This window comes from Hemicordylus capensis, chromosome 4 (assembly GCF_027244095.1).
Source record: "Hemicordylus capensis ecotype Gifberg chromosome 4, rHemCap1.1.pri, whole genome shotgun sequence".
NCBI classification, from domain to species: Eukaryota; Metazoa; Chordata; class Lepidosauria; order Squamata; family Cordylidae; genus Hemicordylus; species Hemicordylus capensis.
In genome coordinates this window covers 198,519,978-198,592,066 of record NC_069660.1, presented here as the reverse complement: position 1 = coordinate 198,592,066, position 72,089 = coordinate 198,519,978, and the positions used below count along the sequence as shown (strand labels likewise).

At 43.5% G+C, this 72,089-nt stretch overlaps 1 long non-coding RNA gene across 1 annotated transcript; it reads left to right on the top strand.

The window, feature by feature from the left end:
* Positions 1 to 36,818: 36,818 nt before the first annotated feature.
* On the top strand, positions 36,819 to 60,116 carry LOC128325231 (uncharacterized). The gene is made up of 3 exons (XR_008307319.1): positions 36,819 to 36,903; positions 37,119 to 37,268; positions 59,839 to 60,116. It is a non-coding gene; the product is annotated as an uncharacterized LOC128325231 (long non-coding RNA).
* Positions 60,117 to 72,089: the final 11,973 nt, after the last annotated feature.

The window sequence follows — 72,089 nt, the reverse complement described above, 5'->3', positions numbered from 1 at the left end:
TTGTACCATAGATTCTCCCTGCCCTGTGTTTCTTTCCTCTTGAATACCAGTTTACTAGGGTATTCCCCCTTTCTACATTACTGATGCACATATCCATACAAACACCCCCTAAAAAAGCAATCTGATGTTTTTGTGTAGTGTGTTAGTGATGCACTCATGTGCTCTCTGCATGGTGAAACACCTCAAGAAAGAATCTTGATAGAAACACGCACACAGGTCCTCTTCAGGCAGTATGAGTGCTCCAGGCACTCATGCTTATGAGATCAAAAGTGGGGAGGAAGTCCTGCCACCACATTGTCAATCACCTGCTTGCACCCAACAAACACACTTATGACACTGTTTGAAGGGGGAAGCACAAGTGTGTTCAGTAGTGATTCCATGAGCTGCAACCTCAATCGGTAAAGGTTGCAGCTCATAGAATTGCTGCTGGACATGCTTATGTCACCTTCCCCTTCAGACAAACAGCACTATAGGCATTTATATGGGATATGAGGTGGTGATTGACAGTGGGGCAGCGGGACTTCTTCCCCACTTTTGCCCTCCTAAGCTTGAGTGCCCAAAGTGCTCATAATGTCTGAAGAGGGGTACAGTCACACCTTTTCTGCATGTTTTATCAATTGCACACACCACACTTCAGTCATACAGATGTGGGGAAACACAAATAAACTAAAGGAACTAAAAGCTGAAGCATGCTGTGCATGCACAGCACTCTGTTCACAATTCAGATTATTATTTTCAGTTACAGAGGAGGTGTCCTAATGCAACAGTTCGACTTAGGAAACAAGATAATTCAGAACTCCAAAATACAGGAAGAAATTCAGCTGAGGAGAATTTTGCATACATCCATCTTTCACTTTAGATAACACTTGGCCATTTTAGCCCTAGATGTTATCCGCTTTCTGCACTGAAGGGAGAGTTTATACATCAGCTCTGACTCCCAACTGTTAGTGGAAATTACTTATATAGCAGAGTATTTCAGGAGCTAACTCACTCCCATTACAGCAGAAGTTAACAGAGTCGCAGGGGCAACAGCTTCCAAATGATAAGTATGGAGATTCATGTAAGGTTAAACTAATCTACTTTATTCAGAAGTCCATGATGATAGAAAAGACCTATATATTACAGCTGGCTACATGTTGGTCAGAGCGAGACCTATAGAAGCATGGTGCTCAGAGAGAGAGCTAGAAGCACTGTGAAGAGGAGGAGGAAGTCACTCTCAGGAAGTTCCTGAGTACCTTCTATCCATAGAGGGGTCATAGAGGCAGGAAAAAGAAGGAAACAGAAAAGAGAAGGAGACCCTCACTCTCTATCTCTACTCCCAATGCCCCTAGTGGTCATTAGGGTTACTGGTGCAAAAGGCCGATGCCATCTGGAGCTGGATCCAGAACAATTGCCGGTGAGGAGTGACGAGTAATAACTCAGCCCTCAGTTCATTTCAGAATCAATCTGATATTCCCTACAAGCATTCAGGAAAAGTCCATCTGTTTTCTGAGAGTTCTCTCATGGCAATATGACTTTGAATATCAGTTGTTGGGAAAACAATAGTGGAGGAGGATATCGTCTTCAAGCTCTACTTCTGGGCTTCCTGGAAGTATTTCATTAGCTACAGTGTGAATCAGGTTGCTGCTAAACTTCTGGGTCTTTGGTCTGATCCAACAAGGCTGTTCTTATGTTCTTATCTTACATGGCTTATATGTGATTGCTCACTTGAGGATGGTATTGTGTGCATGCACATGAATATATTGCTCTCAGGAAACTGCAATTGGATTTCCACTGCTCTGCGGCCACCCATATCACCAGCTGTGATGGAAAGCTGCCTTGAATTTCAACCACCCCCTCAAACAAATACAACCAGGATCAACAGACGGTTTTAAATCTGGATGGAGGAAAACAATCACTTCACATGTTTACAAGAATGAGTCAAAGGAATTGACCCAAACAGAAAAGATACCCATCCAGCAAAAGGCTGATTGGTCAGTTGGTCTGGCCATGCAGGTCACAACAGTCAACGCCCCCACCCCCAACTGCAGTTTTTTGTTTTTTGTTTTTAACCCAGTGAGTTGTTTCAGATGATACATCTGCCAGTTCTCACAAATGCAAGGGGGAGGACCATGGGCATACATATCACTTCCCAGCTGGAGCGCCATCTCTTTACCACCCAGTTGCTTGTGTAGATTTATCTGAACTGCCCCTAATGTTATGGACACCACAACATATTAGACTCAGAGGTACCAACCCAGAAGTATGTGGAATATAGGCCTGTGTCTGATTTCATTTTATATTATATTAAGAAATGAATTAATGCCTGAACTTGAGGTGAACATGATGCCCAGATCTCATGACTGCCTGGTAAATGATTTGTAGAGGCAGGGGTAATCTAGCATTGTTTATCAGTGTTTGTGGAACTCACTGAGACACAATGGGTCAGGCTTAATTACCAGTCTCACACTGCTGAAATTAACCTGCTGTCCAGTAATCCCCTTACCTCACTGACAGGATGCTTCTGCCTTAGTCAAATGTATTGATTAACTTGTCTCACACAAGTACCCCTTTTTTATGTTACTTTAAATATTGTCTTGTTATAATTACACACTAGATAGAGGTACACAAGAAATAATGTAATTGCTGTCTCACACAAATAGAACTAATTCTCTCACTAACTCCTGACTTTTAACACCTTTTGGGAAGGAGCCCATTTGCAACTCAGAGATGCAGATTTGCTTTGGGCAATGTCCCCTCCTCAAGATAGCACCTAACAGAAGATGAGACTGAGATCTCTCTGGACTGACCAAATATCCTGAGCTAATTTTGGTAATTAAAAGACAACATTCAGAGGATAGTAGGAATAGACACCTTTTGTGATCCAGAAGACTCAAATGAACATCAAAGGATGGAACCACTATAAGAAGGAGTCTCTGGACATGGCAGACTAGCATCTTGTGCCTACAGCAAGATCTGCTCGCAAGCAATGCCAGAGTTTGCTGCTAAGCCATGGGGCTAGAAGCAGGAACTCTGTCCATGGACAGGAACTCTCTCCTACAAGCAATCTTGCGCCTAGAGCAAGATCTGCTCACGACCTATCCCAGAGTTTGCTGCTAAGCCGCGGGGCAACAAGCAGGAACTCTGTCCATGGACAGGAGCTGTCTGTGACTTCTACTGCGCAGTGAGAAGTCAAGACTTCCCCAGCCATGGTGCTCTTACTCTCAGCCGTGATCTGAGCAACTGCCAAAACTCCTGTCTCAGCCAAGAGCCTCGCTCTTTCAGCTGAAGAGATCCACCGCTCTCAATTCTCTCTGATCCTGGTAATATGCTGCTCCTACAAGAATGGGATCCCTCCATCTTTTCCCCTCCTTCTCCTCCCCCCCCCCTTTCCTCTACTAATTCCTGAACCATGCCAGCCCTCAGCCTTCCTTACCCCCCTACTTTTTCCGTGTGTATCTGAATTGTATTAGGCTCTAGGAAGATTTAATACACACACATATGGTAGTTAGGAACACTGGTTGAATATTGGTACTGGCTAGGATGTTCTGTTTAAATACTGTTGGTAATATTGATAGAATATTCTGCTTTCTGCTCAACTAGAATTGATGTTGCTATCCTTTTATACTCAATAAAGCCCATTGAATCTTTGAGGATTGGTTTGATCTCCTTTCTTCCTTGTGCCCAGATCCTACATGGTCACCATATAAAAGAATTTGGTCACTTGGTGACACTATGAGCCAGACCTAATTTTGTATGCTAGCTATGAGCATATTTTGTATATAAATCAGGCCTGGACCGTAACACTAAATGAACAGATGAAACAATATTGTATTCTCATGGATAGTATTAATGAAATACCTGTTCATCTGTGTTTGGAGGCAGCTCAGAAAACTGCACTCCTGCACACAATGAGATGGCAGCAAGACAGCCTTCTGAATGGGGTGAGATGTGTGCACCCACACTCCTCCCTCACACATTTGAGAAGGCTGGCAGATATGTCATCTGAACTAGCCTAATGATACTATGATATGATTCTCAGGGACTTATTTTTATGATGCATAGTGAGCTTCAGAAGGAAGGGGAAATGGCAAAGATTGCCCCTTTTCCTGCTTGCATGACAGTACCATGTGGTAGTCCAGAAATCAGCACTGCTGCCCCCTTATAGTTCTTCTGTGCTGAATATTTAAAATCGGTGTACTTGTCTTAAGCAATAACAGAAACCTTTTCTTATGTCATATGCGGCTAAAAACCTGTGTTGCTACCCAGCCAAAATGGAGCACTTTGAAGTCCCTTGAATTTCAATGGAGGAGACATAAGCAAAGATTAACCCTCCCATTGAAATCAATAGCACTTTATGGTACTTCACTTTGGCTGGATTGTGCCTAAATTCCATGCAATCGCTTCACATTCAGAGCTGTATCATTACGTAGTCAGTGGCACAACAAATAAAACTGATATTGTGCTTCAAAGTTGTTTGATTCCAGTCATTATCAGATCCATTACTGACATCTCATTTAATAAGATTCTACTCTCAACACAATTAATAGTCTTAAGGACAAAAGAGATGAACATCATTTTAATCAGTGGTTCAGAGGACCACTAGCTGGTCTGTAAGCTGGCAGCAAGCCAGAAAAATGTTGGGATATAGGAGCATGCACTTCCATTGGGCATGACATCTGAACCTGCCCAAGTCTCGTCCCTGCGCTGCATTACCAACATGCACCCAACATTATTCACCGAGCTTCAGACCAACATTTGATGCTGGGCAGATAATGCCAGACAAATGTTGGTAATGTGGCACAGAAACTGGACTGAGGTGGGGGGGTTCAGACGTCACCGCCGACAGGAGTGCTCATTTTATGTCCCTACATTTTCCCGACTTGTTACCACTTATGGATCAGCCAGAGGTCACCTGAATCCATACATTAAGTAATTATAAGATTTATACAGCTCTTCTCTGCCAACATTGTTTTCAGCAGTTTCTGTTTCTCGAGTAGGACATGACATTTTTCAAGTTCTGCCTTCCAAGACTGATCTCACAGATTTCTCTAGAAGATTCAAACTGAGGCTGGTCCTGAATGAGTTTTGCTTCAGGGTTTCCCAGCTACAGAAAGGAAGACAGAAGGTGGAATTTTTCAATCAACACTGAATATTTGGATTAAAACTGAGTAATTGGACTTTTAAAAAATGTATTTCCTTACTCACAATGTATGGCAGGCAATTACGAAATATCAATAGCCTGCTCTTATTGCAGTTTGGTAAATGACTAAAGGTCATCAGTTAGAATTTCCCCAGGTAAATAAATTGTAAATGTCACATTTACACTCAAATAACCATATGAGGAAAACAATGGCAACAAGCTAGTTCTCCTGCATTTTAGGTATGCTTGCAATCCCCCCCACCCACAAACATCTGGCAGAGTAGCTTGGGGTGCACATATATTTCTTTGATAAAGGAAAATGCCAGCAGAAACATAGTGACAATATCCCCCCACTATTAAAAAAGAACAACATTGAGTTGAACTTTGCATGACACAGAATAAATTATGAAAATATATAAAGTATCCAAATGAGTCTTTATTCAATGCATTGTGAAGGTATAAAAGTTACTGCAGAACTTTAAATTGCTTTCTCTCGTCATTCCTCTGCTACTGGCATGTGTTAGTATGCTGTGGGTTGGTAACTTAACATCACACAATACATCCAGCTAATGAGACTGCAGGAGCATTGTGCCTCTCCATCATTTTCTTATCAGTGACAGCCAGTCCATTAAAAGCTGTAACCCTGAGAAGTGAACTCCAGTCCTTAACTTTTGCATTCTGAAAATGGTCTTCCCTTGGCTGCTAACAGATAAGATGGATGCAGGATTCTGTGACAGTGCAAAACACTCGCCCTCCAAGAACTGTTCTCAAACCAACAACTGGCCCATTATCTCCTGTTAGAAAGGATCCCCCCTCCCCAAGCTATGAAATGCTTGGTGTGCTACTGCTGAAAACTCTGAGCTTATCTACCTTAGTTTTCATCTAATCTTATTAGGTTTTCATCTAACCTCATCTAACATCTTGCCCCCCCCCCAAACACACACTTTTAATGGCATCTTTCTAAGTAAATGTGGAACCAACAGAATATATTTCTCATCTCTGTACTAAGCTGTGTATAAACGAGGTGGGTCCTAGAACCACAGGCTAGGGACATGTGAGCCATCTCATATTGAGCTTTGCTTGACAGCAAGCCTACCCAGTTGTGGGGGTCTGGGTTCAAACCGGACTGCCCCCACCCCCTGTTCAAAGAACCAGCTCACAGGCTGGGTTGGGGGGTATACTTTTGAAGGGGAATCTGGCTAGGATTTCCCTTTACAAGTAAAGGGGATTCCCAAGACTAAGAAGTGGGGAGTGGCAAAAGGGAATATTTACCTTTAGTTTCCCGCCAGCAGGGACAGTGGCAGTGGCAACAATGGAGATTGTATAGTAGTGGCCCGGCCTCTCATTTGGGACGCTAGAGGGGGAGGGTTGGAGGAGTCCCCATCACCACCTCTGATGGCTGCCTCCACCACTCCCGTCATCCCTGCTGATAGGAAACTAAAGGTAACTATTCCCCTTTCACCACCGCCCCTTCTTACTCTAAGGAATCCCCCTTTACTTGTAAAGGGAAATCCTAGCTGGATTCCCCTTTATGAGTATATCCCCCAAGCTGGCTTGATGGCCAGACCAGACTGGACCCAGTTCAGCAAAGCCCGGGCTGGGTTGCTTCAAATCCGGTTCAGATTTGAACCGAGCTGGCCAAACGGCCGGCTTGCACACCCCTACCACAGGCATTCATGCTAATAGGAAAACCATGATAAATTTAGATTAGGCCTGCACAACTTAAGACCCACAAAGAAGAATGCAGGATTCCAGCTATCCATAGTGGCTTACCAAGAGCTTGGTATCTGTCTTGTTTTTGCAGCCACAAGCAAAATGAGAGGTTTACCAAGTGCCTGAAGGGCTTCATTCAACTTGGAGGCCAAAAGCTGAGCAAGCCTCATTTAACTCTTCAAGATTCTGTTTCAACTGTTCTTTCTAAACCTTTTATTCCTTTCTAAATTTTCTGTGTGTGTACAACATTAGTCATAAGACTGTTGAATTCCAAAGCGGATGAATTTTCTTACTATTTTGATTTTTCCTATCTTTGTCAAAGGCTCAGCTCAATTTACGACCTATTTCCACCACTATCACCCCACACACCGCAGTCTAGATTTGGATTAGGGGTTCCCATTGCTGCCCTTTATTGCTGAAAACACACATGCAAGCACCGATCCCCCCTCATCCTACTTCACACCCCAATATTTTAATGCTTCCCAAGTCATTACCTCCCCCAAAGGTCACACAGACCTCAGGACCCACTTCTGGGTCTATGAGATGCAGGCCAACTCCTCTGTTCTTTCAACCTCAGAAAGCATTAACATGATGTTTATCAGCCCATACATGCCTGGTGGCTGCATCCTGCCTGTGTGTTCACACGTTTTGCACACCTGGTCTAGAACATTCCAAGGCTATTCTCACAAGCAGCCTAGCCTGAGTTAGGCTGCTTGTGCAGAGCGCTGGGTTCTGCACAGATCCCAGTACTCCCACCCAGCCTAACCCTGCTCCCAAGCCCGATTCTTAGCCGAGTTTAAGAGAGCAAGTGCTCCCTTAACCCAGCTGACGGGATTGTGTGTCTCCTTGGGCTCCACACTTGTCACATGGTGCCTTGTAGGGGTGTGCACCGGACCGCAGACCTGCGGTTCGGCACTGGGGTGGGGGGTTCCATTAAGGGCGAGGGGGGCTTTACTCACCCCTCCCGCGCTTTGCTGCTTTGGCGCCATAATTCATTTAAAAAATGCACCGCAGAATCACTCTCTGCCGGCTCACTGCTCCGGGGCTCCTTCTTGTCTTCAAAATCGGGCGGCAGGATACTTCCCTGCCGCCCCCGAAGCCCCCTCAAGCCATTTTAGCTCTTTAAATCTCGCCCCAGACCGAGTCCTATAGCGCTCGGGCAGGCGGCGGGGAGATGTCCGTCCGTCCGTCCGTCCGCCCCCTTCCCTGCCTTCTGCGAAGTGCAGGGAGCCTTCCTGCGAAGTGCAAGGAGCATGCGCAGAAGGCTCTCTGCACTTCGCAGAAGGCAGGGAAGGGGGCGGGCAGACGGACGGACATCTCCCCGCCGCCCGCCCGAGCACTATAGGACTCGGTCCGGGGCGAGATGTAAAGAGCTAAAATGGCTTGAGGGGGCTTCGGGGGTGGCAGGGAAGTATCCTGCCGCCCGATTTTGAAGACAAGAAGGAGCCCGGGAGCGGGGAGCGGGCGGAGAGCGATTCTGCGGCGCATTTTTTAAATGAATTATGGCGCCAAAGCAGCAAAGCGCGGGAGGGGTGAGTAAAGCCCCCCCCGCCCTTAATGGAACCCCCCACCCTAACCCTCCCGAACCAAAACCACCCCTTGTCTGGACCGGTTCGGAGGCCAGTAGAATGGCCTCCGAACCAGTCCATGCACACTACTAGTGCCTTGTGGGATATCCGGAAACTGGGAAAACAGGTTCCAGCCTCTGTTGATCCGTGCTGATCCTAGCAGGGTGGGTTGTGTCGGTACATGGCTCACACACCAAAGAAGTGACCAGTGATCATCTGGGGGAAGGTAGGGTGAACCCTTCCTCCCACGCTGCCTGCCCAACATCCCACCTGTGTGGCTGTGTGAATAGACCCTCCATCTTTAACAGTTGTGTCAAGGTTGTTGCACCATTCTTCTACAGTATAGATGGAATCTTATATGTTCTAAATAATTATGATCTTCTGGATGCGGCATAGCATCAGATATAGTTGGGCTTTCTGAATTCCAGGGAGAAGGAATTTCCAATTCCCTCAGAAGATTTGTTCACCCCTGCTTTGTGGTTAGAGAAGGTCTCTGCCTCATTCGTATCAAACATATGCATTGCAACTGTAATCAGAAAAATGTTTTGCCGACAATAGTGGTTGCAGTATTGCTTTCACTTTATTACCACTGGCAACCTCAGGGTAATTAGTTAATTAATATGGTAATAATATTAGCAAAAAAAACCAAACCTCATCAGATGTGGTATTAATTAGTCATATTAAATCTCCCATGTTTAATGAGAAATTTTATGGCCCAAGAGAAAGGAAAATTAAATGAAGGCTTAAAAGGCTAGTTAGTAAATAGTTCTCTCCAAGCCTTTTAAAATTGCAGATGAAACAATATTCTTTGTTTATGAAAAGAGAAAAGCAACTCGCTAAATGATGCCAAGTTGATTTGTGCAATAGGTGTTAGAACAGTTATGAATTTATGAGAGTCTCTTGAAACAGGCTTTTGGCAATGCCTAAAACACAGCGATCTTCACACATACAAACAAAAAGGAGGCAACCTGGCATAGTTTACTTAACTGAAGTAAAGACAGATTGATTGTTTACTTCTCTCGTTAATGCATAAATTCCTTCTGATGTGAAAATTACCATATCATTGCCAATCTGTTGAAAAACAGATATTTAAAAGGGAGTCAGGCACACAGGTCTGGGCCATGCTGAGCAAAGTATTGTGCTATTTTAAAAAATGGAGTGTCAGGATTGCTTTTGATTCTGTTCACGTGTTTGTCAAGGGGGCAAAGAAGCAACACAATTTAAGTTTATTGCATTTCCCAGGCTTATTTGTGTTAATCTTCATTGGTCAGTTCTGCTCCTTCATAAACTGGTCACGAACCAATGAGCTGTGAAAAGCAAAAGGCGTTCTGTCATCATGCCCAATCTGGTTGCAATCCCTTGATATAATGAAGACTATAGCCCTGTTCCGAAGTTCTCCAACTGGGTACATTATAGCCATGCTTGGGGGGAATTGGAGCACTCCAGCTAGACACGCCCCCCAGCACTGATGTGTTCTGTAGCCACACTACCCTGGCTTCATTATTAGTCTGCAGAGGCAGGCACTTCACATGAGGTGGCCAGTGTTCCAAATCATGTGGAGAAATTCTCCCCAGCTTAAGTGCTTGCCTCTGTACACAAGGAAAGTATCCAAGGAAAGAAAGGGGCATAGCTATGGAGTACATTGGTACTGGGGGCATGGCTAGGCAGAACACTCCCATTTCCCTTGGGAAGAGAGCTGGTCTTGTGGTAGCAAGCATGACTTGTCCCCTTAGTTAATCAGGGTCTGCCCTGGTTGCATATGAAAGGGAGACTAGAAGTGTGAGCACTGTAAGACATTCCCCTTAGGGGATGGAGCTGCTCTGAGAAGAGCAGAAGGTTCTGAGTTTCTTCCCTGGCATCTCCAAGATAGGGCTGAGAGAGATTCCTGCCTGCAACCCTGGAGAAGCCACTGCCAGTCTGTGTAGACAACACTGAGCAAGATGGACCTATGGTCTGACTCAGTATATGGCAGCTTCCTATGTTCCTGTGTTCCCTTCAAACTGGGTACCATGTACCCATTTGCAGAACACCCCAGCAAGCCTTACATTGGCTGTACAATCCAGTCCAATCCAGCATGTTCAGAGCTCTTCGGCTTCTGTACATAGACAGTTTCTGTTTCCTGGCCAAACTATACAAAAAATAGTCCAAGGGAGGCTAATGTTGCTTATGGTCTCTTGTGTGAAAAGGCAAGTCTCTTGTGGCAATTCAAATCTCACATCTGCCACATTCTCACTAAGTGGCCTTAGGCAACATTCCTACTGCCAAAGTTGTAACCTGAGGCCAAATTTGTAACTTGAGGCCTAATTTACAAGGATTGCCAAGGTAACAGTTGCAAAGTGCATTGATTTCTCTAGAAAGTGTTAATGCTACAGAAGTGCTAAGTATTATTTATTAAACCATTGTTTTATGACCTGGCGGTGATGAATCAAATTCCATAATGAACAATTCTTCCCATCTAAATGAGTATAAAACCCCACAGCTTTGTTGACTGTAAGGTTACACTGTATGTATCTACAGTGTCTGTATATAAGGTTCATTTTAAAATTCAACATGAGGATGGAACCTTTCAAAAATGTAGAGCACAGAGCATTTGTACTGTTGTACACATGTTGAATGTAACAAGCAAATCCTTGCATATGCATCAGATAAACAATAATGTCTACATTGTGTGCTGTATGCAACATGTGAATAGGGCAACAATGGACAAACACTTGAGGACAATTCCAGTAAGATGCTGTATGCCTATCCATGCTGTGTATAATGTACATAGCAGATCAACTGTGTTGGTCTGTACACAATTAGTTATTCACACATTATGCTCAATGCTCTTATGACAGAACACACAATCTGCATCCTGTAGTTGAGTGGCACTTTTAAAATGAATATGTATCACACAGAACCTTACATACATGTAATGTAGTGAGTGACTTGTCCATTGTACTTTAGCTATTCTGTGCATTGAAACTCTGAAGCCATTGATTCATCAAAACATTAAAACAAATCATATGGACTTGGTATGCACTCACTTGTGTTGTCTTCCATAGATGTCTCAGGACATTGGCATAGAGGCTGCATTCAGACATATTGCCAAAGCAGAGATAAACGTGCCAGAGGTTTACGTTTGTGATCATCCAAATGCATGAAACCCCCGTTTTGTCACCCAACTGCGGCTCTGTTTTTGCTCCCAAACCTGAATTTGAACCTTTGGTTTGTAGTGAGTTTCGCTGCTGAAACCTGAGGATAGAAGGCTGCATTGTGTTGTCTGAATTCTGCCACTGCTGTAACATGGGTTTTGTGCACAAGCTCCTCCCACTACCATGGAGAGGTTGGCTCAGAGCAGTGCAGAAATGCATCAGTTCTAGAGCAGCCTTGTTTTTCACTGGACACCTCTTGGATCTGATGCCATGCCCTCTGCCATCTCCTTTCTCCTCTTGCCACAGCTTGGCAACAGGGATGCCACATCCCTACAGTTCCTGCATCTAAAGAGAAAGTAACACATTGGTGAATGCCCACTTTCCACAGTGTGTTTTGGGCCTCAGGTGTTCCTCAGCAAGAAAGAGGTGTTAGCAAAAGATGGAGACAGCAGGAGAGGTCCTCAAAAATTCATTACTGCGGGGCTTTGTGCAGAAATACATTGAGCCCTGGCATCACAAATCACGGAACACATTCCCCAGCACATTTGTTTCTATTGCCCTCCCCCTGCTTTCCATCATTAGAATGGAAATTAGTCTGTAGTATTTTGAATAAAGCCCCCCCTTTTTTTCTTTGAAAATCTTAACTAGCCTCTTTGAGTGGATTTTTAACTCAGGGAAAGAGGGCTGGGAGAAGGGTTTACTCTGGTGCAACACACGTCTCAAGTTTGCTTGCTCAGCAACTCTACCAAGTTTTCTCATCACGTGTAAGCTGCACATAGAAGGGTTCTTGTACTTTTCCAACAGTAAAGAGAAGGAAAGTCTCTGGACATTCACCCAAATGGGTGGGGGGAGGGACTCTGTAATACATTAGGGTGTGGCAGCAAGAAATCAGATACTGATGAAACTGGAAAGTTTAAGTTAAAGGAACAGCCTTTGTTGGTAAAGCATGGAGGGAAAAATTCTGCATTTCAGTTCCTCTCATGTGAGCTTGCTCTGAGGCAAAGGCTGGGTAAAATCTGCTACAACACCCCATCCCAGAGAAGCAGCCCAGGGCAAGTTAGATGACAAGCACCGACAAGCATACAGGAGAGCAGCAGCCCGCTTCTCCTGGGAGCTGGCCCAGCCACTGCTTTGGCAGCCACTGCCTCCTCTGCCCATCCAAGTGGTTCAAGGGAAGCCATGGCTATGGCACTGCATCCAGCCATGCCCATGTTCCTGGCTTGGGCCACAGAGGTTCCAAGTTGCTCTGGGGTGCCAGGCCAATTGAGGGAGTTAGGCCTCCCTCAACTGCAGAGCACACGGGTGGTGCTGCTGCTACTGAAGTTTCCCAGGAAGGCAGAGAGCACAGTGCACCTGTGCTCATGCAGTTTGCAGGGGACAGTCTGGGCTGTACTCCATAGACTGAGGAGGGAGACAATGAGGCTATTCTCATGGTCATGCAAAATCAGGTGAAGGGAACCAAGCCCGATTTTGCAGGACCGTGAGAACCACCAGGCTCGCAGTGGAGCCCGGTCTCACGAAAGCGGGTCACCCGCTTAAGCAACCCTCCCCTAAGCCCAGGTTAGCAGAGTGAGCGCTCTGCTCACCTGGGCTTTCTGATCATGAGTTGTCATGGCGCGGCTCCATGCCATGGCAACTCACGAGTAGACCCCCGACCGGGAGGCTTAAAAGCAGCCTCCCAGCTCCGGGGTCTCTCCAGCATGCCCTGCGCACTTGTGCAGGGAATGCTGGAGCTTCTGGGGACCGCATGGCCCCCAAGACCCTTCAGGCTCTGTAACGGAGCCGGCAGTCATGTGGGTGGCCGGTTCAGCCGCCTGGAGCAGACTGACTGTTTGTCTGCAGGGAGAGCAGACTTAGCCCGCTCTCCCCGCAAACCCCATCCTGGCTTTTCTCACTGATTGTGAGAAGAGCCTCGACGACACACAAATTGAGTCTCTACAGCACCTTATGCCCTCCCAGGACTTTGATGAAGAAAAGCAAGGTTCCCTGCCACAGCAGGAGCACGTGCAGAGTGCAACATTAAATGCAAGCAGTTCCCTGGATCAAACACAGGACACCCAGCAGTCGAAGGAACTGTTCACTCACAACTTTTCAGATGTGTTCTCCAAGACAGGCAGCAAAAGAACTTTTCTGGGCTTCCCAATGATACCTTTGCTGGAAGAAGGAACTGGTAGTTCAGACAACACATCTGAGGTCTGCCATCTCCCACAGGAGGACACATCTAGGCCGCATTCACAGGTAATGGGAAACCGGAGGTCCCTTCACCTCCAGTTCCCAAACCTGAACATCCCAGGAATTGGAATGGGGGGGGGATGCACGGCTTCCCTCCCAAACTGTGTCACCTTCAGTTAACTCTTGGTTTCCTCTGCTGGGCCTCCAGTTTGCCTGTGCCAGTGTTACATATGAACACTGGCATGCAGTTTCATTTATCTAAAACCAGAGTTAAGGGAGGAAGCTCCTCCCTCGCTGCAGTTCCTATTGGCTGTGTGGGCTGTCCTTCAGGAAAGAAGGTAGCCCGTATAGCCAGCTCCCTCACCTCTCTGTAGACTTTCTGACTGCAGAGAGGCCCCTCTCCTGAATGTACGAATGGGTACGGGGGAGTGGGGGGAGGGGGCACAGAACTGTGGTTCCACTGGACCTCCAGCTCCTCATTATGTGTGACTGTGGCCCTAGTGAGTGTGCATATCCTTCAAAGCTGCAAATATGGTGTAGGAGTATCTCCCAAGGACAGCTATGCCCAGGCTGTAATCCAAACTTAATGCAATGCAACATTTGCACACTTCCCATCTTGGCCACAAACTAGTCTTGCATTACTTCCCACTATAAAAGAAAGATGTGCAGATGTGCATATTATTGACCTTTTAAGAGAGTAAGGATGGGCCCTTGCACCCTTCTCTCAACACCCTTCCCTCGGCACTACCTGTTGAAATTCATACCCCATGATCCTTGACCACAGGTTTTTTTAAACCTGGGATGATGGGGGCTGTAGTCAGAGAAACCTTGTGGATCGTATCCCCTGCCCTTACTTCCCTTGCAATGGAGAGAACAGCTTTTACAGTGCGGGTATTGACTCTCCAGGGGATAATTTTGTTCAATAATAATAATAACAAACCCACCTGCCACTACAGCAAATGACAACCTTGGACCATTTGGGATTCACATAGGTTGGGTTAGGTGGACAGAGTGGGTCCCCCCTTGATATTCTCATCCTCCCCTTTTGAAGAACCATCCACTCAACAATGGGATCCCTCCATACACACCTGATGTGCTGCTCACAAACCATTTTCAAAACACTTATAGCAGTGCTAACAACAGTTTTCTACTCCTTTATCGCTATCCCCCCTGCAGGCTCCCCAGGTCCTGACTGCCCAGAGGAACCATTGGAGGATGTTGTCCAACAACCAACAACCAGTGTCGGATGCGCCCACTCATCCTGCAAAACCAGAAGAAGAGCCTGCATCCAGAAGGCCACTCACCAATGCAGAGCATGCAGCACAACTGAGAAACACGAGATGTGTGGATCACTTGCAAGCGACCTTGTGTCCCAGAATGTAGCGAGTTGAGAGACCACCTGCACCCTCCTCCAAGAATTAGACCACATTGAAGACCAGAGGTGGGCAGAAGACAGGAGGATCCTCCACGCAGTCTCTGAGTATGTAGTGCAGGAAGTGGTCAAGGCCTCTGAGCAGGTGCTGCAGGAAATAGTCAGGGCAATGGAGTGCTCAGATGCTGCAGCCAAGAAGAGATTTGAGCACTACACAGCCTATCTGGGGAAGATGCTTGAATCAATCTCAGCAATGGCCAATCATGCTCCAGCTTATTCTCTTCCCTTCTATGCCCACACACCAGCAGCCAGTACAACAGGCCCCACTAAAGCTTACAAGGATGTGATAGACACCCACCCAAACCCAGAGCACTGTGGAAAAGGGGGCACACGTGAGGCATGCAAAGCATGCGATAACCCCCTGCATATCCCAAAGGAAATAAGCCTACTGGAAAGTAGGCTAAAGAAAGGCGAGGATGCATACCCACACTCCTGCCTGGGTTGCGGGAAGGCAGAAGTGAAATGTTGGGTCGGTGGTGGCAGCGAGCAGAGGAGCAATGGTGATGGCGAGCATCCTCCTGTGTCTTTCTCCATCTTAGATGAGGACTGAGGTGAGTAGGTGGTGGAGCAGTTTCTGGAATGATGCCAATCCAAAATTCATCGCACCACTGGTCCAAACTTCATTTTTGGCCCACGAATCCAATTCTGTTCTCTGAGGCATTGCTTTCTGTTTCTGTTGCACCTCTGTGTTTGTCAGCTGTTGCCTTCACACATTTCAGCACCCAATGCACCTGTTGTTTTGTCAAGCATCTTTCTTGCTCTAAGTTCCAAAGAAGGGGCACAAAAGTTCTTCACGCACTTCTAACCTGTTAGTAAACAATTTTAAAATGTCAATCTGCCTGTGCTCTCCATTTCAGAATACAGGGGAGTGGGAGCTATCACACCTTATTTTTCAAAATGCAGGAACTGCACCTGCTGCACTATTGAGGGCAGGGGTACAGCAAGATTGTAGTGGGCCCAGAAACAAGATTTTAAAATGCGCCCCCCTCACTGAAGTAAAGGAATCCTAAATGAAGCTGAATAGTGGTAACAAAAAGCATAGTAAAATTTATATGTGTGTGTGTGTGTGTGTGTGTGTGTGTGTGTGTGTGTATATATATATATATATTTGCCACAATGGAACACCATCCTAAATTATTTTTTAAAAGGTTTTGTAAATTGTGGATGATGCAAGTCATTTAATGGTACTAGAGAAAGACATGCTGTTCTGGTAGCTCCAGTTCTTAACACGCACATCAATTTCGGAGGATGAATACAACTGAAGGAAGCCCGGACATGTGCGTGGCTGGGGGAGTCAGTCATGTGACTTGCCTCTGGGGAGCCCCCAAGGCATTGGGCCCCCAGACAACTGTCTCCTCTTGCCCTATTATAGTTATGCCCCTGATTGAGGGGGCTTAACTTGAATACCCATTTCCTGATGTTGTTCTCTTGGCATCCAGAGGATGGGTACTGATTCAGTGTTCGAGCAGTACTCTTCCCTATTCTGTGGGGGGGGGAGAAGGGGCCATGCAAAGGGGGTTCAGTGGCTGGGTGACTGCTTGCTCCCTTCCATGTAGGTGTTGCTTTCCTGCCCCATATTGATTGAGAATGTTTGCCCTGTGCTTGAAGAACCTGCTTCCTACTTCGGTTTGCAGGGGGGCAGGGGCTCCCACATGCAAACTCTAGGGAAGCTCGTTGGATGGTTCAACTGGTAGTGGGTTATGCAATATGCAAGTGGAATCACCATGAGCTTCCCCATTGGGATGCCTTCCCACATGCTATTCCCCATCTAAAAGCGAGCAGCCAGGCAAGAGGAGAGCCTGCTTCCCTGATGGGCAGTGGGGTGCCCTTTGGGGACACCTAAAGGGGACAGTGCGGTTCATAATGGTAATAGGAAGATGTTGTGGTCTCAGAAGTTGCTGCCTTGACATACATGTACACCATCTGCTCCTGACTAATGTGTGAGAGACTGCAAGGGGGAGATTCAGTGCAGAGCTATTTTTGGGTTGGTGGACAGAGCATCCCCCATAAAGGGCATACTGTGTACCCATAAGCCCAACAGGCCCCAGTCCCATTTCCCTGTGATTTCTATTCTGCAGAGAGAACAGGCAACACTTCCCCTTACACCCCTTCCCCATACACTCCAGACCTCAGCAAAGGCTTGTGTCCTCTGCAGGGACACCGGCTCTTCTGATCTGCTTTTCAATGAACTCGCAAAGGGCCACACATCTCCTCCTCAGCAGGGGATGTGCCTGGCAGGTGACCTGCACACTGTAAAGTCTCGGAACTGTTGATGGGCAAAACCCATTTCCTTTTCGCCCAGTGAGGAACATTTTAGCAATGGCGGCCAGAGCAGGCAAAGCACAACACCACAGAAATGATCCTGTAAGGCACAGAGGAAAAAGCCAGAATGAGATCCAAGCAGAGGAGGGTGATACTATGAATTTTTGGAAGCTTGGGGAGAACAGGGCCAGCTGCTGCCTGTGAGGAACTTGTGAGGTTTAGCACTGGAACAATGAGATGGGATGTGGTGATTGTGCACTCAAAAGTGTGTGTGTATAGATAGATATAGATATAGATACACACACACACACACACAACCTGTGAGGTTCAGCGCTGGAACAATGAGATGGTATGTGGTGCTTGTGCACTCAAACTCTCTCTCTCATACACACATATGCTAAGGACAATGTGCCATGTAAGTTGCATGATGTAAAGCTGCCCTGCTCCGTTGGAAGTGAAGGACTCTGCACTGTCTCATGTCTCAATGACAGAGGGGGAGAGAATAGTGAATCAGAGGGCTAGAGAGGTCAAGACATTGGTCATTCCTCCTCTCTACTGCTCTGACACTATCCCTTTGGTATGTAGATTGCTACTCTCAAGGACTTCCTTCCTTCCTTCCTTCTCCCTCACACACGCTTGCCTCTCTCTGCACCATGTGTGCACAGAGATGCAGACAGCATCTGTCTGCATCCAGCTAGCTAGCTAGATTAGAGATACTATCTATCCACTTTCTTATCTAGAATGGAGTTCACCAATAAAGACTCCTCATATTGATTTGAAACTATGAACTGGCTCCAAGTTTCTTTTGGCTCTTAGCATACACACCTGCCTGGTCAGACTCTGCTGTGTTTTGCCTCTGTGCACTCTGCTGTAATAGAAGGGTATCTCTTACCAGAGAGAATTCCCAGCATAAGTTACATGATGTCAAGCTGCCCTCTTCCAGAAACTATCCCTTATAGCACCAGCATCTTCCAAACTTACATGCCCAAAGCAGGGGTGGGCAGGACCCCTGTTGTTCCCTTCCTTTTGAGTATTTTATATCACATAGAATCAAGCTCTTGTATTCCAGAAGCCCTACCACAATGTTTGAAGGGGCTTCCTCTCAAATAAATCTGCCCCATTGCACTATGGGACTTGCTTCCGAGTAAACACATAGAGAAGATTGGGAGTTGCAGCAACATCCTAAGGCCTTTGCTTGGAATTAAGTCCCATTCTCTTCAATGGGGTTACTTCCCAGTAAGTGTGCACAGGATTGTAGCCTCAGTCTTTTAAATGTTTCCTCACCATTCTGATCAAGAGTATTTTGGAAAACAAAATTGCTCTTCTTTCCAGGAGTGTGTGTGTGTGTGTGTGTGTGTAAATTCTCTAAGGGATACCCATGGCTAATCCTGTGCATGGCAGATCTCATGAGAGTTCGCGAGCAGAAGCACTTGATTGGGCAGGGGTCTGTGAAGAGAGGGGTCGTGTGGGAGGAAAAAGCCCCTTCAGGAGAAGGAGGCTGCCATTGTGTGAATTAGATGAGGAAACAAGATGAACAAGATCTGTTAACTCAGGAAAGAGAGAGAGAGAGAGAAGAAAAGAAAGGAGGGGAAGAAAGATCGAAGGGAAGAGTGAGTGGAGGAGAGAGAAAGAGAGAAAAAGAAGGAAGGGCAAGGGATGGGCCCAAGCCTGTTAGCGGCCTCAGGGGAATGGACGGCTATGGTGGTGCCTATTGGCATCAAAGAAGGGCCCAGTCAACCACTGCTGCTGTTTGGGGCTACAGAGGCCGTTGGCAGAGGGAGGCAGGCAGCCAAGGAATGGGCTCTAGCCTGTCAGTGGCCTGAGGGGAACAAGCAGCCATGGCAGCAGCAGCAAGGAAGGGCCCGGTCAACCGCTGCTGCTCCTGTGGGGAGGAGCAGGAACAGGGCTCAGGTGAGGGTGGGGATGACTCTGGGGACAGGAGGCTGCAGCTTGGCCAATAGGAGCCATCAAAACTGCAGCCAGGACCAAGAGGGATGAGGGGGATGGAGTGACGTGATGGAGGAGTGACCAAGAGGGGTGAAGGAGATGGAAGAGATGCAACGGGATGGAGGAGGAGGAGGAGCAGGAGGAGGAGAGGAGCAGGAGGAGGAGCAGGAGTGTGGCTCAGGTGAGGATGGAGAGATCTCTAAGATGAGGGGGGCTGTGGCAGGGGGTGAGGGGAGCAATCAAGTACTAGCGTGCAGATGCTCTGCGTGGGTTAAGTTAGTTATTACGTAATGCTTGAGGACTGTCAACTTACTTACTTCATTATGTTCATTGCATACAGTGAAGTCTCCTTCTAATGCTGTCGGCCATGTGTAGCAACAGTGTCAGCTCCCAGCCCAGTCTCCGCCCCCTCAGTGCACTCCCTTCCCTCCAGCTAGCAGGAAGGATGAGGGTTAATGGTGCTGCTGGCAGAGAAATTTGAAGGTTTCTGCTTGCACGCTCCAGCAGCATCACAGCAGAGCAGAGCAACTCCTCTAGCAACCATGAAACTCACTGGGTGACTCTAGGCCAGTCATGTATCTCTCAGCCTAACCTACCTCACAGGGTTGTTGTTTGGATAAAAATAAGCATGTGCACTGCTCTGAGCTCCTCAGAGGAAGAGTGGGATATAAATGTAAAAGTAAATAAATAAATAATAAAATATAAAATATTCACGTTCAGCAGCAGACACCTGCTGCTGCATTGCCTCTGACTCCTGCTCCCACACCCCAAGCCATTACCTGGCCCATTCACCCAGGATGCCCCCACCACATTTTTTATTTTATTTTTTATTGTCAGATTTATATACTGCCTTTCATTAAAAATAACCCCAAGGTGCTTTACAAAAGTTAAAACACATATAATTAAAATGACAGTTAATAGTATTTAGCTAAAATATAAAAACAAAGCTGATTTAAAATATATAATATACAAACACAGAAAACGATACATGGATAAAAACACACAGAAGCAGCAAAAAAACAATCATGTAAAGGCCTGGATAAAAAGCCATGATTTAACAAGCTTTCTAAAAACTGTGACGGAGTCCGCAAATGGCCACTGGGAGAGCATTCCAAAGCCTGGGGGCAGCAACAGAGAAGGCCCTGTCCCGCGTGCACGACAACCAAATTTCCCTGAGTGTCTGCACCCGGAGCAGAGCCCTCTCAGATGATCTCTTCAAGTGGGCAGAAATCCTTGAGAGCAGGCAGTCCCTCAGGTATCCCAGGGCCAAACCGTTAAGGGCTTTAAAGGTCAAAACCAGCACCTTGAATCGGACCCGGAAACACACTGGTAACTAGTGCAGCTCTTTCAAAATAGGTGTGATATGATCACACTGGGCAGCTCTAGATAGAACCCTAGCTGCCACATTTTGTACAAGCTGCAGTTTCCGGATATTTTTCAAGGGCAGCCCTACATAGAGCGCATTGCAGTAGTCCAGCCGTGACGTGACTAAGGCATGGGTAACTGTGGCCAGATCTGCCTTCTCGAGAAAGGGACACAACTGGCGCAAGAGTCGAAGCCATGCAAAGTCACCCCTGGCCACTGCCCCCACCTAAGCTTCCAAAAGCAGAGCCAGATCCAGTAGTACCCCCAATTTGCGTACTTGCTCCTTCAAGGGGAGTGCAACCCCATCCAGAACTGGTAAAATCTCCTCATCCCGATTGGCTCTCCTACTGACCAACATTACCTCCATCTTGCCCGGATTCAGTTTCAGTTTATTAGCCCACATCCAGCCCATCATGGCCTCCAATCCCCGATTCAGGACATCCACCGCCTCCCTAGGATCAGATGACAAGGAGAGATAGAGCTGAGTGTCATCTGCATATTGCTGACAACTCAGTCCAAGTCTCCAAATGACCTCTCCCAGCGGCTTCATGTAGATGTTAAACAGCATGGGGGACAAAATCGAACCCTGCGGGACACCACAGGCCAATGGTCATGGGGCCAAGCAGCAGTCACCCAGCACCACCTTCTGGACCCTCCCCCCTAGAAAGGAACAGAGCCACTCCAACACAGTACCTCCAATTCCCATACCCAAGAGGCGGTCCAAAAGGATACCATGGTCGATGGTATCGAATGCCACTGAGAGGTCCAGCAGAACCAAGAGGGACTCACTACCGCTGTCTAGCTCCCGGCGAAGGTCATCCACTAAAGCAACCACGGCAGTTCCCAGAAGCACCAGCACCAACTAATTTGCACCAGATCTGCCCTAGATTCATGGAAAAGTTGTATGGGCACCACATGGCATCAGTTCACATGGAGCACAATTCCTTCTTGCACCCGCCAAGTCAACACACCATCTTCCCCTCACCTTCTCCTCAACTTCTTGGGTACTGTGGGGCATCCCTCCCCCAAGACCCCATAAGTACTTAAAGGTGCCCCTTTCCAAACCCTGAAGTTGTCAAGTATTGTGCTTGTATGTGACCATGTCGTCTGATAGTTTTCGCAAGGGCAGTGCTGAAAGTGTGTGAGGAAATGGCTAAAATGTCTTCACCAAGAGCAGAACTATGCCAAAGAGGCACAATCACATTGGGCACGCCCCTTCTAAAATCATAGCCAATGGTTGCAGCTTCAATAGCATGCTGAAACCTTGCCCACAGTCTGGTGATGTGAGTGGAATGGATCTTGCTGGGATGCAGCCAGCAGAGGCTAGGAAGAAGAAGGGATCCCTCTGTCCAGAGGTCAGAGTTTGCAAAACCATGGTTGAACTATTGCCTGCAGAATGATTCCTGGCTTTACAGATTAACCACAGGCTTATCTACCTTAGGCTTCATGCTATGTCCGAACGGGCCCGGAGAGCTGTAGTCATAACTTTAACACAAACATGAGCACAGCACCTTACAGTTCTTTGCAATGTTGCTTCTCTAAGCTGATTTTGGAGTTCTGAACTGTTAGCTTTGCACTCTTTGAGTCTGCTGTGTTCTCCCAACTCTAAAGATTGCATTATATTGACTTTTCAGCTATTAGGTCATACTAAAAATATGGTTTATTTTAGTCAGGAGAGAAAAGGACCAGAATGCCAAACAGCACAGTGTTAGATATAGCACCCTCAAAGTACTTTTTCAGCAAGTACAATAGAAACATAATATTTGGTGCTGCTACGATATTTTCACTGTGTGCTTCAAAGGGACAAAATGTAGTCCTTAGTTCTTTGCCTGCAGAATTTCAATCAAACCAAGGAGCTCAGCCAATCCATGACATACAAGGGGATTTTGTGATAGATGGGAAGTCTAACATCTCATAAAGCACTAAGTCCAGATATGAAATATTTCATTCAGCGGCCTAGGAAGGATCCTAGCATACTTGGGAAGAGAGAATAAAGTTCTAACTATGGTAAATCAAAAGATTTAGGACTCCTTTCAAGTGGCAGACAGGAGACAGAGAATAGCTAAGGCTGCCCAGCTGAGAATACAACTCTCAGCAATGCAAACAACAAAGATGCAGTGAATTCATGGAAAGGGGGATATTTGTTTTCTAATTCATTTGTTTAGAACTTTATCTTGCCTGATCAGCAAAGTGTCACAGCTGGTAACTATAGGGAATATATATATACATACACATACAGTGTGATAACTCCTAGTAACCACATGCATGCCATAGGTAGTTTCTTGGGCTTTGATTCCCCAGAACTAAAGAAAAGCAGGCAGTCCAGTGGCTCTTCCTTTTTCATTCATACTTGATGCATGCAGGATACCAATACCAAGCAGACATTTTAAACTGACTCTGAAAATCATCATGGGACGTAAGGATGAAACTATCTCTGGGGTATCCAGGCCCAAGATCTCAATGACTTCACAGATCAAGAGTGCAGGTAAAAAGAAATGATATAAAACAAAAATCAAAAAGCATTTCAGATTGTGCATGTGAAATTCAGCATTTGAATTCTGATTGTGAAAATTTGACATTTGATAGGTTCAGACTTGTTTTGCTCCGGTTTGTCTCTATTTTCACAATTGGAAATATCATAATCTATCACCTATCAACAGATGTCCTCTTTCCCCGAGAAAAATTCTGTACCAGACAGCAGAGGAGCTATCAGCCTGGGAGTGTAATGTCTCTACCACATCCCTGCAGGCCTCATCCATGAACCTCTCTGAGCTTCTCCAGATCCGCCACCTTGGTCTTGAGGAAAAAAATTGTTACCTGAGAGCCAGGACCTCTTTGCACCAGGCACACACACATTACTTCTGCCCATCAAGCAAATAGTCATATATGCAACACTGTGTGCAATACACTGGGAAGCACCCCCACCCTTGCTGGCTTTCTTCCTTCATAACCAGTTTTGTTGGCTGTTTAGAGTATTTGGAGATTGTTTATTTGAAACTTAGGTTTTAGCTGTAGTTGTCAGCTATTTAACAGTTTAAACTACTTTTCCTGAGTATATGAAAGAGGGAGTAGTACTTATCTTCTTTCCCCACTGGGCTCCTTGTGATCAAGGGGGCTCACTTCAGGCTCCCCAACACACTCCCCACTAAACTCCATGCCAAACTCCTAAGACCCTATTTGCGAATCCCTGTTCGCTATGTTCTGTTCGCTAAATTCCTTGGCTGTTGCCTCTTATATAGAGAGTAGGCTTCAAACTGAACAGGAATGTGGCTCAACAGGAATGTGGCCCCTCCTACCAGGTGTGACTCACTACAGTCCTAGCTGGTTTCTCCCAATGCCCCTATCCAGGCAAAAGAGGAACAAAAACTAACCAGCACAGAGCCCCCAAAGCAAGCCCTTGTAAAAGCAAGCCCTGGAGCGCGCACGCGCACACACGCACACACACACACACACCGGGTCTTCTCCCTTACAGATAAAACAGCTCCTGAAAATCTCCCCCTACTGCTGCTAGTTTGTTTGAAGTGTTTTGTTTTTGGTTTTTTGGTAGAAAAGCTTGTTTACCTTCTGAGGTCTGCTTCTGCTCTTCCCAGAGTAGGCTTCAAGGAAATGTGCTACTAGGGATGTGCTATCTCCCTCCTTTTCAAAACACTGACAATGACTGGGAATTGCAGAAGCAAATCAGGGCGGTGTCAAAGAGAAAAAGAGAGCTGTAATAATGGGTGACTTCAGTTACCTACACATAGACTGGGTAAATTCACATTCAGGTAATGACAAAGAGGCCAAATTTCTAGATATGCTGAATGACTGTGCTCTAGAACAGTTGATCATGGAACCAACCAGAGAGATAGTTACCTTGGACTTAATCCTGAGTACTGCCCAAGACCTGGTAGGAGATGTCATTGGAATATTTAGGGAACAGTGACCATAGTGTGATCAAATTCAGCATATATGTGAGGAGAGTATTGCCACAGACACTTTGAATTTCAGAAGAAGAAACTTCTCTAAAATGAGCAGTTTGGTGAAAAGAAAACTGAAAGGGAAAATCAGGAGAGTCACTTCGCTCCAGAATGCAAGGAGTCTATTCAAATCCATAATAATAGAAACCTAGTTAGAACATATACCAAAAAGGAAGAAAGGCAAATCCTCCAAATCCAGGAGGATGCCAGCATGGCCAACAAGTAAAGTCAAGGAAGTTATAAAGGGGAAGAAGATTTCCTTCAGAAATTGGAAGGCCTGCCCAAATGAAGAGAACAGAAAGGAACACAAACTCTGGCAGAAGAAATGCAAGGAGACAATAAGGGACGTGAAAAGAGAGTTTGAGGAACATTTAGTTAAAAGTATAGAGGGGAATAACAAAAACTTTTAAAATACATCAGAAGCAGGAAACCTGCCAGGGAGGAAGTTTGTCTGTTACATGACAATGGAGTGAAAGGGGTTATTAAGGAGGACAATGGAATGAAAGGGATTATTAAGGAGGATATGAAGATTGCAGAGAGTTCTTTGCAACTGTCTTCATGGCAGAGGATACTGAGCGAATACTTGAGTCTGAACCAAGCTTCTCAGGCGTATAGGCTGAAGAACGGGACCAATTTGAAGTGACAAGAGATGACATTCTAAACTGTCTGGGAAAATTAAAAATCATGAGGGCCAGTTGGTATCCACCTAAGATTCCTTAAAAAAACTCAAATGTGAAATTGCCCATCTCCTTGCAAAAATATACAACTTAGCCCTACAATCAGGCTCTGTACCGGAAAACTGGAAAGTAGCTGATGTAACACCAGTTTTCAAAAAGGGATCCAGGGGGATCTGGGAAATTACAGGCCAGTTAGATTAAAGTCCGTTACAGGAAAATTGATGGAAAGCATTCTCAATGATAAAATTGTTAGGTTCTGTCCTTCAGGTCCTGCTGAAAGAGAACCAGCATAGCTTCTGCAAAGGTAAATCTTGCCTCACTAACCTTTTGGAGTTCTTTGAGTGTCAGCAGGTGTGTGGACAAAGGTGATCCAGTTGACATAGTATACCTGGACTTTCAAAAAGCTTTTGACAAAGTTCCTCCCTGAAGACTAAGCAGTCATGGGATAAAGAGAGGTTCATGTGTGGATTGGTAACTGATTGAAGTACAGGAAACAGAGGGTGAGAATAAATGGGCAATTTTCACAATGGAGGGAAGTAAGATGTGGGGTCCCCCAGGGATCTGTACTGGGACCAGTGTTTTTCAATTCATTCATAAATGATCTAAAAGTTGGGATAATCAGTGAGAAATCCAAACTTGCAGATGACACTTAACTATTTACGGTAGTGAAATAAAAAAAAAGATTGCGAGGAGCTCCAAAAGGATCTCTCCAAATTGCAGGAGTGGGCAACAAAATTACAGATGCAGTTCAATGTGTAAAGTGATGCATACTGGGGCAAAAAAAAACCCCAACTAGTAATGCACAGGAATCAGAAATGTCCATATACAGAAGCAGAAAGTTCTCAATACAGGATTCTGGGGACAAACAACAAGGTGAGATCATCACCTTCATTCCCTCCTTTTGATTGAAAATATTATGTCATCCTGCACATTTTGTCTAATATCCAATCTTCCCAATGTTTAGGTTCTACTTCAGACATTTTACCATACGTTGGCAAAGTGATCAAAGTTTGATTGCAATTCCCTTGGATTCCTTTGGATCATTGTTTATATGAAGGTCACAAGGGCTTTTATGACCTACACAGTGAGGGAAGAAAACAGCTTCAGGTTGTAGCAGGTAAACAGAACTGATACAGCAATTCCTATGAAATATTTTAAGACTTAGCTACAATAGATAACTGTAAGATGAGGCCCTAACTTTCTCATACCCTACAGTAAACAGCCCAGTAAAATTAGAAATGTTCACATTCTTCAGTTCAGGGTGATTCATAAAATGTTTCACAGGTTGTGTTCACTGCATGTGCAATGTGTATACAGTGTTCACATTGAAACAGCTGTTTCAAGGGATTTGAACTCAAAATGAAGTGACCTTAAAACAAAGGGCCTGTTTTGAGTTTGAATCGTAATCACCCCAATTTGTATTTGAATCAATTCGCGTGTTTCAAGCACCATTTCCAGTCTTGTATTTTCCCCTTGCTGATTGGTTGTCTGGCACAGGCTTTTAATTGGCTTGAGATCTCCTTGCTTCTTGGTTGGTTTGTTATCATTCAAATCAAGTGCCGTCATGGGCAACTGGTCCCCCATTGGCTGGGTCATGGAAGGAGGAAGAGGGAGGCCAAAGGAGGGAGTTTCAAATGTATTTAAGATGACTCAGCCAGAGAGAGCTCTTATAGTGTCTGTCTCTTGAGGAGGATAGGGTCAGAGACTACAGCAGCAGAGCAGCAGAGTGGTAGTGATATCTGGTCTGGGCCTAGGTAGGGATGGCCTAGTGGAGGGAAGGAGTGGGGAGGGGGAGAGCGGCTGGGCTTATCTGTCTCTCTGTTTTTATTTCCAGTGCCAACAACTGCATTTCTTCCCACCCCACCCACCCCCATTTATTTTCAATTGTACCAGCAGCCCCCATGGCTTTAACCGGGTGCTGCTTTGAATTTTCTTCTTCTATGGATTCCTCCCCACTTGCTTGTAGCCATCCCCCAGTGGCTTTAATAACTGGGGCACTGTGCTGATTATTTATGTATTTTCTTTTGCACCCCTAAGTTGTACATTTGTTGCTGCTGTGTGCCTGGATTCATTTTTGTTTGTGTGGGCTGGTGTGTTCTCTCTGGTGCCCAATCTGCTAGGCTCTCTCTGTTTCCCCTTTTTCTGGTTTTTGTTTTTTAAATTGTTGTTTTGATTTGGGGGGGGGGTGCTTGAATGGTTCCTACCTGCCCTCCCCCCAGGATGTTGAATTCCAGTGTCTGCTCGGCCCAAATACCCCCCAAGAGCAACACCTGGCAGAAGCCCCCAGCTGAAGACTCCGGAAGGTGAGCCCTACCCCGCTACACACACATTGTCACCTTGGTCAGGCTATTAGACAACTTAGATTTCTTTAAATAGGGCCTAGTTTGGAGATGGGATTAGGTGGATAGTGGCAGGACCATGACAAGAGGGGTGGGCTTGGGTTAGAGAGGTCACAATAATCCCTTGCCCTTTGCCTTCCCTTCCCTTAGACTTATCCCATTGTCACTTGCTCCTGTCAAACCCTCCCCCACCATTAGAGCCTGCTTCGTTAATTGAGTGAGTGAGTGAGTGCCATCAAGTTGGTGTCGACTCTTAGTGACCACCTAGATAGATTCTCTCCAGGATGATATGTCTTCAACTTGGCCTTTAAGCTCTTTCAGTGGTGCATTCATTAATAGGGGGGATTTAATCTTTATCTTGTAAATCACCCAGATTTAATCTTTATCTTGTTGTAAACCGCCCAGAGACGTAGGTTTTGGGTGGTATAAACATATGTAAAATAAATAAAATAAATAATAAATAATGTTTCTAACTTCTGTGTATGCACTATTGTGCATACTACATACTACTGTGCATACTGCAGATAGATAGCACTGGGTGTGACACACACTGCATAATAAAGACCACCCCTACCCAGCACTCCTTTTTAAAATACCCACCTTAAAAGCTTCTCCCCCGCCCCCCACTTCAGAGTTAGGGCTTCAATTTAAAAACAAAACAACAAAAACAAAACAAGGAGGAGACTGGCAGGCAGAGGGAGGGATGATGCTAGTCATGTTGGGCAATGGTTAGAAGGGCTTACTCCTTGAGTCATTCCCACTGGTGTAATTGTGAGCAGGCTCTCCTATCTGGAGGAGCCTGGTCCCACAGCCCAGCCTCCTGTGGCAGCTAGGGTTGCCAACATTGCATTGCCAGAATGTGGGACAAAAGTTTGAGGCTGGTGCTGGTGCTGGGAGGTGTATGCAAGGGTAATCAAGAGCCCGAGTATCAGTGATGTACATGTTATTGAATTATATTAATAACAATGCTACTGAATTAATAATTAGGCTGCAGGCTGAAAATTAGATCCTTTATTTGCTCCAGTGGGAGAACATGTGGCTGGAAAAAAACACACTAACTCACCCCTGCTTGTGCAGTTGTTACAGTTATAAGATTTTTCCTTTTCCTTTCCCCACACGCCTCCCCTTTCCAATTCCTCCCAGCCCACTGACCAGCCCAGACAACCTCTGTACCTTAAATTTTGTCAGATTAGTGCTGCTGTGTGTGCACACAACTGAGGAGAGAGCAGGGGGAGAGAGAGGAAGAAAAGCTGCTAGCTGCTGTCTCGTAATCTGAAGAGGACTGAGCAGGCTCCGGTGCAAGTCCCACCCACCTGAACAGCTGATTGGACAGAGAAGCTCAGAAACAGAAGCCTGCAGGCTGCAAGCCAGCAAGGAAAGAGCTCTATGGAGCTCAGGCTGGCTGCCAGGCGCCTGCTGCCTGCCCCTTGCCACCAAAACATGGGAGAAATTGTGCCCTGAATGGGACAAACATTTCCTCCCTGAAATGAGGGATGTCCCTTGTAATTAGAGACAGTTGGGAACCCTAGTGGCAGCTGAGGTAGAATTAGAGGAGAACTCCTCCACTGTCAGGCCCTCCTCTTCCTGTGGTAGCAGAGGCTGCTAGCCCAGCCAGATCACTCTCTCCATCCTCCCCACTCCGCACTGGTAGTGCGACTCCCCCATCTGAGGAGGAATAGGGAGTATTTCTGCTTCTTGGACCTTCTCAGTCCCAGACCAAGGGTGGCGGTGTTGGTGGTCCTCCGAACATACCAGTAGCCCCAGTAATGCCACCACCAAAATAGCCCCAGACTGAGAGCAGCAGAACCTGCAATGGTTGACTGCATAGTGTGTGCAGTTGGTAGGCAAGTGGTCTGGTCACCCTGACTCCTCTCATCACCATGGCCATTGGGGAGTTGATCACTTTGGACGGCCAGCCATTCCAGGTAGTGGAGAATGCTGGCTTCCACTGGCTGCTCCTACTGCTTGCCCCCAACCACAAGATCCCCTTATGCACAATCTTCAATAGGCAGGTGATGCCCTCCCTGTACTGGGTGTGCAGGAGGCCATGTTGGGGCTGCTTTGCACAGCAGTGCCTAACACCAGCATGCACTTCACTGTGGATTTGTGGACAAGCCGCAATGAGAGGCATGCTGATTTCCTGTCCCTCACAGCACACTTGTGGGGGCAGGAGAGCGAGATGACATCTGCTGCTGGTGGCATGGCCAGCCCCTCCCATGCAGCAAAGGACAGGTTAGTTGTGCTGCATGTACAGGTGCTGGAAATATTTTCTTGGTGATTGCTGCGAGCTGAGCTCTATGTCTGGCCTTGAGACTAACTTGTGCTCCACTGCCTGCTCTGCAATCTGGATTATGTATGGCAAGGTGTATTCAATCAAAATGTGGCTGAAGAAATTGCTGTAGTTGAACTTATGGCTGTGCTTTCTGCTGCTAAGGGTGCTGCTGTGTTGTGGCCGCTGTTGCAATGCTGAAGTAAGGAGTCATAATATTGTGTCAGAGAGCAACTTGTATCAATTATGTTATTGCAGCGCAAGCACTGTGGCTGGCAGTGGATTCTGATTCAGTGATTATATTTTTGCCATTTTTGGACTGTCTTTGAAATGTGTGTTCTGAGTCGGAAGGGAAAGATTCCTTTTTTACTGTGTGCTTGCAGTATTTTTCAAGGCAGGGTTGCAAAATATGTACACAACCATAGGGAACAATGGGGAACTCAATACACCCCATTGTTCCCCATGGATAGCTAGGTCCTAAGGACATCAGAAGTAGGTTGGGTGGTAAGACATGATGCGTGCTACCTGTCACCCAACCCACAAAAATAGTGTGCAAGTGGGCAATTTTTTTTATTTTTAAAAATAACCTTTCTCCATAGGAGCCTATGGGGGGTTGGGGAAAAGGTTAAACATTTTTTAATTGCCTGCTTGCTTATTTCTTTTGTGGGTTGTGGGTTGTGGGTTGGATGGTAGGTAGCACCCATCACGCTGTACTACCAAACCCACTTTGGTGTCCTTAGGATGTGTTTCAAGTTCCCCATTATTCCCTATGTCTGAAACACTTGAAACCCATGATACAAACTCAAAACATTTCAAGTGTTTTGACGAAATGTTTCGAGAACTTTGTGTTTCGTTTCAAGCTCAAACCAAACAGAAAATTCATTTTGTGCACATCCCTAATATTTATGCGTATCCTTGCAGTGCTTTTATACAGTATAAACTTCTTTGCCAGGTTCACCTGTCGCTATAGAAATGCCAACAATAAACAGAAATAATGAATAAACATGTAAAGAATCACACGAAAGTATTTTTTTCCAGCTTTCATGGAGCTCATCATGAGGTTATACAATTTTAAAATTAATACATAAAGAGCCCTTTCTCACTATCTTCAGGGTGGACAGCAGGGAAGGCTAGTGCAGCTTACCTCCCTTGCAGCCAACAGCCAGGAGCCTGCTCCTGTGTCAGTGCTAAATGGGAGCAGCCGCGCCGACTCATGAGCAGTTAGCCCAAGTTAAGTGTGTGCTTGCTCCTTTAAACTCAGCTAACTGGCAGACTTTGTAGGAGTAATTCCCACCTAGGTGCCACTGGGAGCCCCGGGGCTCCTGACAGTTCTCACAGGCAGCCAAGCCAGGACTTGGCTGTCCTAGCCTGATCTTAGCTGCTCGTGAGAACAGCCTCAAAATATGGGTTGCACAGAGTAGGATTATTGACAGAAGGCACAGTTCAGGTGAAGTTAAACACTTTTAAGACCCATTGATTTTAGTTTGAGAGCTGAACATGTGCTAAGATATTTTCTGTTGCAATCAATTAGGAGGATAGTGGAGCTCCATTATTCACCTCATAAGACAGGCAGACCAATGTCCTTCTGATTTATTAATGAAATGCCTTGCTGCTTCAGACTCTGCGTAAAGCAAAATTCAAGGTGAGTCTGACGGAGGCTGCTTGGACTCTTGAGGAATTTCAGGAAAACCCAAACAGTTTAAATAATAGCAGTGAAATTTTCCAGGAATTCCCACATCCTAAAAGCCCAGTTTTCCAGTATTCTGTTTTCAATAGTAGCCAATGGATTCATCAGGGTGCCCACAAGCAAGACACAATTCTGAGGGCCTCCCTCTGATGGTTGTTCTCAGCACCTAGTGCTCCGAGTATACTATCCCTGAATATAATGGTTCTGCTCAGCTCTGAGGGCTAAATGACACTGATAGATTTCCCCTAACCCATTTTAAAGTCACCTAGAAGGACATAACTAGAGTCAGTCTAATCAGGTGGATACTTAGGCTATTCTCACGATGGGGAAAAACCGGGCTAAAGGAACCCAGCCTGGTTTCCCCACATTGTGAGAACCACTGAGCTTGCGGGTGAGCCCAGTATTTATCTGGTAGTTAGCTTGCCAAAGTAGCCCTGCCCTTAACCCAGGTTAGTGGAGTTAGAGCTCTGCTAACCGGGGTTTTCTGATTGTGTGCCAGCATCTTGTGGCTCCGCTCTGCGGCGGCCCATGAGAAAACCCTTGCCAGGAAGATCAAACAAGCCTCCTGGTCCTGGGGGTATCCCCAGGATGCCCCACACACATCCTGTGACTTCCAGGGGCCAGGCTGCCCCCAGTCCCCGCCACCCCAACCAACTCCGGACAGAGCCGGTAATTGTGTGGATGGTTGATCGGCCACCCAGGGACAGCTCAGCAATCATCTGCAGGGAGGGGTAAGTTAACCCGCTCTCCCCACAGACCTGCCGGAAGCTTGTGAGAAGAGTTTCACTGAGATGCTTATTGTTTGCAATGAGGTAGTTAGTTTAGGAATAACAAGACAAAGCTTAGTTTGGTTTTTTTTTACCAATAGAATGGTCGGCTCAGGCTGCCTGCTCAAAATTTGGCTGAGCCAGCAGTCAACCTGTGCTTTTTAGGGGTAATATTTGTCACCGACTCCCACTTCTGCCATGTGCTTCAATCTGTGCCCTTAGTCAGTATAATAAGGACTTTAAAGCTAAGAACGTGAGACATTTATGAGATTTTATTCAGAACTACCAAAGCACATCCTCCTCTTCTGACTTGAATTTTTGAATAAACTTAAGGAGCAATAAGAAAAAAATAAAGGCATGTTATCCTCCCCTGAAAATAGGTCATGCTCAAGAAAATTTGTTTCTTAAAGATTCTCATTTCAAATTGTAGTACTTTGTTCATTTCTTAACCAATCCATACCAAATTAAACCAGTTGGTGGCAATTATCAGTTATATACTCTGTGCCAAATTTCAGGTGAATTAAACAGGTGATTTTGGGTTTTAGGAGTGATAGAATATTTAAGGCTTATAACAGTAAAAAGCAGTGTTTACTTCTTACTTTTATTAATCACAGGCACTGCTGTAGCTGTTTAATAAAAGCCACATCTCCACATTTCAATCATATCAAAATCTGTGGTAACACTATGTGGTTCAGTGACTGTGCCTATTCAGATAGGAGAAAGCCTGATTTTCAGTAGTTGGGCACTCTCTGGCCCTTACATCATTGACTTGAGAGACTGAGGAAGCACACAGCTTCATGAGCTGGGTGTTATATCAGACTCTATGAGAAACCAGGAGCAAAGAGATATAGAGTGGGTGCAGCCCCATGTATATTATTAAGTCTATTTTTATCCTTATGATAAAAAGAATAGATCCCCTATCTCAGGAATATATCCAAGCCCCATTATGAGCACAATTTCCTTACTGGGCTAGTTTTAATCATACTTCCCATTCCATTGCAAGTTTTTAGTGGTAAGCTAAGCTACACACATGGACAAATGTGTTGGTACCCCTCCACGAAAAAAGAGAAACCCACAATTGTCTCTGAAATAACTTGAAACTGACAAACGTAATTGGCACCCATCATTGTTTATTCCTCATTGAACAAAAACCAGACTTTGCTTTAGAGTTTTGATGCAGCAGAATATTTCAAATAATAACACAAATGAAAATGGCATGGACAAAAATGATGGGACCCTTAACCTAATATTTTGTTGCACAACCTTTAGAGGCAATCACTGCAAACAAGCCATTCCTGTAGCTCTCAATGAGACTTCTGCACCTGTCAACAGGTAGTTTGGCCCACTCTTCCTGAGCAAACTGCTCCAGCTGTGTCAGGTTTGAAGGGTGCCTTCTCCAGACTGCATGTTTCAGTTCTTTCCATAGATGTTCAATAGGGTTCAAATCGGGGCTCATAGAAGGCCACTTCAGAATAGTCCAATGTTTTGTTCTCAGCCATTTTTGGTTGCTTTTAGCTGTGTGTTTTGGGTCATTATCCTGTTGGAGGATCCATGACCTGTGACCGAGAGAGAGCTTTCTGATACTGGGCAGTACATTTCACTCCGGAATGTCTTGATAGTCTTGAGATTTCATTGTTCCCTGCACAGACTCAAGGCACCCTGTGCCAGACGTAGCAAAGCAACCCCAAAAGATAAACAAGCCTCCTCCATGTTTCACAGTAGGTATGGTGTTCTTTTATTTGAAAGCTTCATTTTTTCATCTGCAGACATAGAGCTGATGTGACTTGCCAAAAAGCTCCAGTTTTGTCTCATCTGTCCAAAGGACATTCTCCCAGAAGCACTGTGCCTTGTCAATATGCATTTTAGCAAATTCCAGTCTGGCTTTTTAATTTTCTTTTTCTCAACAGTGGATTCCTCCTGGGTCTTCTTCCATTGAGCCCACTGTCACTCAAAAAGCGACGGATGGTGCGATCAGACACTGATGGACCTTGACCTTGGAGTTCAGCTTGCATCTCTTTGGAAGTTGTCCTTGGCTTTTTGTCTCCCTTTCTCACTATCCTTCTGCCCATTCTGGGGTCAGTTTTCCTCTTGTGACCGCATCCAGGGAGGTTGGCTACAGTCCCATGGACCTTGAACTTCTTAATAATATTTGAAACTGTTGTCACAGGAACATCAAATTGCTTGGAGATGGTCTTATGGCCTTTGCCTTTAACATGCTTGTCTATAATTTTCCTTCTGATCTCCTCAGACAACTCTCTCCTTTGCTTTATCTGGTCCATGTTCATTATGGGACACACAATGATACCAAACAGCAGAGTGACTACTTTTCACCATTTAAATAGGCTGAATGACTGATTGCACGATTGGAGACATGTGTGATACTAATTAAAGAAAACAGCTTATTTGAAAAATCACTCTAATCCAATTATCTTTTCTAGGGTTACCAGCAAATGTGTCTAGGTCACTATAGAATATATTTGTAGAATAAGCAATACTTTATAGGAGAGGAGAGCCGGTCTTGTGGTAGCAAGCCTGACTTGTCCCCTTAGCTAAGCAGGGTCTGCCCTGGTTGCATATGAATGGGAGACTTGATGTGTGAGCACTGTATGATATTCCCCTCAGGGGATGGGGCTGCTCTGGGAAGGGCAGAAGGTTCCAAGTTCCCTCTCAGGCATCTCCAAGATAAGGGCTGAGAGAGATTCCTCTCTGCAACCTTGGAGAAGCCGCTGCCAATCTGTGAAGACAATACTGAGCTAGATGGACCAATGGTCTGACTCAGTATATGACAGCTTCCTATATTTCTATGTTCCTATCTTTTTTCACACTTGCTTTGCTTTATTCGATGACATATCAAAGGCATGCAGGTATACATGGGACAATTGCTTTTCATTTAATCACTTTTCAGGAGGCACAAAACACCTTTTCAATGAGCTGTAAGTGTACCAACAAATTTGTCCACGTATGTACATGCTTATCATGCTGATACCTGTGCTAAACATGTCAAACTTCTCGTGAATTCAAGACCTTCAGATAATGCTTTAATCTGAATTCATAATGAAGGTGAAAAGGTGTAGTTTAGCCCATTACTTGCTTTCATTTGTTAGTATAATCAAAGCCTTTTGACAGCTTTTACAAAAAGTGTCTTTCAGAAAGTACTACATCTGTCTTCTTGTTACTTCTCTTCCTCCCTCCTTCTCTTGGAAAGCCCCCAATCCATATTCACTATTTTCCATGATGTGTATTCTCTACATTTTGCTTCTTTACAAAATATATGTCAATAATGAAGGCTACAACCAAATAAGACACATGTTCTAACAGCCCAACAGTGTTTTAATATGGTGACTCAAACTGTGTAGGACCAAACGTAGAATAGCCAAGTAGCAGCAAATATTTTCTGTTCAATATATTCATACTGTGTTCAAAATCCATGCATGATTCATAAAGAGAAAGTATACAGTATGTAAATTGTATGTAAATGTGTCTCCTGTTTGGAGACAGAATCACTGATGCTGAAGGATACTGTCTTCTCCAGGTGCATGAGAAATGTTCTAAGTTCAGCAAACTTCAGCAACCAAATATTATCCCTAATAATGCAATATATATCCCCCAAAGAGAAAGCTATGTGATATATATATATATAGAGAGAGAGAGAGAGAGAGAGTAAGTATATGCCCACTTCAATATAAAGTGGATAAATCAATAATAAATATTCATAAATATTCATATTTTATAATGCTAAATATACATAAATATTCTTTTTGCTACTCAGAATAAAAAGAAAAATGCAACCATATAACCATTGTTTTAATAATTAAAAGAATAAAACAATAAATATTAATGACAAAATTATATATTAATAGTGAAAAGCCTGGAAGAATAAAAAGGTGTTTGCTCATCATCAAATGTACAGCAAGCACCAGGCAAAGCTCCTGGGGGAAAGAACTTCATAAAGAGGTGCCACAGCAGAGAAGGCCCTCTCCCCAGTCACCACTCACCTCACATCCGATATCAGGCATGCCTGGTATGCCTATGGTGATTATCTCAGCACATAGATGAACTGATGAGCAGGTAGGCAATCTTTCAGATTATCTGGTGCTAAGTTCTGTAGAACTTTATAGGTGGCCATGAATAATTCTTTCTGCCATTTTATAATTGCTTTTTTAAGAGTCTGCATAAAAATTGATGTGAAATGGTTGCCTTTGGGGATAATGGAAAAGAAATTATTTTTCCCCCAGATATTGGATTTAAACAACTTTTAGTCTCTAAAAGGTCATCTGTAGTTCAGCATGAGGAAGAGTAAAATAAGGATTCCTATAGGAGCTTCAGTGGTTCTCATCCTCTCAAAAGGACCGCCCAGGAAACAGAGTGCTGAAGAAGCAGCTGGGGGAGGGGGCAGAGGCAAAGAGCCAGGGAAGAAAAAAAGAAGCTGGGAAAACCTGTTTGGTTTTAGGACCTGACTGAAGTAGGATGCCAGCGTATATAGGTTTAGTTGGGTGTGTTCTCCAATTTTATTTTTATTTCCCTATGACTTTTATGGTTTCCTGTAAAAGATGCTTTAGAGTAGACATTTTCCTTTTGTACAAACTTGTTGATTGATTGTTTTGCATAGTCTTTAATAACAGTTTAGCTTAGTTATTTATTGACCTTGGTCTCTGTAACTTTGCCACTCCACATTTAATTGTCATTCCACTCTGCTTGTGTATATTAGTAACAAGTAAATTGGCTGAGTCATAAAAGAATTATCAAAGGTTGGAGTGATAGAGTTTGGCTGGATGCAGCCAGAAAGAAAGAAAAAGAGAAGGAAAGAAAGAAAAAAGCAGTGAAGGCCATAATGAGGAAGGAGCAAGAAGGGAACCAAGTAAGTTGTTTGCTCAGCAATCCTCTGTTAAAGTCCTGTGAGTCGGGACAGATGAAAAAAGTTGGCAACTCTGGACCTTTGTGACAAGTACACAAGGATGTCTGTATTTTCATCTGTAAAATGTTGCAGGATATAAACACAGAAAGTGTGTCAGAATTCCAAGGGGCTCTGATATGCACTCAGTTTAAGTAAGGGCTGGCCCATTTCATTGCATGTTGAGCAATGTGCATCCTATTTCATGAATAAAACATCTGAAAAATCAGAATGACCATTTCCTCACAAAGAGTTCTGTGTGTGTACCCTGGAGACATTACACACACATCATGCCCCCAGACTGGGGCACTAGAAAGCAATTATTTAGTCTGGATTTTCCTCTCTCACTAGGTTCAGACATACTGGGGAACCAGAAGCAGAGCAGCCAGAGGTCTCCAAACCTGAACATTCGAATTCAGGAAACTAAAGTTCGGACCTTAAATCAACCCAAGGGTTCACTCACCAAACTCCAGTATGAACTCTCGGTTTGTAGTAAGGTTTGCTTCTCGGGCCTCCATTTTGCGGCTGCCTCTATTACATCCGAATTCAGTAATGGAGTCAGCCTTCAACAGGATTGGAGTTGAGGGAAGGAATCTGCTCCCTCTCTCCATCCCGATTGGCTGCCATGGCAGATTGCTGAGAGGAGGCCGGCACTTATGTCCAAATGTGGGCAAGTAAGCATGCGGTGACATGGAGTGGGGGTGGAAACTGGGGTCCAAAGGACCCTCGGTTCCATATTACATCTGAACCAGGCCACTGTATCTCATTTTCTCAAACTCTAAATGTCTGCCAGAGATTGAATATGGGATTTTCAGCCTGCAACATGTGTGTTTTATCATGGAGTGATGATTCCTCCCTTGAGCTGTGGCCCCTCCCTATTAGATAGAATCCTATTTATTTTCTGCATAGAGGAGGTGAGATTTGAGCCTGAGCCTCTAGGGACAGTGAATTAGGGCAGTTAGCACTACTAGACCATTGTGCCACAGCAGCTGTCTATGGGAAACTTTGCCTATACTCCCTTTTTGTTTGTTATGAAAGCACTCCTACCACTGGATTAGAAGGAGTGGGAGTAGGAATGGTGACCTTTCCAACTTTCATGCTCTGGCCATGTGAAAAAGATTACAGACCTACAAGTCCTCTTTGTCAAAATTCCCTTTCACATCTTCAGTAATTCAGCTCAAAGATAACTTGGTAATATACGACTCCTTGCAAAGGGCAGACCATTAGCAAAAGTTTACTTTGAGGCCTTTAACATTCTTCTCTCCTCCAGTCTCTCTTGCTCTGGAACCTCAGGGGATATAATCCCTTAAAATGTAGCTCATCCTCAATTAGCAGGAAGAACATATGTACATTCTTCATTAAAATCCCCAGGTAGCGTACGATGCAGTTCACTTCGGCTTTTACAGTTAATTAAAGCTTCGTACCCATTTTCTGATTCTCCAGCTGGCAGTGGAAAGTTTTAAAGCAGAAACCACTTTAGCTATTACACTGCTGAAAAGCTTGATAATAAACATTAATGGTCATACCACTTTATTCTTGCTCATCCGCAGTTACAAGAAGTGCTTTGCCATTAACTTAATTCTCGTCACAACAGGACAGGTTTGAATAGGAAACGAGGTGACAAAGGCAGTTGCCTGTGTTAGCCTCATTAAGCAACATGCATCCAGTCCAAAACACTGGAAATTTTGCTTGGTGCTCCAGTAGCAACTCCAACCAGGAATTCCTGAATTCCAGCCAGGAGTCCAGGAAATGCTATAGGGAAAGAAGACATCTTTTTCACTGGAACATCCTTGTGAGCACAGAGGGAAGACAGTCATGCACACTGCATTTAAAGGACAAAATGTAAAGTGGACGTGGCCCCAGTAACTTGAAGAGTTGTACAGAGGAGAGAATTCTGGGAGGACAATCTTTTCATGCAGAAAAAAACACCTTATTATGTAGAAAAAGCTGCACCTGTTGAAATACTACACCACTCTTTAATTTTTCTACATATTGGGGCTGCCCACATACTGACCACAAAAGGCTATACTGTATAATTACATTATATACAGCCTTCACCCCACCCCACCAACTTTTTCCATATTAATATTTTCTCCTATAGCAAGGATGAATTATTCACCCTGCTGGCACTGCCCCCTTCCCAACTGTAAGTGTGTTTAATTTGAGGGCATAATTTAATTTGAGGGCATAATGGATGTCCATAGGGCGGCCAAATGGGCAATTGCACCCTTGAATCCAGTCAGAGGTGCACCTAGGTAATTTTGGAGCCTGAACCTAAAGGCCCTCGAAGTCCCCCCACCCAATTAAGCATCATCATGCTCGGCTGGGCAACCCAGGACAGTCTAAAGAGGATTGGGAAGCCCCCAGGGGCTTTGAAGGCCCGGGATCCAGGGCCTCTGGAGTGCCTCTGGATCCAGTCAGTATCTGGAATACGGACACCTCCACCCCTCTCCCAGTCTTTGGTAGTCAGCACTAGGGTTGCGTGTTTTGTATTTTTCCTGTTTTGATTTGTACCAAATCTGAATCAACCCATTTTGTATTTTGTCTGAAATTAAGCCTTCCGAATCACCCATTTTGTTTTGTATTCAAATTAATCCGAATCTGAATCCGAATTAATTCAGATTTAAAAATGGGGCACATGGTCAAAAGAGTGGGTGGGGGTTATAGTGCCCAATGAGTGGAAGCTACCACAAAAATTTCAAAGGAATTGGGCAAACTGCTGATTTTTGGTGGATTTTTGAAGTTTGCACGTCTTTCAGATTTTCCCCACAGGGTATGATGGAGGTTTCAGGAAAAGTATAGATTCATGCGAGGGGGGAGGGGTGGCCCAGAGTGGAGTGTGGTTGGTGGTAGTGCCCAGTTGACACAAGGAAGCTACCACAATTTTTTCAGAGGAATTTGGCAAAGGGCTGATTTTTAAAGAATTAATGAAGTTACGCATCCTGCAGATTTTCTCTTAGGGTATAATGGAGGTTTCTGCAGTCCCATAACTCCACTTGAGGGGCACTGGGGCGGCCCAGAGCAAGTGGCGGTGTAGTGCACATAGGATGCCAACCACCCGCATGGGTTGCCAACCCATGAAGTACAGGGTTTTGTTGTTCTACAGGTGTTCTAAGAGTAGATTCTCTAGTAGCATATGAGAGTGGATTCATGGTTTTTCATTAAAAATCTCATTTGCTACCAGAGAATCTGAACTCAACACCTCAGAAACAACAAAGCCCAGTACCCGGTTAGCATTTGAGAATTTTGCAGCTGGTGGGAGCCTGTCCCTATGGCACTAGCACAGCAGCACAAGGAGAGGAGAGCTGGTCTTGTGGTAGCAAGCATGACTTGTCCCCATAGCTAAGCAGGGTCTGCCCTGGTTGCATCTGAATGGGAGACTTGATGTGTGAGCACTGCAAGATATTCACCTTAGGGGATGAAGCCACTCTGGGAAGAGCAGAAGGTTTCAAGTTCCCTCCCTGGCTTCTCCAAGATAGGGCTGAGAGAGATTCTTGCCTGCAACCTTGGAGAAGCCGCTGCCAGTCTGTGAAGACAATACTGAGCTAGATAGACCAATGGTCTGACTCAGTATATGGCAGTTTCCTATGTTCCTGTGTTCCAGTGTAACAACCCATTTGTGGATTCAAGCAGTCTTTCAAAAAAATACTCCTTCCCCATGGAACAGTGACCACAGGTCATTTGAGATAGCAAGACAGACCAATGAGCCAGGGTGGTGGTGTAGTGGTTAGAGTGCTGGACTAGGACCGGAGAGACCCAAGTTCATATCCCCATTCAGCCATGATACTAGCTGGGTGACTCTGGGCCAGTTACTTCTCTCAGCCTAACCTACTTCACAGGGTTGTTTTGAGGAGAAACCTAAGTATGTACTACACTGCTCTGGGCTCCTTGGAGCAAGAGCAGGATATAAAATGTAAAAAATAAAATAAAAATAAAATAAAACTGCCTTGGTACTACGGAACAGCTTCAAATGTTCATTTAATTGAAGTGGAGTGGGCCGTAGCCCAAACAAATCAGCCTACTGTTCAGAATTGTTGAGACTTATCATCACTGCATTTAAGAAAGTGCAAAACCATGGATCATGGTTACAAGAAAGAGAGAAGCAACTAAGATTCCTCGGGATGTCAATAAATTGGCAAGGATATTCCCCACCCCCCTCCTTTTGTCTCCTGTAGTCCCATGTGGATGACCTGTCCCTGCAATGGCAAAAGTTGTTAACCACTGGCTTAGACATCATGTCCCACCAAATTACATTGTGGCCTAAATTACATTAGACTGCTCAATTTGGGCAACAGAACTTAGACACCACTATAACTCATAAAAAACCACAAGAAAAACAAAATAGCTCTTCAAAAGACCCCTGAACAAGTCAAGAGATTCTTTCTAAACCTTTGGAAAGAAAAACCTGTGTAATTTCAGAACTTTCCTAACCAGCTTCTCAAGAAGCTTCTCCACACAATTTATACCACGGCTTTTAGCAAGAGCTTTGGAATTGCATTGAGCTCCAAAGATATTTGGGTATTTCTGTCTCAAAATGCTGTCTTCCAAATCCCTTTGCAAGGTCATTTTGCATTTCAATCACACTGAATACAACACATACTTAACTAAACCATTCAAGCTCAAAAGCATTTTGCATATCTTATGTTCTGCTAATGACTCAGTGCCTCAGCTGGAGTGGAGAGAGTCAGAGAAGTCAATTTGAATTGCAATGCTTTTCCGAAGAACAAAGCACTCTGTCCGAAACACAGTCATTTTGATTTGGAAACAAAAATTCTCTGTTTTTAAATTCTTGATTTTGTTTTGGTTACAAAACCTCCGAAATTGCCATTTTTGGGCACACAACGTTTTGTACCCGAATCAAAATGCACAAGTCTAGTCAGAACAGCTCCCAGAGGCAGAGAGAAAAAGTTCAGAATCAGCAATGACCAAGTTCGCTTTTATGTAAAGCTCGCTTTTATGTAAAGCTTTTGTACTTTGTGTTTTGCTGGTCGAAAAACTGTAACGACAAAGATTTGATTTTAATTTGATTTGACTTAGTTGCCTTAACATTCTACCTGGTATAAGGTTGTAGACAGAGTTCTGAAGGGTTGTTTGGTAGAGACAGCAAGTAGAATAAAGAAATGTACCTGGTGGCAGTGGAAAAGGTTGTCAGATCTCGGGGCTGGTTGAGACCAGACCATGTGCATGACAGTAAGTTATCAGGAGTTTCTGAGACCTCATAGGAATTAACACTGGGGTTGTTACATCACATATAATTTAGTAGTAATATCCCTGTATTACAAACAATAATCATTAATACAGTTTCATATCTTTACATTAAATCGGAAGCCATTGTCTAACATCTGTAGTTATTTTTAAACTGTGACATAAGTTGTGTCTATTTGATTACAACATCAAGTTAATGATGTGCTTTTTACAAAGTAGGTATTATGAACTACTGTCCTCCTTTGCCTCAGAACACTCTATACGTTATTGCAGCATAATACTAAATGCACTACATCCAAATCTGCTTCCCTAAATTCGGATATCCTGTAAGATCAATGACAAGTTTCTGGAAATACTTCCAGGTTTTATATATCTCTATCTGCTTTGCAGACTCCCTATACTCCTCCTCCTCCTCCTCCTCTTCATTTCCTTTCTCCTCTTGGGAGTTGACTTCAGTAGGATTTAAGCAGTCTAGTTGTGCATAGTATTGCAGCCAAAAAGAGTTGTAGTTCACAGAAACAGGTTTTTTGTGTGTGTGGGGGGGGGGTTTGGCGGGGATGAATACAATCTAAATACAATAATTAATTATACCAAGTAATCTACGTAGGGAAAGTTTACAAAAAAAATTGCCCTGGGTGTTATCTTTTATACATTTCCCCAGACATTGTGTCCTTTGTTTTTTGCTATTGTCTCTAGTCACACAATCATATGAACTCAGTGGAACCATAAAAAATATGTGTGATTTTGAGTCAACTGCAAGAATATTAAGGAATATTGTTTTGCTATTTTTAAGAATTTGCATGGCTTTCTACATTTACATAGCACAATCCCGCCAAAGCACTTTATAGGTCTGTTGATTTCAATAGGAGAGATGTGCAGTCTGAGCCTGTGCTTGTTTACTTGGAAGCATATTGTTGAAGTATTAAGAAACTGGATTCAGTTCAAGTTCATCAGTATTTCTAACCTTGCTGATTCTGTTATGATGGACTTTAAAAAATCGGCCACTACCAGTACATATACCAGAACCAATCTGAATTCAGCTACTGCACAATAATTATGAAATTATTTCCTTGTAACATATTTCAGTAAAATGAATATAATGATACTTATTTCACTTCAGAAATATATGTAAAATGTATGGTTTTTTAAAGGGTTTTATAAATTAAACATATATAACAAGATTTTTTTAAAAAACCCAAGACCAGAAAAGACTAATCATACAACTGAAAGCTGAATTCCTGGTTACTGAACCACTTATTCTGAACTGGATACAGCTTTGGGGGTTTTGGCATTGAGTTTCTATGTAAATTCAAAGCAAGCAGAAGATTTGACATTGGGGTCTGAAACTGGTGGTTGGAGTTGAGTTCAGTTTTGCGTTGATTCCCTGATTGAAAGTAGGTCCTACTGAGTTTATTGGGATGTACTCTGTAGTAAATGTACTTAGGATTGTAGCTTTAACTATGTACTAAACTGTTAGGGGTGTGCATAAATCAATTTTTTCATTTCAATTTGTACCTGAAACAAAACACCCCCAATTTGTTTGGGGTCTGAACCTGACCCCCTCCCTATCACCCCAGATTCAATTTCTACGCGGATTTTCTGAATCCGAATTGATTTGGAGTTTGTTTGTATTTTTAAGGGTTCCGGGGCTAAATGAGTGGGGTGGGTGGTAGTGCCCAAAGGGTGGAAGCTACCACCCAAATTACAAAGAAATTGGGGAAAGGGGTGACAAACATTGAATCCACTCTCATTTGCTACCAGAGAATCTACTCTCAGAACACCTCAGAAACAACAAAACCCAGTGCCCTAGGGGCTTGTAGGTTTAGGGATGGTTGGCACCCTATGTGCACTAAACCACCACTCAATCTGGGCCACCCTTGAGTTATGGGGTAGAGTTATGGGGCTGCTGAAATCCCCATTATTCCCTATGGGGGAAAAAGCTTAAAGATGCACAAACTTCAGAAATTCTTTAAAATTCACTCCTTTCACAAATTTATTTGAAATCTGGATGGTAGGAGGCACCCATTGGGGCACTACCACCTGACCCACTCTTCTGCCCCCCCCATCCCTTTCTTCCCCAAAGCTATGACAACTTCAAAAAATCTTTAAAAATAACCCCTTTGCCTAATTTATTTGAAATCTGGGTGGTAGCTTCCTTGCACCCATTGGACACTACCACCCACCACAACCCACTCTGGGCCATCCTCCCAGGGGAGTTATAACTAAGGCTGCTGAAATCCCCATTATTCCCTATGGAAAAAAGCTTAAAGACATATAAACTTCAAAAATCATTTAAAAATCACCCCTTTGCCCAATTTCTTTGAAATGTGGGTGGTAGCTTCCACCCATTGGGCACTACCACACAACCCACTTTGGCCACAAATGGAGGTCTAACTCTTTGAATTTTTTGGATCTGAATCGGGGCTGATTTGTTTTGTACCCAAATCTGAGCAGTTGAGGACAGGGGTGATTTATTTTGTCTACAAATCAGTCAAATCAGTCAGATTGGGGTACAAATAGTTCTGTACCCAAATAGTTTCACACATCCCTATTAACTGTCCCATCAGCTGTGGTGGCACAGCGGGGAAGCAGCTTGCCGAGGGAATCCCCATGGTGTTCCATTTCGAATCCCCATTGTGTGCTTCCCAGAGTGTGCCTTGTAAATATATATTTGTAGTCACCTATATTGGGAAGCAGCAATATAGGAAGGTGCTGGAGGTGGATGCTCACTTCAGTGACAATGGCAAAGGTATCATCTCATACTTCGTGGGATAAAGGAATCAAACTTCGTAGGGTGTTTTTTAAAGTATTTTAATTGGTTTTAAATGGTTTTCATTATTTTTGAATTCTTTTTTATATTTTTTAATGTCTTTTAAAAAGTTGTTGTACACCACCCAAAGCCTCTGGATGGGGCGGTTTATCAATGTTTATATATATATACACGCAGTGGTAAACCATTCCTATATTATATCAAAGAAACCACATGGCTCTGTGCTTGCCAGGAGTCGACACTGACTTGATGGCACAATCTTTCCTTTCCTTTAACTATCCCACTAAAATGAATGGAACAGGTTCTGGTTCTAATTCAGAAGTAACTGTTGATTTTCATGGGGCTGACTCCCAGTAAGCATGCGAAGGACTAGAGTGATAATTTCTAATGTGCTGCGTAAGTGCTTATCTTTGGCCAAGCGTTTGGCTTACCCCCTTAAAGTAAACCATGGGCTCAGTCCTGTGCATTTCTATTAAATTTGTCTTGTGCATTTCCATTAAATTTAACTTGGATTGGCAAAAGACGAACACATGACATTCATATATATTCCACTATTAAACACATCTTCAGCCCAATCCCATGCATGTTTATCCAGAAATAAGTGCTACTTATTTCATTTGGACTTACACCAAGTAAACATGCATAGAACCAAGATATCATTTGGTAATAAATTGCATTGTTTGCAATAGAACCTCCTGTAAAATACATTTGCTGAGAATTGCTGCTACTTTGACATATTCAAGATAGTTTGACATTACTACAAAAAATCCCATCCAACTTGCAAGTTCATCCATATGTGCATGAAAATCTTTTTGTTAGATCTGCAGATGCCAGAGTGATAGGCAAAATAAAATGCCAGAGTGTCTCTATACCAACAAGTGTTTTTAAGCAGAGCTGAGCCAAAACAGGGACATTTTTAATGAATATTTAAAATCCTGCAAAAAGCTTCCTCCCCCTTTTCACAAATTTGTCAGTTATCTTGCAAGACAAAAAAGTGTGCACAATGTGGCAGTATGGCCACACTAACCTTTAAGAATCTGAATTTGCAATTTTAGGAAGGCTGTCTCCCTGAGTACAAAATTTGCATCCTCAGACAAATCTTTTTGTATTCAGACATTTATAACATAAGAACATAACAGCCCTGCTGGATCAGGCCCAAGGCCCATCTAGTCCAGCATCCTCTTTCACACAGTGGCCCACCAGATGCCGCTGGAAGCCACAGGCATGAGTTGACGGCATGCCCTCTCTCCTGCTGTTTCTCCCCTGTAACTGGTACTCAGAGGCATCCTGCCTTTGAGGCTGGAGATGGCCTATAGCCCTCCGACTAGTTGCCGTTGATAGACCTCTCCTCCATGAAGTTATCTAAACCCCTCTTAATAACCCTATCTTGAATGGGTGGGACCAGAGCGCACGTTGGCATGAGGGCCGAGCGTGCCCACATGCTCTTGTGGATGCTGTATTTAGGTTCAGCATCCACACTTTGCCTAATGATTGACCCAGGCTAAATAAGCCTATTCAGACATAATGCTTGAACACTCTAATGATGAGGGTACAGTGTTCACAGGTGGAGTTATTCTGTGTAGATCTGTACACAGATATGTGTACAGATCTGATCTGTGTAGATCAGATTATTCTGTGTAGATCTGTACACAGGTACAGTTATTCACACATGTTGAACACAGGTGCAGCAGTACACTTCCTATCTGTACCATGCATTATGAGCCCCTGGTGGCGCAGTGGTAAAACTGCCGCCCTGTAACCAGAAGGTTACAAGTTCGATCCTGACCAGGGGCTCAAGGTTGACTCAGCCTTCCATCCTTCCGAGGTCGGTAAAATGAGTACCCAGAATGTTGGGAGCAATATGCTAAATCATTGTAAACCGCTTAGAGAGCTCTGGCTATAAAGTGGTATATAAATGTAAGTGCTATTGCTGCTATTGCTATGCATTTGAGGGGCCAACCCAGGTTCACTTTTAAAATGAACTTTTAAAATGAACACAGGTACAGATCCACACAAATACATGTTTGAGTATACAGACATCTGTACTCATAGCAATACATCTGTACTCATAGCAATAGCACTTACATTTATATACCGCTTTATAGCCGGAGCTCTCTAAGCGGTTTACAATGATTTTAGCATATTGCCCCCAACATTCTGGCTACTCATTTTACCGACCTCGGAAGGATAGAAGGCTGAGTCAAACTTGAGCCCCTGGTCAGGATCGAACTTGTAACCTTCTGGTTACAGGGTGACAGTTTTACCACTGCGCCACCAGGGGCTACATACAACATTATGTCTGAAAAGGGCTATAGGCTCTGTACAACCTGTATCTTAAAGTGTCATGTGGACAGAGCCTATGTGTATGCAGCTACGTATGCATAGGTGTGTATCCACATCGGTCAAGTGAATGTGTGGAGGTCAGGGTGGGGCAAGTGAGCATGATTCCAACCCCGCATCATGAGTTTGGTGACCACAGATATGTCATCTGCACAGAGTTGAAAGGCATACATTATACATTATAAGATGTCCATCCGAAGAACACACATTCTCTCCTTGAAAATAAATGTCATGGCATTCAGTAGATGTATGTTCGAATTAGGAATGATGCTGATTTTTTTTTTTTTAAAGATTGCATTGAATTTTGGAATTTCTTCCACAGTGAAACATCTGAGATTTTTCAAAGGAAGTTGGATTATTTATTTATAAAATAGGTGAAATTTCTCAGGGGGTTTCTGCACATTCCTAATCCAACCACTTTCACCACCATTTAGAATGTCACTTTAGACACAGTCCAGAGCTGACTTCAGGTCTGAGGGAACCCTGGCAATGTGCCCCCCAGTGGGCTCTCTCTAATATGGGTGTGTTCCCTGAAGTTTCATGGGGGACGGGTGGTATCATACTTCTTGGTGTCCACCATTTGACAGCACATTTTTCCTGCACAATGGCCTAACACTGCATCACTGTGCTTTGTGGGGGGAAATGGTAGCCATCTGTCAAATTCAAGCTAGGCCCAATCCTGCCAGGAGGCCCAAAGACAGGCATCAGTGATTAGTGATGTTCACAGCCAGCATATTTAGTACCCTTCTAGGGCACTAGTGCCCATGCAGAAACCCTGATAATATCAGGCCTGTATGAATCTATATACTAGACAGAATACACATGTCATGTAATCACAGAGTCTTCATGCCAGCTGGGTGTGTTATAGGGATGTGCAGAACGTTTTGAGCTTAAAATATTCCAACTCGAAATGGGACATTTTGAGTGTTTCAAGCTCGAAACAGAATGTCCTTCAAATGAAGGGACTGTTTGGAGATCGAAATGGAACGACCCCATTCTGAGTTGGAACATTCCAAATGTTCCAAATGCTCCGAGTGCTGTTTTGGAGGTATGTTTTCCCCTTGCTGACTGGTTTTGGCACTGCTTCAATTGGCTTGTGGTCTCCATGCTTCTTGGTTGGTTTGTTATCATACAAATCAAGTTGATTTGTATGACGCTAACACCAGTTTTTCTGACATAACGTTCTGGGCATTTGCATCTCATTCCAAGCTTGGAATGGAATGCAAATCCCATTCTGTGCACATCCCTAGTGTGTTATCCATCTGTTAGTAACATTATCATTTATTCCTAATCAATTAATATTAATTATCATGTCATAATTTGTAATGCTATATATTAACTCTGTTCCCACCATTGATACCCATAGAAAAGGCTCAATGATGAATAAACATAGCCAGCATATTTTGATGATAAACATTAGTTATAATGAATAGACTGAGACACAATTTTATAACAGTTATGTTTTTCCTTTGTAAATATGTCTGATGTTAAATATACAGCATGACAGCTCTATTGTTATTTAGTCAGATGACAAGGCTGCTAGTCATTATATTCTTTTATTCTTTTATTATGGAATCCTCACCAGATTCCCCTTTACAAGTATACCCCCGAACCAGCCTGTGAACAGCTTCTTAGAACTGGGGCAGTCTGGTTTGATTCAAACCATGGTTCGAATATAGCCAGCTCGCACATCCCTAGCTCACACAAGGTAGACACCAGCAACAGCCACTGGAAAGATGCTGTGCTGAGATTGTATAGGGACAATTGCTCTTCCCCCGCAATAAGAAAGTCACCGAGGTGATTCTCACGAGCAGCAGAATCTGGGCTAAGGGAGCCAAACCCAGTTTCTGCTGCTCATGTGCAGTAATGGGAACTGCACAGCTCCTGGTGGAGGCTCAGAGGCCAGCCTGCTTACAGAGCCCATCACTTAACCCAGGTTTCGGGTGTGAGCGTGTTAATGTGTAAGAAAATGTGAGCATAAGAAAATGTGTTAATGGATCGTGTGTCTGCCACGGCTGCTTGCAGCCACAGCAGACACACTTGGGGGGAGGGAGGCTCTCAGAAATGCACAATGCACTTGCGCAGTACATTACTGGGGGGAAGGGGGCAGGGCACCGCACAGCAGTGCTTCCCTTTGCCTGACTCTTGGAGCTGCCACCACTCATTTTTAGATTGTGAGCCCTTCGGGGACAGGATTCCATCTTATTTATTTGTTTTTTCTCTGTGTAAACTGCCCTGAACCATTTTGGAAGGGCGGTATAGAAAATGAATATAATAATAATAATAATAATAATAATAATAATAATAATAATAATAGTAGTAGTAGTAATAGTAGTAGTAGTAGTAGTAGTCGTCCCTGGACATCTGGTGGCAAGTTGGCAACAGGACTCAGGATATTCAGTTGAGCAACCAGGGCTGGAGACTGCAGGGTTACTGGAAGAAACGGCCGAAAAAAATATACGAAAAATGCCAACAAGGAAATAATGATCTGCTATTAAAAGTCTAGTCCAACTAGAAGACGTTATTTTAAAATAATGTACCAAATTTGGAAAGAGAAGCATCCAGATACAGAAATAACAGAACAAAGGCTAGTAGACCAGAGAAGATTCATAATAAGAAATAAAGTTTTCACAGGCGTTGAGCTAGAAGAACTGCAAAGAGCAACACAGGCTCAAGATATGGAAGAAGAATTACAACCAACTGAAGAAGTTGCTCAGGCACAGGTGGAGGAGCTGTTGGAAATCAAGGTTCCCACTGTTACTGAACTGTTTCAAAATCAAAACCAGGCAACCGCCTCCTTTGCCTTGACCTCAAAAACCCAAATGCTGTTTAACAGAAAAGCATCAAGAACTAAAGCAAAAAATAACTGAGCACATGAACCAAACAACCACCAGGGTTCGACTTCCAGCTCTAAAAACAGTTGCCAAAAAACAACTTGCTCAGGCATTAAAGGATGTCAATGCTGCACTTGCAGAAATAACAACCAATAATTTGCAAGAAACAAACCAACTAATGTACAGTGCAGCAACAATAACAATACGAGAGCTCAGATATAAGATCAGTGGACCTGAAAAAAAGAAAGCAGTACATCACCTAAATGGAAGATTAGAAAATAAAATCTCCAGGCTTAGATCAGATGCTAGTAAATTGAAAGATATGAAAGACAAGAAGCTGAAGAATGAAAACACCAAACAGTATCTGATCCAAAAATACCACCTAGATTAAAGGAGAATTAGAGAAGTCCTAGAAATAATAAAGCAGCAAATAACAGCAGTGTCAAAGAAGATTAGCAGGTATGAAGCCAGAATTACACAACACAGGCAGAATGTCCAATTCCAGTCGAATCAGAGACGTTTCTACCAAAGCATCGAAGGAGAAACTGCAAGAAACCTAGAAACACCAAATAAAGAAGAAACAGTGCAATTCTGGGGGAAATTATGGGACAATCCAATAGATTATAATAAAAAAAGCAGGCTGGATGAAAGAGGTCAAAAATGTAACCAACAAATGCAAGATCTAATAATAACACCAGAATTAATAAGTGAAAGAGCAAAGAAAGTTAAAAATTGGACTGTGCCAGGCGACGATGAACTGCATGGCTTTTGGCTTAAACACCTAACAAGCCTTCATAAACAACTATCAAAACAGTTCAATCACATTTTGCAAGGAGGTGATATTGAACAATGGCTAACAACTCGGAAAACTCATCTCATCATGAAAGACCCAGCAAAAGGTGCAGTTCCAAGTAATTATAGACCGATAACCTGCCTGCCAACCATGTTCAAATTATTAACTGGAATAATAGCAGATGAAGTGATGCAACACTTATTAACTAATAAGCTGCTTCCAGTTGAACAGAAAGGAAATTGCCCAAACATCAGAGGCTCAAAAGACCAGCTGCTGATTGACAAAATGATTTTAGAAAATTGCAAGAGAAGAAAAACCAATCTAAGTGTTGCATGGATTGACTACAAGAAAGCCTTACACATGGATACTAAAATGTTTAGAAACAACTGGTGTCAGCAAAAACATTCAGATATTTATTTTAAAAAGCAATGAGCATGTGGAGCACAGAGTTAACAATCAATGGCGAGACACTTGGACAGGTTAGCATTAGAAGAGGCATTTTCCAAGGGGACTCACTATCCCCTCTGTTGTTTGTAATCGCCATGACTCCACTTTCACAAATACTCAACAAAACAGGCCTCAGATACCAAACATCTAAAACATCCAGTAAAATCAACCATCTGCTGTACATGGACGATCTGAAGTTGTATGGAAAGTCCCAGTCAGAAATCGAATCACTGCTAAACACTGTCCGTATATTCAGTAGCGATATAGCAATGGAGTTTGGACTAGACAAGTGTGCTGCATTAATAATGAACAGAGGGGAAATAAGAAAAACAGAAGGAATAGAACTGCCCAATGGAAGCAAGATCAAGAACCTGGAAGAGAAAGAACATTACAAATACCTGGGCATTCTCCAGGCTGATAACATCGCACACACTGAAGTTAAAAGAAAAATTGGAAGTGAATAGATCAGGAGAGTTAGAAAAATCCTCAAGTCCAAACTCAATGGCGGGAACACCATACAAGCCATAAACACCTGGGCTATACCTGTTATCAGATACACTGCAGGAATAATAGACTGGACCCAGGCAGAGCTAGAGATGCTGGATCGTAAGACCAGGAAAATCATGACCATCAATCATGCTCTGCACCCCCGCAGTGATGTCGATAGGCTATACCTCCCTCGCAGCTCAGGTGGAAGAGGAATGCTGCAAGTCCATCAAACAGTAGAGGAGGAGAAAAGAGGCCTTGAAGAATATATCAAGGGCAGTGAAGAAGATGCACTTCAAATGGTAAATAACACGAAACTATTCAACACCAATGAAAGAAAGCAGGCCTACAAGAAAGAACAAGTCAAGAACCGAGCAGAAAAATGGAAAAATAAGCCCCTGCATGGTCAATATTTGCACAATATAAGTGGAAAAACAACATCACGAAGACCTGGCAATGGCTTAAGAATGGTTACTTGAAGAAAGAAACAGAGGGTTTAATACTGGCTGCGCAAGAACAGGCACTAAGAACAAATGCAATAAGAGCAAAAGTAGAAAAGTCAACAACAAACAGCAAGTGCCGCCTTTGTAAAGAAGCAGATGAAACAGTGGACCACCTAATCAGCTGTTGTAAAAAGATCACACAGACTGACTACAAACAAAGGCATGACAAAGTAGCAGGGATGATACACTGGAACATCTGCAAAAAATACAAGCTACCTGTAGCCAAGAATTGGTGGGGCCATAAAATTGAAAAAGTGGTAGAAAATGAAGATGTAAAAATATTATGGGACTTCCGACTACAAACAGACAAACATCTGCCACACAATACACCAGATATCACTGTAGTTGAGAAGAAAGAAAAACAAGTTAAAATAATCGACATAGCAATACCAGGGGATAGAAGAAAAAGAAATAGAAAAAATCACCAAATACAGAGATCTACAAATTGAAATTGAAAGGCTGTGGCAGAAAAAGACCCAAATAATCCCAGTGGTAACTGGCGCCCTGGGTGCAGTTCTAAAAGACCTTGAAGAGCACCTCAACACCATAGGGGCCACAGAAATCACCACCAGCCAATTACAAAAAGCAGCTTTACTGGGAACAGCCTATATTCTGCGTTGATTTCTATAACAATAAAATTCAGCCATCCCAGGTCCTTGGGAAGGACTCGATGTCTGGATAAAACAAACCAGTCAATGACACCTGTCTGACTGTGTAAACAAGATAATAATAATAATAATAATAATAATAATAATAATAATAATAATAAATCATCTGTGCCACCAATCCACCCGCACAGAGGCCTGACTTTGATCATCTACAGAGAGGTAAGTGCTTTTGGGTTTCCTCCCCACAGAAGGGGGTAGCCTCCTCATGCGATCATGAGGATCACTTCACCATTTTAAAGGGTGCCTCATTGCCAAACTTAGATCATTGGTTGAGGTGGCACTGTTTAAAAGGCCCTGTTTAGTTCAGGCCATCTGTCAGGGTTCCCACTTGCCACAATCTGACCAAGAGCTTGTCCACGTTCCTGTGAGCAAACTCTCTCCAGGACAAACTCTTTCTGCAGCCAATGTTCTCTCTTTCCCAAGAACAGCAGCAGCTAAGGCTGAGCAGGGGTACACTGGGAAATGTTGCCTTGAATAGAGGCCCACCTCTGGACAGAGACACAAATATGCCTGATTGTGTCAGACCACACAACTGGTGCTTTCTCAAAAGGCCAGGGTTCAGTCTTTTAGGGCTTCAAGACTCTGCTGAGATAATGAAGGCACTATAATGTTATTTAGGGCAGAGCAAGGAGGTGCCAAAGAGAAGAGAGATGTAGCCAAAGTGACAGCCCCTACTCCTGAGGAGTGAGGCTGAAGAACCAAAGTCAGGAAGGCTCAGAGTGACACTAAATGGCTTCCCTTCATTATGAGTCACTTGAGGGTAGAAGGAAACAGAGGACTAGTGACAGCCAGCCAACCACCAGACAGCTACGGCCTGCACACAATCCCAGAGAACCAGTGTAAAAATACAAGTAAGAGTCAGTGCAATCCCAGTGCATATAGGTTTGTGTTTTGTAAGTCATTTTGTAAGCCTGTGGGAGACCGGGGTGGGGGAAGTCCGGCAGGAGGAATATGAGATGCCAGAGACACCCCCTGCTGAGGCCACTGCCGGAAAACCTGTGAAGGCAGCCACTTCCCTCACTGGGTGTTAAGTAATTTTTTTAAAACTAAAAATTGAACACACCTCCGCCCTCAAACCAGATGGAGCTGCCAACGCTGATTAAAAATAGAAAAGATGTGTGCCACTGCAGGCAGTCCTATACTGCCACAGGAGTGAGGCTGTGAACTTCTAGGGGTAGGAGCAAACACAGCCCCCCATGCCCTAGTTATGCCACTACAGCTGAGGGTACCTATTGAAGACTCTGCCAAAGCCTCTACTACTGTTCACACTGGGGAGGAGAAGGATAAAAGAGCCCTCTGTCCATGTCTTGTCTTTAAGAGCAACAAATCCATGGGTATTCATTGAGAGCTGGTAGTGGAGACTTGTACCCTTAGCTAAGTAGGGTCTGCCCTAGTTGAATATGAAAGGGAGACTAGACGTGTGAGCACTGTAAGATATTCCCCTCAGAGGATGGAGCCACTCTGGGAAGAGCAGAAAGTTCCAAGTTCCCTCCTTGGTTTCTCCATGATAGGGCTGAGAGAGATTCTTGCCTGCAACCTTGGAGAAGCCTCTGCCAGTCTGTGAAGACAATATTGAGCTAGATAGACCAATGTTCTGACTCAGTATATGGCAGCTTCCTATGTTCCTACAACTAGTGTTGCTGGCTCTTCAGTCCTTGTTCTGTTAGATATGACCTATATTGAAAAAATGTTGCTATCCAAAGTCAGTGAGAGAGTCTTGGAGAAAAGCTCTCCAAGAGTTTCTGAAAGAGTTGGTTCAGTTTTTGCCCTTCATTTTACCATTTCATGTGTCATAGGATCTTGAGGGAATATTAAAATATATGCCAATCTTCCATCATGGAACCATTATCTGTACTGTATTGACACAGGATTTTATTCTTGTAATTAAATTTCTTACAGGCTGCAATCTCCATTGCATTATAACAGGCTGGTTTAACATGTTTTAATGTAGGTCAAAATCCTTTTGATATTTAATTTTTCTTTTCCCAGTTTTGTTCTAAGCATCACATTGCCATTCTGGGCATTTCAAAGGGACTTCCTCCCACTTCAAAGACTGCCTTTAGGAAATTGCCTGAAGAATTTGATTTCTGAAAAACTTTCTCAAGTCCCCTGTCTGTGTGTGAGTAAACACATTTTCAGAGCTTGGTTCAGTGGTATTATTTTAATCAACTTTCTTCAACTAAGGCCAAGTCAAAAAGGTCAGTGTCTCCATGTGAGGGATGAGGGTTTACAGACACCAATTATTTTTCTTACCTCAGGTAACTTCTGTTTCCCCAGCATTTTAGGTTGGACAGAGATTGTATATAGATGCATAGGATACATTCTTGCATATAATCAGTAATCCAAATTCAAGTGATATCTGGTAACAATCTAAGGATGGAGCAGGGGGAACACCCTAGAAATTCCATTTGTAATCCTTGAATTGTTTTAGCTTCTCTCAGATTATTCAGATGTTTCAGAAAATAATTACTTGGAAACCCAGAAGTATGGGAACCCCCTCTACCCTACCCCACCCCCAGAACAATATTTCAATATTTCCAAAACCTTGTTGTTGTTTTCCATTATCATTCCTCAAAACATTGGCCCACATGGGAACTTCTAAATTTATCTTAGATTTTTTCTGGACAAAATGCAGTGGCACTTTTTTGAAGTGATTAATTAATTCATACCTCCACTGAAATAGTTGGCAAATGGAAAAAGTTAAAGCAACCACAACTTTTAATTAATGTGCCACATTACTATTATGTTAACTGATGGGATCAAAAAGCAGGAATAAAATTTCCATGGCTGACATCCTGACTAAAGTGGTAGTGTTCCAGCGTCTGAAGCATGGGTACTTGCAGACAGGAAGAGGTGATTTGTGCTTATCTCCCATTTCCCCCAGAAACACTCTGAACAATGTACAATTGTGTCCATGAGAGTCATGAAGCCAGACCTGGCCCTTAAGGTTTTTTGGATGATTTTGAAAATTTTTTTTAAAATGCCCTATTATATCCTATGGTGGCATAATAATGCCATCACACATGCTCAGCAGTGTTTCTTATTTTTTTCCACCCTTCAAGAGGAAAATAACCTTCAAGATCTCTTCCAATCTTTCATTGTATGGGTATGGTATGGCTGCCAGTTGTGTACTTTGTAACATGTAATGGAGTCTTCGGTTGTATAGACTCCATATGCCTATTCCACTGAAGAGTTAAATCTAGGATTTAGGTCCAACAATTAGTCACCATCAGCCATCTATCTCCAAAGAAGTGGTGAAACTAGAACTACAGTATAGGATAACATATGTCTATAGTGCCTAAATCATTCATCTGTTAAAGCCATAGCCTTACCATATATAATTTTCTGGCATTTTGGTGTATGAGTGAATGTAGTATGAATACAAATATGATGAATATGATCAATGGCAAACATAGAATCCACTCTCATTTGCTACCAGAGAATCTACTCTCAGAACACCTCAGAAACAACAAAACCCAGTACCCCCATAGCCTTGTGGGTTTGGGTGTGGTTGGCACCCTATGTGCACTACACCACGACTTGCCCTGGCCACCCTGGTGCCCCCCAAGTGGAGTTATGGGGCTGCTGAAATCCCCATTATTCCCTATGGGGAAAAAAGCTTAAAGATGCACAAACTTCAGAAATTCTTTAAAAGTCACTCCTTTCACCAATTTATTTGAAATCTGGATGGTAGGAAGCACCCATTGGGGCACTACCACCTGGCCCACTCTTCTGCCGCCCCCGCCAAACTCCTTTCTTCCCCAAAGCCATGACAACTTCAAAAAATCTTTAAAAATCACCCCTTTGCCTTATTTATTTAAAATCTGGGTGGTAGCTTCCTTGCATCCATTGGGCACTACCACCCACCACAGCCCACTCTGGGCCACCCTGGTGCCACCCTCCCAGGGGAGTTATAACTAAGGCTGCTGAAATCCCCATTATTCCCTATGGAAAAAAGCTTAAAGACACATAAACTTCAAAAATCATTTAAAAATCACCCCTTTGCCCAATTTCTTTGAAATGTGGGTGGTAGCTTCCACCCATTGGGCACTACCACACATTAGTTATTTGAAATCTGGGTGGTAGCAGGCACCCATTGGGGCACTACCACCTGACACATTCTTCTGCCCCTGAAACCTCCTTTCTGCCCTGAATCTTCCCCAAAGACATGCCAACTTCAAAAATAATTTAGAAATCACCCCTTTGCCTAATTTATTTGAAATCTGGGTGGTAGCTTCCTTGCACCCATTACTACCGAGTACTACCACCCACCACAACTCGCTCTGGGCCACCTTGGTGCCATCTCTCCCTCAGGGAGTTATAACTAAGGCTGCTGAAATCCCCATTATTCCCTATGGGAAAAAGCTTAAAGACACACCAACTTCAAAAATCCTTTAAAAATCACCCCTTTGCCCAATTTCTTTAAAATGTGGGTGGTAGCTTCCACCCATTGGGAACTTCTACCCACCCCACTCTTTTGGACCCAGGACACTTTTTTAAAATCCAAATTGATTCAGATTTGGAAAATTTGGGTACAAATCAAAACTGGGGGGATTTGGGGGGGTCAAACTGGGAGTTTTTCAATTTGGGTACAAATCAAAACAAAAAAATCAGTTCATTCACAGCCCTAATAATTACTGTCACAAGTTAGCCCACTTCAGCCTTAAATATACACATGTCCACCATCTTGAATCAGGGTGGATGACATCATCACAAACTATGCCTATGTGTCACTCACTACAACTGTACCAAATTTGGTTCAAAACTGTTAGGAAGTCCAAATGATGATATCATCCACCCCAGTTCATGATGACAGATGTGTGAAAATCTGAAGAACAAGTGGGCTAACCTGTGGATCATCTAATCAATTTGGATGAAATTTTGGTCCAAATCTTGGACACAAAGGACACCTCAATGTCATAGTTTGTGATGATGACATCTACCCCATTTCAAGATAGCAGTCATGTGAATGTTTGAGGCACAAGAGGGCTAACTTGTAAACCGCCTAACCGATCTGAACTAAATTTGCTAAAGTTATAGGGACACCTCAATGGTATAGTTTGTAATGATGTCATCCACCCTGATTCAATATAGCAGACATGTAAATGTTTGAGGAAAAAGTGGGCTAACTTGTGAACTGCCTAACTGATTTGAATCAAATTTAGTCCAGTGGTAGGGATAGTGAAAGTATAGTAGGCAGATTAGTTCTTACTAGAACTACTTGTTGAGAAATGATTGAGAGGCAAGTGAATATTTAGTTTGGGAAACATCCATAATTTTTTTTTGGGGGGGGGTCATATGTTTCTCACAATATCAACTAAGATGTTGATCAGTCTTTAATTTCATAATAAAGAAAGAAAAACATATTCTCAAAGAAATCTATAATTTGGAAACGAGTAAGCACACAGAATGCTGTAGAGAAGACACAGTTCAGTAAAAAGTAACTGAAATTAAAGGAGCTAATAAAATTGAAAAAGCACCACTATTCCTCAAGCAAAACCTTTTTGAATAGAATTAACTGAAGAACTTGCTGTCAGCTTATGGTACCTAAGAAGATAATTATATCCCACATTATAAAAAATGGATAACACTTATGTCAAAACACATAAATAATTTTAATATGAACTTGTCTCATTTTATATTTTATAAAGAATTATATATCAGAGATCCCACAATAAGAAAAAAACCCTTGGATTTTGTGGGCAAGTTAGAGGTTACTAAAGTACTCTGCCCGTAAGGCTGCTGCCACCTGAAATTTTTTTGTTAGTAATTAAATAATGAAGAAGCTTTTGATCTGATCTGAAGCACAGAAAAGGTGGAGCTCATAGGGAACTATGCAGTTCTTCCTTCCAAATACACTGTGGGCATAGTTGGAAGCCATAAAACTGCAAGAGTTCATTACTTAACAATAGCTAAGATCGGAGCAAAGTTTTTAAAATATGGGGAGGAATTTTTTTTAATTCATAGCCACTATTAAAATGTAGTGATGTCAATCAGTGTTAAGTCAACTGTGTGCCTATATCTATAAACCCATTAAAAACCTTATAAATAAGGAAGATGACTCCCGGTCTTAAGTTAAGAAAACACAGACAATATAAATTTACTTGAGTTTAAGCTGATTTCATTCCACAAAGTCAATTAAATGCTGGATCAAAGAGCAGAGTTGGTTGTATTCATTTTCCATTTTATAAACATCTCATGCTTTTTTTAAAAAAAGCTTTGTAAATAATACCCTTGTTTTGCTTCAGATCTGGAAGGGATGGGCCTGCATAGGAGCACCTCAGCAAGATTGGTTGGAATTCCTAGTTTAAATCCTGCATAGTTTAAAAACTTGGTAAATATTGTTGTATACCAAATGCATTGTTTTATCCTGTAGGTCGTTTCTTAATCCGCACATGCTCATTTAAATCCAACATACAAACAAGAATTAAAAGCACCTTGTGAAAAAAGCGAGCAAGATATCTGACTGAATTCTTATTTTTCCATTTTAGCATGGCAAATCCCTTCAGTTTCCCTGCAGTACAGTAGCTGGAAATAGTGAGGTGGGGAGCACTCAAGTAAAGGTCAGTCCTGCTAAGCCAAGCAAAAGGCCTCTGGTACCCTATCACCATGCTAATAAAGGAGCAGCATGTCTTAGTCAGTTGAAGGTTAAATGGGACCGGGCAGAGATATAAATAAAATGAAAAACAAGAATACAGAAAGGAGATCGCTTCTGAAAATCAGCTTGTGGCAAGTAAATAAAGAATGGCCTCCAGTGAAGACTGTAAGAGTAAGGCCAGAAGGTGAGAGATTATGTCAGAATATTATTCTACTATGAGCAAGGCCACCAAATAATGAGAATATGCATCAAATGTTGGCCCTAAAAATGCACCATATCTGACTCAGTGGGCATGTGTAAGACTCAGCTTTCCTTCCAAGTTGGCTTTGCCATTCCCTTGGTTCCTCCTTTCCCCTATTTTCCCCTGTCTCTTAAGATCCTTGCCTCTTATTCCAGGCCCTTGCTATCTATTCCTCCTTTCTTCAGTCCATTCAGTTCTAGCTCGAACTTGTTGACATGTTAGCATGAACAGAGTATTTTCCTCTTATCACTGAATCACTACAGTGTTTTAAACGAGCAGGCATGACTTGTACACATAAATGAAGCACTGCAACAAATTTGGAGGAAAACCTCCTCTTGCATTCAGATCAAGTCTTTGAGGCGATTCTCACAATCACCTGAAAACAGGCTAAGGGAGTCTAGCTCGCTTTGGGGTGATCGTATGCTGCAATGGGAGCTGTGCTGCTTCCAGAAGATAGACCTCTTGGTACCCCTCCCCTTAGCCCAGGTTAGCAGAGCAAGTGCTCCGCTAACCCAGGCTTCTGGATTGTGTGCTGCCATGGTGAGGCACCGTGCCGCAGCAACACATGAGTAGACCCCTCATTTGGGCAGCCAATCCGGCCGCCCAGGGCTCTGTGGGTGATCATCTGAGGGGGAGAGCGGGCTAAGCCTGCTCTCCTCGCAGACCTCATTTCGGCAGGTCTCACTAATCATGAGACTCACCTCTTTGATTTAGGTACTATTCAAATGAAATGCTATTTTCTGTAAACAATGGCTGGCAAATGGTTCAGTGGCACGTGTTATGTACCCCTTTAACAATAAGAAAATAAATAAAGAGGTCATTCACACAATCAAAAAATGTGTTCCACCCAGGTTTGGGAACTGTGTATGCTCCCAATTTTCAGTTAAGAGGAAAACCTGGGATTGTGTGGAAGCAAGGTAGGAAGAAGGGCAACCCAGGTTTCCCTCCTACCTTTTTTCCACACAATAGGAAACTGGGAGTACACACAGCTCCCAAAACTGGGTAGAACACAGTGAGGCTCTCCATACCACAAGGGAAGAGCTGTAAGGGGTTTGGTGGGGAAAGTGGGTCAAGACCGCTAGCCCACCCTGGGTGGCTGGATCAGCTGCCCACACTATTACTGGCTCCATAACAGAGCCGGTAGCGGCAGTGGGGATTGGGAGAATTCTGGGGAGACTCCCATGCTGGGAGGCTTGTTGTAGCCTCCTGGTTGGGGGTCTCCTTGTGAGTCGCTGTGGCATGGAGTCGCACCATGGCAACTCACAATCAGGTAAACGGGGTTAGTGGAGTGCCACCTCATTTAAGGGTGGCAGCATTTACAGAGGTTTGCTGCCGGGAGCTGCGCAGTTCCCGTTGCAGCATACAAGCAGCAGGAACTGGGCTGGGTTCCCTTAGCCCAGTTCCTGCTGCTTGTGAGAATAGCCTCAGTTTTTGATTGTGTAAATGGCCTCACTGTGTACTGGGATCTGTGAGATCAAGCCAACAAGAAACAATTATCCCCCACCAAACTATACACTAAGCATGTGATGAAAAGCAAGCAACAACTTAATCCAGTGTAGATCTATAATTGAAAATATTTGCAATCTATGACAAGACAAAACAAACAATTGGAATTGATATCATATATATATATATATATATATATATATATATATATATATATATATATGAACGATAGGAATGATGAATGATGGAAATGATATCATTCATATATATATATATATATGAATATGAATGATAGGAATGATGGACTTCAAACTCTCAGTTGCTTTGTACCTGACAAGAACTTGGTTCTTTAAGTGAATATTCCAGAACTAGTAGAAGTGGCTGTAAAGAAAAAGATTGGACTTTGCAGCATGTGGATTAGTGTTACTTTCTGAAGACTGTGTTTTTCACTTAACAGAGCTCTACATTGAAATGGAGTTCACTGTAGTGGATGTGTGACTCATTTGTTTCATATTACACCACTCTCCACACTATGGACTTCATCATTCATCTCATGCTCTATATCTGTTTCATTGATATCATTTCCAATTGTTTGTGTTGTCTTGATATAGACTGCAAATATTTTCAATTATAGATCTACACTGGATTAAGTTGTTTCTTGCTTTTCATCGCATTCTTAATATATAGTTTGTTGGGGTATCTTGTTTTTCTTGTTCTTTTGACCCTTTTAACACTAACCATGGTTCCCCCATAAGCTCTGGTTTGACATGGACTTTCAAACCACGGGTGTGAGGGAAGGATGCTTAGCATTAACCATGGTAAACATCACTGCAATGGAACCATGGTTTACTTTAGCAAGGGAAGGAAGGTGGCCATCCTGATGTCTTTTGTCATCATGGTCAGGCATCTGCTGGACCATGCTATTCATTACCTACCCTACTCTTCTTCTAGGCCCACATGGCAACAGTGAGGAACATCATAGGCTAACCAAACATCAGTGAGAAGGACTAACCACCACCACCACCAACACTACTGCCAGAGTAATCAGAGCTCTCTTGTGCATGCTGAAGACACTGGGCTGCTGTGGGCTCAACAAAGCTGGATCAGGGTCCTACTGATTTGCAACCCATGGATATTGTATAGCCAAAGAACCTCAAACAACTGGTCCTATATTGACTCCGGAGAGTGGATGAGGGAATGCACATCAGGCTAACTCCTGATTTGTCAAACATGATTTGCAGAAAGCCCACACAACATCCCTCGTGGCACTTACACTTCCTTTTTCTAGTCGTCTCTTTTATTGCTCAATTCAGTTTGTGATGAATTAGTAGTTTTGCTCTGACTGGTCAGGTAATAAAGTGTTTTGCAGACCCTAAAGTGCCTTTTCACATTTCATTTTCAGACATACGATGCAGACAGAAAGCTTGAAAAGGCAAATTAACCACAGCATAAAGGTGAACAGAGAGAGGGTCACTTTAACATGACAGTTTAAAATGTTGCACTGCTATCTCCAGCCTGCCTCGTTATTTACTGCATGCTCATAGCTATGTGTAGACTGTTGTTGGGAGAGAATAAATTTCAGAAGCTCAGAAACATCAGAAGTGTAACATTAAACTGTACTTACCTTTGGCCATTAAGATTTATATAGAGTAATAGCAGTGCTAGAAATATTTGTCTTTTGTCTTAAAACAGGAATCTGTAGGCAATGTTCGGTCAGCATTTATTGCTCGCTTTTATAAATGTTTGCTTTATGGCCCATTTTGAAAGACATGTGTTCAAAGGGCAACACAGATGTCATGGATTCTTGTGAATATTACTGAATGTAATGCCTGCAAAAAAAGTTTTTTTAAAGTGTTGGTGAATGTTCTCATGCAGACTGACCAAGTGTAGTAGGTGTTTAGTTAATCTGGGAAAATCCTGGTGAAGAAAATGCAATTGTTCCTTCTAACCACCCCCAGCACAACCCTTGATAGACCACTGTCTGGGGCATGGGGGAGAAGATGTATCCCACCATTTCATGATTTCCTCTCACTCCATTCATTCTGGAAGCAGTGGAAAACTGTCCCCTGAGAGGAAACGGAGAAAACTGCCCAGAAAGCAATGCAATTACTGCCCCCTCATTCCTTCCACACCCCACACAGAACAGAATACCCTGGCAGGGGCACAAAATTAATGTTTGCTTTGGGAAACAAAAGAACTGGATTCAGCCTTATACTTGCGTAATAAGTACCACACAGCAACCTGAATCTAATTTACCAATAAACCCCAAAGTGCTTTGGGGCTAGACAGTTGCTTGTTCTTGTTTTATTTTGTATAGAAACAGAATAACATGATGAAGAACAGGTAGATGCTGGCAAATGTGAAATATTATCTGCTGTTATTAAAAATGGGATCAGACAATAAGGAATCTCCCAAAGCAAGTACATGACAAGAATGGTCTGAAAAGGGATGTAGAGTAAATTAATCTTGAAACAAATTTCAGTGGGCACAATTCAGCAAAACTGAGCTGTGAATACAATGTTCATTGGAAGCTAAGGAATGGAGCTTAGGCTGGAACTTGGTATTATAAAACACATGTGGCTATCACTGAAAACTACAGTTATGTGTCCAGGGAGGCTCTCCATAATGTCAGGTAAAGAAATGTCAAACTCATAATTGTTCACATACAAATATTAATTCCACCTGAATGCAGTATGAGTTCTACTTCAGGTGAACACTATAGTTTTAGAAACAGAAACAGAAATTGTTACTGCAGCTCTGGCAAGTTACGTTATTATTATTATTTTTTTAAATGTATAGCATGACTATGAGAACTAAAAGATAAGATGGCATACACACAGCTTAGGTCACAGGTAGAACCGTTCTTACCCTCCACTTCTTACCCTCCACTTCTTACCCTCCACTTCTTACCCTCACCTGAGAGCCCACACCTATTAGAAGGTTCAACCCTTGAAACTCCAGTACTGGTGGCACAAGTCAGCTGAGAGCCTTGTGCTGCCCTTGCACATGAAACCCTTATCTATAAATAAAAGTATCTCACAAGACCTCTGCATCATTGTTACACCTTTGAGGGATGCTCCTATTTGTTGGTAAGCAGGGTGGGTTAAATAGAAGAGTTAAATAGAAAGCAACACAAAGAGAAAGAGGCTTTTCTCATGTCTGGCCAAAATCGGGCTAAGGGAGCCTAGCCCGGTTTTGGCCAATCGTGTGCTGCAATGGGAGCTGCACAGCTCCCGGCAGCAAACCTCCCAAAGTACCCCTCCCCTTAGCTGAGGTTAACAGAGTGAGCACTCCGTTAACCTCATCTTTTTGATTGTATATTGACATGGAAAAACATGAGGCGACCCCCGGCTGGGAGGCTGAAAGCAGCCTCCTGGGATTGGGGGTCTCTCCAGCATGCCCCACATGGGGCATCCTGGAACTTATGCGGGCCACATGGCCCCTGATCTCTGCAGACCCTGCCGGCTCCTTTACAGAGCTGGCAGTCATGTGGGTGGCCGATCTAAACCCCTTTAAGGTGGGTCTCACTGATCGTGAGACTCACCTCTATACTTTGAAAATGGAGACAGCACAAGGATTCCAGATTATTCAAAGGATTCAAATGATCCTAAGCATTGCAGAAGCAAAGAAAATGCAAGTGGATCACATAGACATGAAACCTGCATTTCTCATGGAGACATCAAATAAGACATTTATATGGAGCAGCCTCCAGGATTTGTAGAACCTGGTAAAGAAAAACTTGTATGTAAGCAGCAGAAAACTATCTGTGGTCTAAAGCAGGCTTAAAGAGCCTGGAATGTCAAATTAAACCAGTTGCTAGTCAATGAGGGATTTATCCAAGGAAAGTCTGACTCTTGCCTGTACCCGAGGTTCAAAGACAACAGATGGACCTATATACTTCTTTCATTGATTATCTGATAATTTGTTATGAGGATAGAGAGGACAGCCTTGAAATAATAAAGCACCTGAATAGTGAGATAGAAGTAAGTGAACTTGGGCCTGTTTCACACTATCTTGGGATACACATAGAAAGACAGGAGGATGGAAGCTATTTGCATAACCAAAACCAGAAAATAAATTATTTTACTGGAGTTTTGGGACTTGCAGAGGTCAAAGAAACAAGTACACCTATGGAAACAGGTTACCTAAAACAGAAGGATGAAAATGAACTGTATATGTAGCTATGATAACAAGACCAGATATAGCTGCATCTGTGGGAATCTTGGTTAGGAAAGTAAGCACACCCAGCAAAGATTACTGGATTGCAGTAAAGAGACTAGGCAGGTACCTAAAAGGGAAAATCCATCTAAAATTAAAGTTCCCTGCTAGTAGTGGATCCAAATTAGTAGGTTATATGGATGCAGACTGGGCAGAGGATCAAACAGACCAGAAGTCAATCAATGGTTATGTATTCTTCTATGGTGGTGGAGCAGTCAGTTGGCGTAGCTGCAAGCAATCAATGGTTGCCCTCTCATCTACTGAGGCAGAATATGTATCTGCCACTCAAGCATGTCAAGTTATGGCATGGCTGCACAAGCTAATGTTGGATTTCAACATAGATGAACCAAATCCCACTGAGATGTTCAAGGATAATCAAAGCTGCATCCATATCTTACCAATGGAGAAAATTAAATTTAGAACAAAACGCATTGAAACAAAATATCATTATTTGTGGGATGCACAAGAAAAAGGACTTGTAAAATTGATGTATTGTCCAAGTGAACAAATGGTGGCAAATGTGCTAAACTAAGCCATTGCCCAGGGATTGTTTCAAAACCTTGAGAGAGACAGCAGCACGAGTCGTTGAAAAGGAGTGTTGGAGCTAGGACCCTGTCAGCATCAGCTCCCAGCTGCAATGTCTCATATTGACCACTGGAGGGGGGGGGAGTTAGTGTCATGGATAAAAGTGCTGGACTCCTCCCCTCTTTGTTCTTAGAGCATTAGTCTCCATTTTGTCTCTCCAGAGATGGCTGTTTGTTTGGGTCTCTCTCTTCAGCCAAAATTAATCTGCAGGCTGAAATTAAGCTGCAGGTCTTTTCACATTTATTTGTAATATATTCCAAACCCTTTCCTTTAAATAGATCCTTGTAGTTCTTCAGTACTAAAGCACTGTCTCAAGACCTCTTTCTTTGCTGCTTTCTCACCAAACTGGTTTGATCTGCTGTTTGGGGACTGAACTGCCATTCTTCCCCTACAGCTGCACCCCTGGATTTGTACCTGTATGTGAAGGTTATCCCAGAGCAGGACTCATAGTGGGTTCAGTAGTTAATTGGCTCCACTGTCTGAACCACCAGTTTGCATCTAACTCTGCCCCCACAGGCCACACCTGGCTCCAGCTGATGGACCTTGATGTGCTATTAAAAAAGAATAATAAAGTTGATCCCTTGAGACTGAAACCTGCCTACCCTTGTGTTAGCAAGGAGCATAAGCAAAAAGTATAGATCCTTGCCTCAAGCAGCTGTTTACAGTGTAAGAGCCAACAAGAAGAGGGCAGCAAAAGAAGAGGCGATCTTTTTGTGATCTCTACAGAGACGCATAGGGAGCCTCATTTTTTTTTCTTAGAATGGTGAAATGTTGAGGTCTGTAATAGTATGCAAATGGTATAGAATTAAAGGAAAAAGAAAAGGTTGTGCCGTCAAGTCGGTGTCAACTCCTGGCAACCACAGAGCCATGTGGTTTTCTTGGTAGAATTATACTATATTTATTTTGGTAAAATAAACACTTGATTTATTCAAGAATTGTGGGTCTTTTTTATTTTACAGATAGCTAACAGAATAACATTGTTGCAAGCATGTCCTTTGGATGCACAAAATGTCCTCTACTGGTCTCTTGAAGAGGCTTGTTTAATGCCTTTCAATGACTGATATGCATCACATCACATCTGCAGGCCATCTGCCAAAGTGGTGGCCTGCATTTTACCTGCATGTCTGTGCGATGGGAGAGGAATAAGAAAGAAGCATAATATGTCCAGCAAAAAACAAACAAAATATCTTGAGGTCTTCTGTTTGTCAAGAACTTGTCTTGGGACTGGTGTTACTTAGGGAGATGTTGGCTGAATGTAGCTTTACCTTCTCTTCCCTGCACAACTTATATATTTCTAAACAGACAGACATTTTAATAATTGTGTCACTCATATTCTCTCCTCATGAGGAAAATGATCCCCTCATGGCTGCCTCTAAGAATCATGCTTCCCTATTTGTACTTGTGGGAATGCCTAGCCATGCTAATAGGTTACTGTCTTAGGCTGGTGAAATATGATTATGAGAGATAATCTACAGATTACTTAGAATGGAATTGTAGGCCAAGGTCTGTAAAATTCTGGCCTGCCTGATAGAATGTGGTGTGGGTGTGTAAAATTGTGAGTTGGGTGGGTTAATTTTTTTAATGCTCCCCTACTTAACCTTCCTGCAAATACTAAATTAGTACATCAGGGAGAAAGGTTTAATGTAGTCCTTTCCCTGATGTATTGCTGTCCTAGATGAAGGAAGTGTTTATGGAGGAGAACATGAAAAAAATGGCATTTCCCCTGATTTCTGCATGTTGAAGGCCAGATGATGCATTGTATTGCATATGTGACTGAAACTCCTGATATAATTTTCTTCTCATAAAAGCAACTGTGGGGTCCCCTTATTTGGATCAGGGGTATGATGCACCCAGCACCAATACTAATTGCTCTGTTGCTATCTTTACAAAAAGCAAATGGCACTGAGAGTTCTAACTACAGTGCTCCAATGGGATGTATCCTTTTTCCCTGAGGTGGTACAGTTCAGAATTCTGTCAGTTCAATTTACTCTGCCTCACTTCACAAAATGTGTATAGATCACTCTCAGGGTCTGTTTTTGCATTACATTTGCAACTACAGATCTTCCTGAATGACTCAGGGCTTATGTAGATACTAGCTTTCACAATGTGGGAAAGAGCTGCGTTTTAGGCTTCCATACAATGAAATGGAAGATATGCAATTAATTAATTAATGCAGATAATGCAATTCAGCACAGATCCCAAGATGTTTCACAAGGTTTATGATGGAGGAGAGGTCTATCATCGGCTTCTAGTCGGAGGGCTATAGGCCAACTCCAGACTCAGTGGCAGGATGCCTCTGAGTACCAGTTGCAGGGGAGTAACAGCAGGAGAGAGGTCATGCCCTCAACTCCTGCCTGTGGCTTCCAGCGGCATCTGGTGGGCCACTGTGTGAAACAGGATGCTGGACTTGATGGGCCTTGGGCCTGATTAAGCAGGGCTGTTCTTATGTTCTGATGGCACATTCTTCTTCCATGCCACTTCCCTAACATTAAAATATATGTGTCTTCCTCCATTTTCTGGCCTCTTATCTGGCATGTTGTAGAACTCATAAATTTCAATGGAGAAAAGAGTTTAGCTTAATTCTCCCACTGAAATTCATGGGACCTAAAATATATGTTCAACAATGGCTGGACTGTGCCTATCTATCTATCTATCTATCTATCTATCTATCTATTACACTAAGGTTGTACATAGTAAGCCCCACCCACACAGTGCTTTACCAACTGAAGGTAACAGAACAGAAACACCATGGTGATTGGGCAGTGGGGATTCCATATGCAGATAAGGAAGAGTAGGTAGGGGGCGAGTGAGTGAGTGAGCGGGGGGATGGAGAAGAGAGTAAGTAAGTGAGCGGAGAGGGGGCAAGCAAGTGTGTGGGGAGAGGGCGAGCAAGTGAGTGAGCAGCAGGGAGGGGGAACGAGCGGAGGGGAGGGGCCGAGTGAGCTGTGCGAGGGGGCGAGCAAGCAGCAGGGAGGGGACGTGTGAATGAGTGGCATGGAAGGGCAAGCGTAAAAGAGAGCAGCAGGGAAGGGGTGAGTGAGTGAGTGGTGGGGAGAGGGCGAGTGAGTCAGCAAGCAGCAGGGAGGAGGTGAGCGATTGTCAGGGAGGGGTGAGTGAGAGAGGCAGGGAGTGGGCAAGTGAGTGAGTGGCAGAGAGGGAGCAAGTGAGTGGGTGACTGACACTGAGCAATAAAGCAGGGGCTGTGGCGGGGGGCAAGGAGAGCAACAAAGTCCTAGTGCACAGATGCTCTGTGTTGGCTCAGCTAGTTAGTAATATTTGAGGAGGGAGGTATAATTTGTGTAGGAAGCTCCTATGTATGGAACCCTTTTTATTAGTTTCGGCTGACATTTTGCAACTTGACATATTAGTCTTCTTCCTTACAGAGGTGATGTTTTCCATCAGGCATCTAATACACACAAAGAATTATTGCTGGCTGGCATGATATGTAGCATAGAGAATATTGTGGATCCCAAATATATCATGCCTTGGTTTCAGATTGAAACTTGATTTTAAAAACAAACAAAATGGGGACCAGGAAGTTTGCAAAAGGTGGCATCAATCATTTCTAGCCCTTGGTTAGAAGATATTGGACCATGACACCACGACACTGAAAACCAATCTGATATTATGGATTGCTTTAACTACACCATTGCCCCCCATACATGTACACATTTTATTAGCATCCAAAGCTTGCTACTGCCAGGGACAGAATCACTGGGCAAGATTTATTAGTTTAGATCTCTAACACTATGTTTAAATTGTTGGGTGCAATGCCTCTCTCAGATAAATGAAATGTTCTCTTCCTCAGTTTCTATAAACTGTATTGATAATTTTTAAAAAGAGCACAGAGCACAGGATAGGATATGGGGATACAGCTGGATGGCTACCATTACTTGGTGAATTTTTATGTCTTCCTCCAAGATCCTGGTGACCCTCAACCTGTAGGCTGGAATGGAGTGAGGGAGAGTTGGCTTGTGTGAAGGATTGAGATTAAGTCCTCCATTTTATGTTCTGTTATCGCTATGCTGTGTGTTTTAAAATGGTAGCCTCAGGTCAAAAGGTTAACCCAGAAAATAATTTACCATCTGAGGTGAAAAGGTTAGCCTAGGAAACCACTTATATCTCAAAGTGAAAAGGTTAGCCCAAGGAACTGCAACCAAGTAAGGATGAGTACAAACCTGTCCAGAGGCTCTTTTATGGGCCTCTGAACAAGTTCGAAAGACCAGTAGTTTGGCTGGTTCGAAGGGGGGGGGTACCTTTAAGGACTGGGGAGGGTGCACTTACCCCCCGCATTTGCCCCACAAGCGCTGCAGTTTAAGAGTCCAGCAGGGCGGCAGCAAACCTGCCTGCCACCCCATTGCCTCCTTGGGCCAGAAGTGACCAGAAGTACCCTATTTGCGCTTGAGCGAGCATGACATGTGTGTGAATGTGCCCAATGTACGCATGCACACTGGAATCTTCTGGTCATTTCCAGTCCAAGGAGGCAACAGAATGGCAGGGAGGTATGCTGCTGCCCTGCCAGACTCTAAACTGCAGCGCCAGCGGGGGAAACATGCGGGGTGCTGAGTGCACCCTCCCCAGTCCTTAAAGCTACCCTGCAACATTTGAACCACCTCCCGCACATCCCTAACCAAGAATGCAAAATCTTCCCTTCTGTATGGCTACTTTAGAGGGCAATCATTTTAGGATATAAATGTCAGAAAGAGTCACTAAAACAACAAATCTCAAGGAAGAAGGACGAGAAGTGTTGCAAGAAGAAGAAAGCTACTGAAGGCCTGATCAACTGGTGAGACTGGCTGCATTAGGGACACCATTTTAGACAGAATACCTGTGCTTATTCTGCTTTGTGTTACAATATTTTGCTCATATGTTTTTAAAATAAAATATTCTGAAAAAAATTCTAGGAATACAAATTGGATTGTTTTGTTTTTCTTTCTAGTAAAGACATAACTTTGTCCAGATCTCATGGTCACTGACTTCATTTCTCACTGCATGTTTACTTGCCATCCTACCCGACCTGAGCTTTTGTTGGAGATGGCAAGATACTGTGGGCTGTTTGGTGGAGGGAGCCCAGGAATACAAGTTTCCATTTGGTGGCAAAGGTAAAGTCCAAACAATTGGTTTGCTTGCCTTCCCCCCTTAATCACAGAGCTAGCTACTACCAGACCATGTCAGCGTGGTTACTATGGCAGCTGGAGACACATGCTTTCATCCCCCACTCCTGTTGATACTTTTGCACCCTTCAAAGAGGGTGCAAGAACTTGTTGAAATGGGGGAGCACTGCTTATTATAGAATGGCTGCAGTTAACTTTCTCTATCTAGACTAGCAGTTATGGGACAGGGAGGGTAGAGTGCACTGACATTTTGCATCCATTTTCATCCATGTATATGGATATGCACCACAGCCAAAATGCAAAAATGGATTTTAACAACAAAAAGAAAACATCTCCAACATTGACTCAAATGGAAAAGTCAGGACAGTGATTAACCAGTAATAGGCACCTTTCAAAAAGGGAATGTCCCCAGTAAATAGAGACAGCTAGAGTTTATGTTAATGGAAACGGGGCCTCCTACACATAAAAGGCTATGCAAATAGGCTTTTCGCATTGATTTATCTATCACCACAAATGTGGAAAAGATCTATATCATCATCA